The 60,948-nt window shown below is 48.8% G+C and overlaps 1 protein-coding gene across 1 annotated transcript; it reads left to right on the top strand.

Moving 5' to 3' along the window:
* The first annotated feature begins 8,480 nt into the window (after positions 1–8,480).
* Positions 8,481–60,489, top strand: LOC132574444 (cytochrome P450 2J6-like). Its single transcript, XM_060242798.1, has 9 exons — positions 8,481–8,696; positions 26,088–26,250; positions 27,792–27,941; positions 36,428–36,588; positions 39,479–39,655; positions 41,429–41,570; positions 42,765–42,952; positions 54,690–54,831; positions 59,536–60,489. The coding sequence occupies exons 1-9, from the start codon at positions 8,523–8,525 to the stop codon at positions 59,712–59,714; spliced, it is 1,476 nt and encodes a 491-aa protein (XP_060098781.1). The 5' UTR covers positions 8,481–8,522; the 3' UTR covers positions 59,715–60,489.
* Positions 60,490–60,948: the final 459 nt, after the last annotated feature.

The following is a 60,948-nucleotide window of genomic DNA, read 5'->3' on the forward strand; positions in this document are numbered from 1 at the left end:
GCAAGACCATTCTTCTTAGGATGGCCTCCACCGATTAAGAGAGAGACTGCTAAGGAAAGAAGGGAAATTTACCACCTGTTTTAATAGCACCAGGATGTTAATGTTATTGATTTTAGAATCTCATTAATTTTAGAATTTTAATTAAATTGTTAAATTAGTTATTGTTTCGAATATTATTGTACTTAATGTATTGATTTAATGTTGTTAGCCGCCCTGAGCCTGCTTCGGTGGGGAGGGCGGGATACAAATAAAATGATGTAATCATGGTTGCCTAAGGGCAACAGAGGCAATGCTGCTACTGGCCATTCCAGCAGCACTCCCAGCTGCATGAACCAGCCAGAGCCACTGGGGGAAAATAAAAAGAAGGCTTGGTTTGTATACCTTTACTACCCGAAGGAGTCACCTTCCCTTCCTCTCAAACGCCCTGTGAAGCGGGTGGGGCTGAGAGAGCTCTTTCGAGAACTGCTCTTGAGAGACAACCCTGAGAGAACTTGCGACCGATCCAAGGTCACCCAGCTGGCTGCATGCGGAGGAGAAGTGGGGGAATCAAACCCAGCAGTCCAGATTCCGTCGCTCCTAACCACTACGTCACGCCGGGGACGGTGTGCCGTTGGTGCGGGGCACTGAGCATGCGCATCGGGATGGCTTATGAGTGGAGAAGGAGAGGGGCATTGAGATAGAGGGTGGAAAGATATGAGGTGGGGGTGCTGGGTAGATGGGGACCCCTAGGCACTGTCTGCCTAGGGCTTCTTGAAGACTGAAACCAGCCCTGGTGGGAGATGGACCACAATGAGTTCCTCTCTGCTGGCCCATCTGCCGTCTTAACGTAAGAACATCAGAAGAGCCCTGCTGAAACTGATCAGTGGTCCATCTAGTCCAACTGCCCGTCTCATACAGTGGCCAACCGGTTCCTCAGGACAGCCAATAACAGGACAGAGACACCAAGGCCTTCATAATAACATCAGAAGATCCCTGCTGGATCAGACCAGTGAAGGTCCATCTAGTCCAGCATCCTGTCTCACACAGGGACCAACCAGTTCCTCTGGAGGGCCAACAACAGGGCAGAGAGACTGTGGCCTTCATAAGAAAAGCCCTGCTGGATCAGACCAATAGTCTATCTTGTCCAGCATCCTGACTCACGCAGGGACCAAATGGCTCCTCTAGAGGGCCAACAACAGGGCAGAGAGGCTGAGGCCTTCATAAGAACATCAGAAGAGCCCTGCTGGGTCAGACAAGTGAGGGTTCATGTAGTCCAGCATCCTGTCTCACTAGGGTTGCCAAGTCCAATTCAAGAAATATCTGGGGACTTTGGGGGTGGAGCCAGGAGACACTGGGGGAGGAGCCAGGAACATGGGTGTGACAAGCATAATTGAACTCCAAGAGAGTTCTGGCCATCACATTTAAAGGGACAGCACACCTTTTAAAATGTCTTCCTTCCATAGGAAATAATGAAGGATGGGGCACCTTCTTTTGGGGCTCATAGAATTGGACCCCCAGGTCCAATCATTGTGAAACTTGGAGGGTACTTTGGGGAAAGGCACTAGATACTATATTTAAAATTTGGTGCCTCTACCTCAAAAAACAGCTCCCCCAGAGCACAATTCCCCATTATACCCTATGAGAATTGATCACATAGGGAATAATGAAGACGTTTCCCTCTTTCCCCCTCCCTTTCTGGTGAGTCTGAAGCAGCGGATCGGCCTCTCTACTCACCATTTGCTGCCAGCTTCTTCACAGAAACACCATCCTAAATTGAAGCCTTTCAAGTCAAGCCTCCGGAGGAGCAAAGGCACATGGTCCTTTGCGGGCGGGGCTCCCTCTCCTCCCCCCCTCCCCCCACCAGCCAGCTGATTGGGGGCGGGAAGCAGCCTGGGAAAACTGAAGAAAGGCTGCTGGGATCGGGCTGGGTGGGAAGGGCCGCCATTCCCCCCCACTTTCCGGGTTTTTGGCGAGCGGGGGGAGAAGGCTCCAAATCGGGGGGTCCCCCGGCTAGGCGGGGGATTTGGGAAGCCTATGTCTCACACAGGGATCAACCAGTCCCTCTGAAGGGCCAACAACAGGGCAGAGAGACTGAGGCCTTCATAAGAACATGAGAAGAGCCCTGCTGGATCAGACCAATAGTATATCTTGTCCAGCATCCTGACTCACACAGGAACCAAACAGCTCCTCTAGAGGGCCAACAACAGGGCATAGAGGCTGAGGCCTTCATAAGAAAATCAGAAGGTCCCTGCTGGATCAGACCAGTGAGGGTCCATCTAGTCCAGCATCCTGTCTCACACAGGGACCAACCAGCTCCTCTGGAGGGCCAACAACAGGGCAGAGTGGCCAAGGCCTTCATAAGAACATGAGAAGAGCCCTGCTGGATCAGACCAGTGAGGGTCCACCTAGTCCAGCATCCTGTCTCACACAGGGACCAACCAGCTCCTCTGGAGGGCCAACAACAGGGCAGAGTGGCCAAGGCCTTCATAAGAACATGAGAAGAGCCCTGCTGGATCAGACCAGTGAGGGTCCACCTAGTCCAGCATCCTGTCTCACACAGGGACCAACCAGTTCCTCTGGAAGGCCAACAACAGGGCAGAGTGGCCAAGGCCTTCATAAGAACATGAGAAAAGCCCTACTGGATCAGACCAATAGTCTATCTTGTCCAGCATCCTGACTCACACAGGGACCAAATGGCTCCTCTAGAGGGCCAACAACAGGGCAGAGAGGCTGAGGCCTTCATAAGAACATCAGAAGATCGCTGATGGATCAGACCATTGAAGGTCCATCTTGTCCAGCATCCTGTCTCACACAGGAGCCAACCAGTTCCTCTGGATGGCCAACAACAGGCCATAGAAAGCCAAGGCCTTCCCTTGATGGTGCCTCTTGGCTCTGGGATTCAGAAGTTTAGCTGTGGCAGGTAGCCATGATAGACTTATCCTCCATGAATCGATCTAATTCCCTTTGACAGCTGTTTATTCCTGTGGCTACCGCTATCTCGTCCGGCATCGAGTTCTACATTTTAATCACTCTCAAAGTAGTATTTCCTTTTCTCCGTCCTGAACTCACTGCCCATCAGCTTCGTGGGATGCCCTCAAGTTCTAGTATTTTGGGAGTGGGACAAAAATGTATCTTTGTCAACTCTCTCCAACCCATGCATCATTTTCGAAACCTCTATCATGTCCCCCACCCCCACTTAGTTGTCTTGTCTCTTTTCTAAATGGAAAAGTCCCAGAAGCTTCAGCTTTTCCTCATAGGGAAGAGAGCCAGTTTTGCTGTAGTGGTTAAGTGTGCAGACTCTTAGGTTTGATTCCCCACTCCTTCACTTGCAGCTGCTGGAATGGCCTTGGGTCAGCCATAGCTCTCGCAGAGCTGTCTGTGAAAGGGCAGCTTCTGTCAGAGCCCTCTCAGCCCCACCCACCTCACAAGTTGTCTGTTGTGGAGGGAGGGAGGTAAAGGAGATTGTAAGCCTCTCTGTGATTCAGAGTATAGGGCAGGGTATAAATCATCCTTCTCCTTCTTTGTTCCAACCCCCCAAACCATCTTGGTTGCTCTCTCCTCCAGCCTATTCACACGTCTACACAACCCCCTCCCCGCAAGTACACCTTCTCAAACTTCACTCTGGTCCAGTTGGCAAAAGAGGAAGAGGAGCTGTGGCTCAGTGGTAGAGCATCTGCTTGGCTTGCAGAAGGTCCCAGGTTCAATCCCCAGCATCTCCCATTAGAAAAGACCAGGCAGTAGGAGATATGGAGGACCCCAGTCTGAGAGCCTGGAGTAGACAAGACTGATCTTCAGGGACCAGTAGACAGTCCTGGTTCAGTATACAGCAACTTCATGTGTGAGGAGATGGAGAGAGGTTCCCACTCTCAAGTAGCTGCTAGAGTTTGCCAGTCTCCAAGTGGGGCCTGGAGATCTTCTGCTTTTACAACTGACCTCCAACGAAGATGGTGAGGGGTCTGGAGACCAAGTCCTATGAGGAAAGGTTGAAGGAGCAGGGGATGTTTAGCCTGGAGAGGCGGCGACTGAGAGGTGATATGATCACCATCTTCAAGTCCTTGAAGGGCCGTCCTTATAGAGGATGGTGCGGAATTGTTTTCTGTGGCCCCAGAAGGTAGGACCAGAACCAATGGGTTAAAATTAAATCCAAAAAGTTTCCGACTCAACATTAGGAAGAACTTCCTGACAGAGCAGTTCCTTAGTGGAAAAGGCTTCTTCCTCAGGAGGTGGTGGACTCTCCTTCCTTGGAGGTTTTTCAACAGAGGCTAGAGGGCCATCTGACAGCAATGTGGATCCTGTGAATTTAGGGGAAGGTATTTGTGAGTTTCCTACATTGTGCAGGGGGTTGGACTAGAGCAGGGGTCTCCAACCCCCAGACCGGTACCGGGCTGCGGCCTGGAAGGAGCTTCATGGCCCGTTCCCTGGCCTTAAAATGGTGAAAACGGGGGGGGGGGGGGGGGAGGGAGGCGGAGAGGCTGCCGGAGGGGAGGTGAAGGAGGGAGGAGGAAATGGGAGGGGAGGAAAAATGGGGGGCGGAGGATAGATCCAAGTGGGCAGTTGTAGTGGTCTGAAGCAGTAGAACAAACCAGGAGTCAAATTGCACTTTTAAGAGGCGGCGAGGCTGCGGGGGGGGGGGGGGGGGGGGGCGGGGTGGAAGGAGGGAGGAGAAAGTGAGGGGAGGAGTAGGCAATGAGGCTGCACAGAGGGCGACGGCGAGGCTGTGTGGTGGGCGAAGGAGGGAGGAGGAAACGGGGACGAGGAGGCGCCACGGGGGGAGGGGCATGGGGGAAGAGGAATTGGGTGCCCCCACCCTGCCGGTCCCTGCAGCCAAAAATGTTGGGGACCACTGGACTAAATGACCCTGGAGATCCCTTCCAACTCTATGATTCTATGAGCTCCAGCTGGCAGAGATCAGCTCCCCTGAAGAAAATGGCTGCTTGGAAGGGTGGTCTCTATGGCCTTGTACCATGCTGAGGCCCCTCCCCTCCCCAAACCCCACCCTCTCCTGGATCCACCCCCAAAGTCTCCAGGTATTTTCTAACCCAGACCTGGCAACCGTCGTAGTTTACCTGAGGGAGAGCCTTCTGAACTCTCCACTTGGAAGAGAAGAATCTTTGTTATCACACCTTGTTTCCCACAAGTGACATTTATGAACGGACTTGGTCGTTGCAATGGAGCCTTCTTCATTTCCCCACTCATACAATCAGTAATGTGAGGGTTGTATCTTTCCTTTTATCACAATGCAGGCACTGATGCGTCTATACTTCGCCCAATCTGGAGGTGTCTAAAGGTTGTGACGGGCTCTATGTTATGCCGTTTTGAGCAAACAGCTGTTGAGTAGCATCTACCCTTGCAGGCACAGTGCTTCTTTTCCAGTGGTCGAAGAACAATGTCTATCTTCTAAGTTGAGACGAAAACTAAGGGTGCTTCCACAACTTGTACCACCCCGAGCCCCTTGCACTGTACTGAGAGTGAATACAAGGCCACACCTCTGTGATTTACCTGCATTGGTATTTCAGCTCTGAAGAGAAAAGAAGAAGAAGAGGAAGAAGAGGCTAAAGAGGAAGAAGGATACAAAGAAGAAGAGGAGGAAGAGGAGGAAGAAGAAGAGGAAGGAGTGGAGTAGGAAGAAGAGAAGTAGGAGTTAGAGGAGGAGGGAGAAGAGGAAGAAGAAGAGGGTAAAGTGGAAGAAGAGGAGGAAAAATAGAAAGAAGAAGAAGAGGAGGAAGAAGAGGAGGCGGAAGCAGAGGAAGAAGAATATGAAGAAGAAGAAGAACAGGAAGAAGAAGATGATGATGAAGAGGAGGAGGAGGAGGGAGAGGAAGAGAAGATTGATTTTATTAGAGCATTCTTGGAGGATTCTTGGAGCAGCTTACAATCACCTTTCCTTCTTCTCCCCACAGCAGACACCCTGTGAGGTAGGCGGGGGCTGAGAGAGAGCTGAGAAAACTGGGACTTGGTATTTCAGCTCTGAAGAGAAAAGAGGAAGAAGAGGAGGAAGAAGAGGCTAAAGAGGAAGAAGAATACAAAGAAGAAGAAGAGGAAGAGGAAGAAGAGGAGGAAGAAGAAGAGGAAGGAGTGGAGTAGGAAGAAGAGGAGTAGGAGTTAGAGGAGGAGGGAGAAGAGGAAGAAGAAGATGATAAAGAGGAAGAAGAGGAAGAAAAATACAAAGAAGAAGAAGAGGAGGCGGAAGCAGAGGAAGAAGAATATGAAGAAGAGGAAGAGGAAAAAATGATGAAGAAGAAGAACAGGAAGAAGAAGATGATGATGAAGAAGAGGAGGAAGAGGAAGAGAAGATTGATTTTATTGGAGCTTTCTTGGAGGATTCTTGGAGCAGCTTCCAATCACCTTTCCTTCCTCTCCCCACAGCAGACACCCTGTGAGGTAGGCGGGGGCTGAGAGAGAGCTGAGAAAACTGGGACTAGCCTAAGGTCACCCAGCTGGCTGCATATGGAGAAGGAGTGGGGAATCAAACCTGGTTCTCCAGATTAGAGTCCACTGCTCTGAACCACTGCACCGCATTCCTTTAGGGAGACAGGGTCAGACAGGCAGGTATTGATGGCTGAGCATTTCACATGATGGAGTAGGGGGAGAAATCTTCCTGTCCAGACTTTAAGATAACGAGGAACCAGCTAAGACTGGCCTGTTGCTCATGGTCTTGATTATTCTGCTCGCTCATTAAGGCCAAATTATCATGGAGGGGCCCCTGAGGTCCTGGGGAGGGGGGGAGCCCTTCTGTTGACTTCCTTCTGGAGTTCAGCTCATGCATGATTAATTAGGGCTCCCCTCCATGATAATTAGGGGAGGGACGCTGGCTCAGTGGTAGAGCATCTGCTTGGTAAGCAGAAGGTCCCAGGTTCAATCTCCGGCATCAACTAAAAAGGGTCCAGGCAAATAGGTGTGGAAAACCTCAGCTAGAGACCCTGGAGAGCCGCTGCCAGTCTGAGTAGAAAAGACCCTAACCCTGTATGAAGAGCCCTCTAATCTCTTGGAGGACTGGCGAGTGGCTACATCAGGATGTGTGTGGCCTAATACACGAAGGAGTTCCTGCTACCAAAAAAAGCCATGGTTAAGTGGAACTTCCGTATTTAGAGGCAGTATACATCTGGATCTTCATGGCTGAAATGCAAATGCAAATGGGCTTTTTTTGTAGCAGGAACTCCTTTGCATGTTAGGCCACACCCCTCTTATGTAGCCAGTCCTCCAAGAGCTTACAGGGCTCTTGTTACAGGACCTAATGCAAGCTCCAGGAGGACTGACTACATCAGGGGGTGTGGCCTAATATGCAAAGGAGTTCCTGCTACCAAAAAAGCCCTGCAAGTCGCTGTGCATGAGAGTTTCCCAGGAGTGCCCAGTGAGCTGCTGTCGGATGTCATTTGTTCAGATCCTGCAAGTTTCTTCTTACATAAGAACATAAGAGAAGCCATGTTGGATGAGGCCAATGACCCATCCAGTCCAACACTCTGTGTCACACAGTGGCCAAAAAACCAAGCGCCATCAGGAGGTCCAACAGTGGGGTCAGGACACTAGAAGCCCTCCCACTATTGTCCCCCAAATACCAATAATACAGATAATCACTGCCCCGGACCTAAGAACATAAGAGAAGCCGTGTTGGATCAGACCAATGGCCCATCCAGTCCAACACTCTGTCACACAGTGGTCAAAACCCAGGTGCCATCAGGAGGTCCACCAGTAGGGCTAGGGAAGCCCTCCCACTGTGCCCCCCAGAAGTACCAAGAATCCAGAGCATCACTGCCCCAGACAGAGATTTCCAACAATACGCTGTGGCTAATAGCCACTGATGGACCTCTGCTCCAGATGTTTATCCAATCGCCTCTTGAAGCTGTCTGTGCTTGTAGCTGCCGCCACCACCTGTGGCAGTGAATTCCAGGTGTTAATCACCCTTTGGGTGAAGGACTTCCTTTTATCTGTTCCAACCCACCTGCTCAGCACTTCCATTGAATGTCCACGAGTTCTCGTCATTATGAGAAAGAGAGAAAGGGGCTTCTTTCTCTACCTTCTCCATCCTATGCATAATCTCGTCAACTTCCACCATGTCACCCCGCAGTCGACGTTTCCCCAAGCTAAAGAGCCCCAAGTGTTTTAACCTTTCTTCATAGGGAAAGTGTTCCAACCCTTTAATCGTTCTAGTTGCCCTTTTCTGCACTTTTCCCAACGTTATACATTCTTCCTGCAGCAGGTGGGACAGATATCGGGCAAGGCAGACGGTGTGTCACAAGCTGAAAGGCGTAGTCATCACAGCTGTATTTAATTAACAGTTGCAGGTGAAAGAAGATGTTACGAGAATGTCTTCACCTTGGGAAGTGTTTGCAGCTTTACCTTTCAATCACATAAGCCGTTTAAACCATTTCAGTTGAGAAAGCGCCTGAAACAGCAGACGTGGGATCGGAAGAGAGGCCTATGGCAATCTGCGGACTGTGAATGGGAACACCCCCAAGGGAAGGACATAACAGGATAGCTGGATTCTGCTCGGCTGTCACAACACAGACGGCTGCTATTCGGTACACCGAAAAAACTGCAGAGAAATGTTGGCGCTAAGTACCGTCTTTAGCCTCCTCCTCCTATGCTACCTTGTGGTGCAGTTTGTCAAACTGCAGAGAGAAGTAAGAAAATTTCCACCTGGACCGGCTCCCATACCAATTATCGGGAGTTTATGGCAACTGAAGTTCTTCCGATTAGACCGCAAGATTGTGACCGAGGTATTTCTGCGAGCCCATTTTGATCATGTGGCTTATCGTTTATTGGCTTGTAATGTTTCCGGGCTCTTGCTGGTTACAGCTGTGGTTTCCAACAGCTGTTGGAGAGCCAGTTTGGTGTAGTGGTTAAGTGTGTGGACTCTTATCTGGGAGAACCGGGTTTGATTCCCCACTCCTCCACTTGCACCTGCTAGCATGGCCTTGGGTCACCCATAGCTCTGGCAGAGGTTGTCCTTGAAAGGTCAGCTGCTGTGAGAGCCCTCTCCAGCCCCACCCACCTCACAGGGCGTCTGTTGTTGGGGAGGAAGGTAAAGGAGATTGTGAGCCGCTTTGAGACTCTTCGGAGTGGAGGGCGGGATATAAATCCAATATCTTCATCTACTTCATAGGGTGTCTGTTGTGGGGGGAGGGAGGAAGGTAAAGGAGATTGTGAGCCCCTCTGAGACTCTTCGGAGTGGAGGGTGGGATATAAATCCAATATCTTCATCTACCTCACAGGGTGTCTGTTGTGGGGGAGGAAGGGAAAGGAGATTGTGAGCCGCTCTGAGACTCTTTGGAGTGGAGGGCGGGATCTAAATCCAATATCTTCATCTATCTCACAGGGTATCTGTTGTGGGGGGAGGGAGGAAGGTAAAGGAAATTGTGAGCCGCTCTGAGACTCTTCGGAGTGGAGGGCGGGATAAAAATCCAATATCTTCATCTATCTCACAGGGTGTCTGTTGTGGGGGGAGGGAGGAAGGGAAAGGAGATTGTGAGCCGCTCTGAGACTCTTTGGAGTGGAGGGCGGGATCTAAATCCAATATCTTCATCTATCTCACAGGATATCTGTTGTGGGGGGAGGGAGGAAGGTAAAGGAAATTGTGAGCCGCTCTGAGACTCTTCGGAGTGGAGGGCGGGATAAAAATCCAATATCTTCATCTACCTCACAGGGTGTCTGTTGTGGGGGGAGGGAGGAAGGTAAAGGAGATTGTGAGCTGCTCTGAGGCTCTTTGGAGTGGAGGGCAGGATATAAATCCAATATCTTCTTCTTCCTTGACTAGTCGCTTTGGCTTTGCTCCAGGGCGCTCAGAGCGATTGTGGTTGTTGACAGTTACGCATTGATCAAGAGAATGGTTGTGGTTTTGGGAACGCGTGCCTCGTTGGACTCTGCTGTCCTCACACTCGGAGGGGGGGGGGGCTATGTGGAAGGAAATGTCTCCTGGCTTTTCTGACTCTACAATCTCCTATCCTTGCTGTAGAGCAGGGGTGGCCAACGGTATCTCTCCAGACGTTTTTTTTGCCTACAACTCCCATCAGCCCCAGCCAGCATAGCCAATGGCTGGGGCTGATGGGAGTTGTAGGCAAAAAAAAAATCTGGAGAGCTACCGTTGGCCGCTCCTGCTGTAGATGAATCAAAGGAGTAATGTAGACACCATTTTTGTGGTATTGTTGGGACAGCAAAAAATGTTTACAACTAGCAGGCCTCCAGAACTTACAACTAGCAGAGCTCCAGAACCTCTAGATTTTATTGTGCTCTTTCTTTCTTATTCTCCTTCCCCCCACATACCAAAAATACTTGCTTCTGGGCTCCACTTTTCAAACCCCCTGTGAGAATTTGGCTGAACTTGAAGATTTGACAAACTGTCTAATATGAAGATTTGACAAACTGACAAACTTTCCCTCACATAAAATGGGGAAATAACCAAAACATAAGAACATAAGAGAAGCCATGTTGGATCAGGCCAATGGCCTATCCAGTCAAACACTCTGTGTCACACAGTGGCCAAAAATTTATATATACATACACATATATATATATACACACTGTGGCTAATAGCCACTGAGGGACCTCTGCTCCATATTTTATCTAACCCCCTCTTGAAGCTGGCTATGCCTGTAGCCGCCACCACCTCCTGTGGCAGTGAATTCCACGTTAATCACCCTTTGGGTGAAGAAGTACCTCCTTTTATTCGTTCTAACCCGACTGCTCAGCAATTTCATTGAATGCCCACGAGTTCTTGAATGTCAAGAATGTCAAGCAGACGTCGAATGTCAAGCAGACAGATGGAAATCTTCATCATGCCACTGTGGCCACCTCCTGATGGGAGTAAGGTTTTATTGTGACAACGGTCATTCAAGAAGTATATTAAGGTAGATGCTGAGCTGATATAATTCAGTACACCTTCTGGTGACATCCGGGGAGTGTGGCATACGCAAATGAGTTGTGCTAATGAGCTCCAGCACCTCTTTTTTTTACGAAATGACCCCTGGTCAGTGTTCCCTCTAAGCTGAGTCAGCATGAGCTAGCTCACAGATTTTTGTCTCCAGCACAGGAAGGAGGACCCCAGAACGCACCAATTTACGCAGTAGCTCATGACGTTAATGCCAGGAGCTCACAAAGTAGAATTTTTGCTCACAAGACTCTGCAGCTTAGGGGGAATATTGGCCCTGACAACTAGAAATACCTTGCGTGGTGAGGATCCTTTAAGTCTCAGACCAAAACCTTTCTGAGGAGATTTTTTTTTCTGGATATAAGCTTTCGAGAGTTGAAGCTCTCTTCGTCAGATAGGGCATCCAATGAACGGCGCTTTGATTCTTGAATGCTTAGATCAGGGGTTTCAAATTCATTTGTTACGAGGGCCAGATCTGACATAAATGAGACCTTGTTGGGCCGGGTTGGGTTGAAAAATGTTGGGCCAGGCCATGTGTGTACCTACTTAAGATTAGGTAGCAGAGATATAAGCTTTATAAAGGACACAGACAAACACAATTCAATATGTTTTTAAAAGACTTTAAACATGCTTAGAACGTTAGCGCTGATTGGTCTTAAAAGTGCTTCCTTTGTATGGGATCCAGGTAACTGGGCAAAGGAAGCTCTGGCTCTTTCCTTCCTTCCCCAGGGGACTGCGCAAGGGGGGGGGGAGCCTCAGCCAATAGAAGGAAGAAAGGCTGGGCTCAGTAGCTCTGCTGTGTGATTGAGAGAGCCTGGAAAAGCAAGCTCTGTCTCCCCTCCCCCTTCCTCCCCTAGCCAATGGAGAAAACAGAGCCTTTGCTCTGTAGTTCCTGTGCAACGGAGCAAGCCAGGCAAAGCAAGCTGTGATGCAGAAGGAAGCAAGATATAGGAAGAGGGAAGCAGATGACAGCCAGTTGTTCAGGGGCCTGATAGGAGCCCTCTGGGAGCCTGATTTGGCCCCTGAACTGCATGTTTGACACCCCTGGCTTAGACCCTGGGAAATCTTAAGGTGGCCGTGCTCTTTTATTTCAGTTTGTCATTTTCTGATCCACAACACCGATCCTCTGGGCAGATAGGCGAACTGGAATGAGATACCACATTGCAGTGGGATGACAAATATGGACCGATTTCCCACTCACCTTATGCCGCTCTCAAGGTCCACTTCTCAGTGGGGCTCCCCTCCGATTTCACACTATCTGCCCCGGGGCTGCAGCCGGAGACGGCTTTTTTCACGCCGCAAACAGAAACCTGTTTATTGGCTTGTAAAGTTTCAGGGCTCTCACAGGTTTTGTTTTGTTTTTTCACCTTTTTTTTCACCTTTTTTAAATTTCACTTCAGAGGCGGAGTGGGCGACGCCGCTGCGCTACCGCCTCTTCTCCGCTTCACCGTAGCTGCTCCTCCGAGATGGGCTCAGCCTGAGCCCATCTCGGAGGAGCAGTTACGGTGAAGCGGAGAAGAGGCGGCAGCCGTGCAGCGGCGTCACCGGCTCCGCCTCTGAGGTGAAATCAGAGAATGGGAGGGTGGAGGGAAGGAAGACATTTAAAAAGGTGTGCCAGTGATGCTTGTCACACCCTTGCTCCTAGCTCCACCCCAGTGTCTCTTGGCTCCACCCCCAAAGTCTCCTGGCTCCACCCCCAAAGTCCCCAGAGATTTCTTGAATTGGACTTGGCAACCCTACCTCAGGTGGCCACCCTGCCTACTCCCACACGCTGACTCCGGTGCCCAGAGTGAATTTTAAAGTTTAAAAGGAATGTTTCTTGTGTGTTTTTCTCTAGCGTGAGCAACCACAAGCCTTCACCACTTACTGACAGGAACAAAAGACCCTGGGAATTTGCTTAACGGTGGGTCCCAAACTCTGAGTGCAGAAAGAAACTTTCAAACCACCTTCAGATTTTTTTTCTTCTGGTTATATATATTTTATTTATTTATTTTAGTATATTTCTATTCCACCCATTCCCCGTAGAGTTCAGGGCGGAGTACAACATATGACGACACAATAAAATACAATAAAAACATTTTATAAACAGACGACTCAACAGCACTCAAGAAAATTTACCATAATCACACATTTTATTGACATTTTGAAAAGCGGAGGGGTAAGGAAATACAGATTGGGAAGGGAAAAGGGGTAAAAGTAAAATAGAAGCATTAGCATTTTTTTCTTTGCATCACTAAAATAAGGAAGGAAGGAAGGAAGGAAGGAAGGAAGGAAGGAAGGAAGGAAGGAAGGAAGGAAGGAAGGAAGGAATATAGATGAAGGGAGGGAGGAGGAAGGGGGAGTTGGAAAGAAAGCACTCTTAGTTTTAACAAGTTTATAGCCTCTAGATCAGGGAAGGGGAACCTCCGTCCTGAGGTCACTTGGTGTGGCCTCAAGGTGACTTGGTGTGGCACTCGGGGATTGCTGGACCGAACTGAGCCATGTAGCAGCTTCCCTGGGGCCTGGCTGGCCAGCGAGAATCATGTAGGCTTCCCAACCCTCCCGCCCTGGCGGGGGACCCCAGGATTTACAGCCTCTTCCCCCGCTCTCCAAAAAAAACGGAAGCGGGGGGAGGGGGGAAGCGGCGCCAAGGAGCGTGGCGAGCCGCCCCATCTCGGAGGAGCAGCTAAGGTGAACCGGAGAAGAGGCGGCAGCAGCGCAGCAGCAGCAGCGCAGCGGCATCACCCGCTCCACTCCGCCTCTGAGGTAAAATCAGAGAAGGGGAGGGTGGAGGCAGGCCAGGAGCGTGGTGATCCGCGAATCTGGGTCCTTCTTGGCAACCCTAGAATCATGGGGTCCAGCTGTGCTGTGCAGCAGCCTCCCCAGGGCCAGGCAGGGATCACAGGGCCCAGAAGTACTGTGCGGCAGCCTCCCTGGGGCCTGGCTGGCCAGCCAGAATTGCTGCAGGGCCTGGAAAAGTTACGGTTACAGTTCGGTTTGTGCTTGATTATCCCAGAGGGTGTGGCCTAATATGCTAATGAGTTTGTGACCTAATATGCTAATATTAGGGGATGTTGTCCAATATGCTACTGAGTTCCTGCTGGGCTTTTTCTACAAAAAAGCCCTGGACCTATGCATTTGCCTAGGGCAGTGGGCCGGATGTGTGTTTATGTGTGTGTGTGCAAGATTAGGCTCTCCCCACATGACTTCAAATAGAAAAACAATTATTTGCATTAATTTTGCTGGCCTGAATCATTCTCCCTCAGCGAAGCACTGTTTTTTAAGTTGATCATTTTTTTATGGCTTGCGAATGAATATCCATATGGCCCTTGGCAGAAAAAAGGTTCCCCACCCCTGCTATAGATTATAGTAAATAGTTTGCTACTATTCAGACATAAAAGCCCAGTGTGGGGAGCTTGCTGTGGGGGGAAGTGTAGATGACTGGGGAAGGCAATGGCAAACCACCCTGTAAAAAGTCTGCCGTGAAAACGTTGTGATGCAATGTCACCCCAGATTCGGAAACGACTGGTGCTTGCACAGGAGACTACCTTTACCTTTATCTGTATGGCAATAATATTTACGGATGGGGAAAATGGCACAGGAATAAGAGGGTTTCCAAATTCCCACACTTTCTCATTCTCCAGTCCTGTGGTTTGACTCCCTTGACCCTTAAAACTCCTTTAATGTCTTCTATATCAAATTGTAGGAAACTGATTCCAGACCCACCACCATCTCTCCTGGTGTGGCCTTTAGTTCTGACTTTAATCAAGTCTGGGCTCGATAACAGTTTTCCTGCAGTCCGAGCTCTCTGTTCACTACCTGAGTTCGATCCCGGCGGAAGCTGGGTTCAGGTCGCCCGCTCCAGGTTGACTCAGCCTTCCATCCTTCCGAGGTTGGTCAAATGAGTCCCCAGCTTGCTGGGGTGGGGGGGAAGTGTAGATGACTGGGGAAGGCAATGGCAAACCACCCCGTAAAAAGTCTGCTGTGAAAACGTTGCGATACAACGTCACCCCAGAGTCGGAAACGACTATCTGTACCTGTACTATTCAAACATATTAATGAGGAATACATTAGAAAATTCAACAAGATTCGATTGATAAAAGACTAGAGCAGAAATAGATGCACTTCGTCTTAAGGGCAGGCTACTAAAAGACGGAGGAAATCCTCTGGAAGCCTTTTTTACGGACGCCTTCAATTTTGAAGGAGGTGTATCCCTTAACCGAGCCTGCTTCGGCGGGGAGGGCGGGATATAAATACGGAAAATAAATAAAGAAAGAAAGGTGGCCCTGGGAAATTCTTCTTGGGAGGACTTGAAAGGAGATCATCCCTGATCCCGGATTGCTCCCAATTTCTTAACCACAAGATTAAAAGGAAGCTATCCTCATTTCTGCAATGAGTTTACATTCTCTGGCTTGCAAAATCGATGCCATGCCATGAATAACAATCACGGCAAAGTGAGTGGCACGGCTGTTGTGAAGGTGAACTGGAACGTATCCCTTCATGAGCCAGCTATACCGTCACATTCAAGATTGCAAAAGACCACAAAGGGGTAAAGCCATGAAGAAAAGCGTGTTCTAAACACAATGCGCTCAAAGCCTTAAGCCATCCGGCCTTACACACTCCAACCTGTAGATGGGCAGGCAAAGTAGGATTGCTATAAATTGGATCTCATCTTAGGAAAGCCCTTTGTGAAAAATAAGCCGATCCGATTAGCAAAGGATCATAAGAGCATAAGAGAAGCCATGTTGGATCAGGCCAGTGGCCCATCCAGTCCAACACTCCGTGTCACATAAGAACAGAAGAGAAGCCATGTTGGATCAGGCCAGTGGCCCATCCAGTCCAACACTCCATGTCACATAAGAACATAAGAGAAGCCCTGTTGGATCAGGCCAGTGGCCCCTCCAGTCCAACACTCTGTGTCACATAAGAACATAAGAGAAGCCCTGTTGGATCAGGCCAGTGGCCCCACCAGTCCAACACTCTGTGTCACATAAGAACATAAGAGAAGCCCTGTTGGATCAGGCCAATGGCCCCTCCAGTCCAACACTCTGTGTCACATAAGAACATAAGAGAAGCCATGTTGGATCAGGCCAGTGGCCCCTCCTATCCAACACTCTCTCCTGCTAGAGCTATTGCATTTGTAGGTAGGTAACCTGAAAAACAATTGGACTGGTTTCCCCCCCTTCCAGCCTGTTCTTTGCCTGGAGTGGCGGGGGGGGAGGGGGGGCTTTAAACCTCTGTGTAGAGATTTTGCTCATTTTAAACCGCCAAAGTGGGAAGAAGGGGGCAGGGGTGGAATTCTAGCAGGAGCTCCTTTGCATATTAGGCCACACACCCCATGATGTAGCCAATTCTCCAAGAGTTTACAAGGCCCTTTCTAAAAAACTCTTGGAAGAATGGCTACATCAGGGGGTGTGGCCTAATATGCAAAAGAGCTCCTGCTAGAATTCCACCCCGGGGGGGGGAAGCATTTCTTCACAGGGGCCCCTTCACAAGGTAGGGTTGCCAAGTCCAATTCAAGAAATATCTGGGGACTTTGGGGGTGGAACCAGGAGACTTTGGAGTTGGAGCCAGGAGACATTGGGGTGGAACCATAAGCAAAGTTGTGACAAGCAGGATTGAGCTCCAAAGGGAGTTCTGGCCATCATATTTAAAGGAACCGCACACCTTTTAAATGCCTTCCCTACATTAGAAATAATGAAGGATCTGGGCACCTTCTTTTGGGGCTCATAGAATTGGACCTCCTGGTCCAATCTTTTTGAAACTTGGAGAGCATTTTGAGGAGAGTCATCAGATGCTATGCTGGAAATGTGGTGCCTCTACCTCAAAGCACAGCCCCCCCAGAGCCCCAGATACCCCCAGATCAATTATCCATTATTCCCTATGGGAAATGAGCGCCATAGGGAATAATGAAATACCCAGCGGACATCCCCCCCGCCCCTGTTTCTGACAACTCTGAAGCGGGGGATCCCCTGCTCCCACCTGGGGATTGGCATCCCTAATCACGAGTTGCTGAACTTCCAACTTCTTCAGTTGGAGACCCAGTTTTATGTAGTGGTTAAGTAGAGCCAGTCTGGTGTAGTGGTTAAGTGTTCAGATTCTTATCTGGGAGAACCGGGTTTGATTCCCCACTCCTCCACTTGCACCTGCTGGAATGGCCTTTGGTCAGCCATAGCTCTGGCAGAGGTTGTCCTTGAAAGGACAGCTACTGTGAGAGCCCTCTCAGCCCCACCCACCTCACAGGGTGTCTGTTGTGGGGGAGGAAGGTAAAGGAGATTGTGAGCCGCTCTGAGACTCTTCGGAGTGGAGGGCGGGATATTAATCCAATATCTTCTTCTTTTTCAAAGTAACACAGAGCAACCAAAGGTTCAAATTTACCTTTCCTAACAACCTCTGAAAAGATTGTGCAACCAAAGGAGGGTTCAGGCTGCTTTCACAGCTGCTGGGAGCAGCCATGTTGTTCTGTCTGTTCACCCCGCCCCCATTCAGCCTTAAAGAGGCAGACACACCATCCCAAGAGGAAGCCTTTCCAAGTGGAGTCTGAAGCCTCCAGAGGTGGAAAGGCACATGGGGGCTGTGGGGGCAGGGCTTCCCCCTGCCGGCTAGCTGACTGGGAGCGGGAAGGAGCCTGAGAAAGCGGAAGAACCCCCGCTGGGACCTGGGGATTGGCAAGCCTAGCACAAGGTGTCTGAGAGGAAGGAAAAGAGATTGCCAACCGCTCTGAGACTCTGAGTGAAAGGTGAGGTATAGAACCAACTCCTCCTTCTCCTCTTCCTCTTCTTTCTTCTTGTCAATACTGGGGCTTGCAGGTGGGGGGCGTTGGCTCTAAGTGTGTTTGTGGAGTCAACCAAGGGAGGTCAAGGGAGAGGCAAGTTTCAGGGACACCCTGTTTTCGAGCTCAGTCTTTTAACCTTTGGCAAACCTGAGCGAAGAGATGGTGCAACGGGCAACCTTTCCCTGCACCGCCTCATTGCCTTATGAAATCTGACGTTCTTTTTTGCCAGTCTGCAATCATAACCCTTCGTTGCCTCTTGGGCTGGGCTGATCCCTGCCAACTAGAAGCCCTGACGCCAGGGAAGAAGAAGAAGTAGAAGAGGAGGAGGAGTGCCCTTCACTTAGGAGTTCCTAGGGCTTTTCTTGCAACAGGAACTCCTTTGCATATTAGGCCACGCACCCCTGATGTAGCCAATCCTCCAGGAGCTTACAGTAGCCCCTACACTAAGAGCCCTGTAAGCTCCAGGAGGATTGGCTCCATCAGGGGTGCGTGGCCTAATATGCAAAGGAGTGCCTGCTACAAAAAAAGCCCTGCAACACGCTAAGGCTGGGTCCAGATGGGCAGCTTTGCGTACACCGCAGGTGTCCCAAATTGGGATGCCCCAAAATCGGGCAGCCAAATTCTGATCAGACGCACTTGTGCGTGCACCCATATATGCATGGGGGGGGGGTTGGGGCATGTTCACACGGTTATGCGTGCCATCCCCTTAGCACAGTTTGGGTTTCTCCCCCCCCCTTACATCTTTATTCGCCATGCGCGCATGCACACATGCGCTCATGCGCTCTGGGCAGTGATTTTCTTTTAAAAAAGAATACCAGTGAGCCCCTAGCGTGGATTGGGGGGGTCACGCCACCAATCAGTCTCGCTTGTGCTCTTCTGCATTCAGACGCCCAGAAAGATGGATGAAGTGCGGTAGAAGCGTTTGCTACTGCCAGCGGGGGAATTCTAGCAGGAGCTCCTTTGCATATTAAGCCACACCCCCTCTGATGTAGCCAATCCTCCAAGAGTTTACAAGGCTCTTTTTTGTAAGCTCTTGGAAGATTGGCTACATCAGGGGGTATGCAGAGGAGTTTCTGCTAGAATTCCACCCCTGGCTGCTACTAAGTGGCAGCTATTTGATCCATCTCAGAGATGTTAGAGGACAGGATGAGTGAGAGACCGGGACGGGTGGCAGCTGTGCCTGTCTGACCTTGCTCTTTTAATCTGCCTGGTGAGCCGTGCCTACGTTGGCTGAATTCAGCCGAAATAACGCACTTTCAATCCACTTTCAACCCACTTTTCAATTGGATTTTGCCGCTTCACACAGTAAAACCCCGTCGGAAAGTGGATGGAAAGTGCATTATTTCGTGTGTGTGATCCCAGCCTAGGATACTTTGAGTAAAAGGTATATGCTATGTGAAGAGAAATCAGAGCCAGTTTGGTGTAGAGCTTAAGTGCGTGGACTCTGATCTGGGAGAACCAGGTTTGATTCCCCACTTCTCCACTTGCAGCTGCTGGAATGGCCTTGGGTCAGCCATAGCTCTTGTAGGAGTTGTCCTTGAAAGGGCAGCTTCTGTGAGAGCTCTCTCAGCTCCACCTACCTCACAGGGTGTGGTGGGGGGGAAGGAAGAGGAGATTATGACCCGTCTGAGACTCTGAGATTCGGAGTATAGGGTGGGATATAAGTTCAATATCTTCTTCTTCTAATGGCCCTGAATTTTATATCTGTTGTTTCAGTGGACCGCAAGCTTAAACACATGCTTGGGCCTATCCTTTTTTTCAGTCTATTGGGGAGGAAGTAATTACTCAGGTCCATCTTGCACTAGAATATTCATTGATCTTTGAGGATGTTTTCTGTACTACCGAAAGTTTTGCATGCCTCCTGGAAGCTTCAATGAAAACAGTCCCTCTGAGCCCTGATGGCCAATGAAAATGGTTCCTCCCAGGGCTTTTTTTGTAACAAGGAACTCCTTTGCATATTAGGCCACACACCCTTGATGTAGCCAATCCTTCAAGAGCTTACAGTGCCCGCTGTAAGCTCTTGGAGGATTGGCTACATCAGGGATGTGTGGCCTAATATGCAAAGGAGGTCCTGCTAGAATTCCTGACAGGGCTCTTCGTACAGGGCCTACTGTAAGCTCCAGGAGGATTGGCTACATCAGGGGGTGTGGCCTAATATGCAAAGGAGGTCCTGCTAGAATTCCTGACAGGGCTCTTCGTACAGGGCCTGCTGTAAGCTCTTGGAGGATTGGCTACATCAGGGATGTGTGGCCTAATATGCAAAGGAGTTCCTGTTACAAAAAAAAGCCCTGGAAATAACAGAAAAACCACCGAAAGCAATGAAATTTACACGGAAACGTGTATGAATACGTTTTAGTGCAAGCTTAAATGAAACTTAAAACAAAACTAAGGAACACTGAGCTTTCAACATATGAATTTTCCCACACAGTCTTTCAGTAGCCCTGTAAATCGGCTTCCTTCGAGTGCTCAGCTGTGGGTGAACGCTTTTTCCCTCAGTGCCCAGCTCCTAACGATGCGGAGAGCCGGTAACAACGGATGAGAGCGTGCGTAGATCCATGTTGAAAAAACTGAACTGAGGCTCTGTGTAACGTCGGGAGAAGGAGGCTGACGAAGTGATGGAAGTCCTTTCATAAGCGGTTCCTTCCTTACTCTCGCCGCATCGTTAGGAGTCGGGCACGGAGGGAAAAAGCGTTCCCCCACAACTGAGTCTACTCGAAGGAAGCCGATTTACAGGGCTACTGAAAGACTGTGGGAAAATTCATATGTTGAAAGCTCAGTGTTCCTTAGGTTTTGTTTTGTTTAAGTTTCATGTAGGAAAGGAAAGGTCCCCTGTGCAAGCACCAGTCGTTTCCGACTCTGGGGTGACGTTGCTTTCACAACGTTTTCACGGCAGACTTTTGACGGGGTGGTTCGCCATTGCCTTCCCCAGTCATCTACACTTTCTCCCCAGCAAGCTGGGTACTCATTTGACCCAACTCAGAAGGGTGGAAGGCTGAGTCAACCTCGAGCTGGCTACCTGAAAACCCAGCTTCCGCCGGGGATCGAACTCAGGTCGTGAGCAGAGCTGAGGACTGCCGTACTGCAGCTTTAACACTCTGCGCCACGGGGCTCTTAAGTTTCATTTAAGCTTGCACTAAAACGTATTTTTACACGTATCTGTGTGTATTCCATTGCTTCCGGTGGTTTTCCTGTTATTTCCATTGATTACACCGGTTCCGGTTATTTTGATCATAACGAAAGAAGCCTTGGCTGTTGCTGAGAGCCTTCTGTTACAGCTCAGGAGAGATGAATGCCCAGCAATCCAGCAGATCGAGAACCTTGCAATTATATTAAGGTTGCCAGCTTGGGGTTGGGAAATATCTGGAGATTTTGAGAATGGCAACTGTCAAGGTCTTGTTCACCCCAAGCTCGGGGCGAGAAGCCCTTGGTTAGGATTGGGAGGCGAAGTTACAAAACACCAGAGAGAGACTAATTCTCCTTCTAGCCCGAGGTATTTGCCACCAGTCTTTTCTGACTGTTCCCCATGATCTGGGAGTGAAAAGACAAGCTTCTTGGCTTCTCCAGGGAATTAACAAGAAAGTCAGCCCTGTAAGATCAGATTGCAGGCTAAGCTTTCCAAAACGAAGACGTCATCCGGTGATCTGGTCCAGGGCTTCTGGATTTAGGCTTTTGAGGTTACTAGAGGCCAGGTTCCACACCGGGTTAAAATTAGAATTGATTTATTGAAGTGCAAAAAATATTTAAGAAAAAGAGGGGTCTAGAGACCAAGTCCTATGAAGAAAAGTTGAAGGAGCTGGGCATGTTTAGCCTGGAGAGGAGGTGGCTGAGAGGTGATAGGATCACCATTTTCAAGTCCTTGAAGGGCTGTCTTCTAGAGGATGGTGAAGAATTGTTTTCTGTGGCCTCAGAAGGTAGGACCAGAATCAATGGGTTGAAATTACATCAAAAGAGTTTCTGGCTCAACATTAGGAAGAACTTCTTGACTGTTAGAGCGGTTTCTCAGTGGAATAGGCTTCCTCGGGAGGTGGTGGGCTCTCCTTCCTTGGAGGTCTTTCAACGGAGGCTAGATGGCCATCTGACAGCAATGAAGATCCTGTGAATTTAGAGGGAGGTGTTTGTGAGTTTCCTGCATTGTGCAGGGGGTTGGACTAGATGACCCTGGAGGTCCCTTCCAGCTCTATGATTCTATGACCAGGCTGTGAAGGAGATAAAACAACAGAAAGTTAGGCATGCCCAGCTTAACTAACACATGATACAAAGTTCAAAGTTACCGAGGGGTAATTTCATAGAAAAAGAGGTACCGGAGCTCATTAGCACAACTCATTTGCACGACTCATTTGCATCTGCCACACCCCCCCCCCCACCGGCAGCACCGGAAGGTGAACTAAATTATATCAGCTCAGCATCTACCATAAAATGCTTCTTGAATTAGAACTGTCACAATAAAACCTTCCTTCCATCATACTTTTAAATTTGACTTTCTGTTATGTGACCACACCGAGCCCCGTGGAGCAGAGTGGTAAAGCTGCAGTATTGCAGTCCAAGCTCTGCTCACAACCTGAGTTTGATCCTGGCAGAAGCTGGGTTCAGGTCGCCGGCTCGAGGTTGACTCAGCCTTCCCTCCTTCCGAGGTGGGTCAAAGGAGTCCCCAGCTTGCTGGGGGGAAAGCGTAGCTGACTGGGGAGGGCAACGGCAAACCACCCCGTCAAAAGTGTGCCGAGAAAACATCGTGATATGATGTCACCCCATGGGTCGGTAACAACTTGGTGCTTGCACAGAGGACTGCCTTTTACCTTTATGTGGCCGCAATGGCATGATGAAGATTTCCATCAGTCTGCTTTATACCAGTTTGGTGTAGTGGTTAAGTGTGCGGACTCTTATCTGGGAGAACCGGGTTTGATTCCCCACTCCTCCACTTGCACCTGCTGGAATGGCCTTGGGTCAGCCATAGTTATCACAGAGGTTGTCCTTGAAAGGGCAGCTGCTGTGAGAGCCCTCTCCAGCCCCACCCACCTCACAGGGTGTCTGTTGTGGGGGAGGAAGGTAAAGGAGATTGTGAGCCGCTCTGAGACTCTTCGGAGTGGAGGGCGGGATATAAATCCAATATCTTCATCTACCTCACAGGGTGTCTGTTGTGGGGGAGGAAGGGAAAGGAGATTGTGAGCCGCTCTGAGACTCTTCGGAGTGGAGGGCGGGATATAAATCCAATATCTTCATCTACCTCACAGGGTGTCTGTTGTGGGGGAGGAAGGGAAAGGAGATTGTGAGCCGCTCTGAGACTCTTCGGAGTGGAGGGCGGGATATAAATCCAATATCTTCATCTACCTCACAGGGTGTCTGTTGTGGGGGAGGAAGGGAAAGGAGATTGTGAGCCGCTCGGAGACTCTTCGGAGTGGAGGGCGGGATATAAATCCAATATCTATACGTTTTGGTTATTTTTCCAATTTTTTTTGTGGGGGGAAATATTAGAAAGTTTGTCATCTCAGAGTTCAGCAACATTCTCCCAGGGGGTTTGAACAATGGAGCCCAGAAAGTATTTGGGGGGGGGGGGGGGGGTAAGAAAGAAAGAACACAATAAAATTTAGAGATTCCGGAGCTCCACTCCAGTGAGCTCCTGCCCAAAATGAGGCCTGAAGTTAGTTACAATCCAGAGTTGCTCTGGTTCAGCATTAAGAGCTCTGGTCTTCAGAGAAAGGTAGGGCCCCAGCTCACAACAGAACAGCAAACCAAGCATCTACAATACAGTTGCCAAGTCCCTCCATCGCTGGGATGGGGGACTTGTTCTTTGTACGTGCTTTGTGCGTGCAGCGCGTTGGCATCACCTGTGGATGCTCTAGGGCTCGCATTGAAAACTCTATGGTGCCATAGAGTTTTACCACAATTCCTACTGCGTTGCACTGGAAATGCTCTAGGATTCACGGTAAAACTCTATGGTACGAGAGAGTTTTTTTGGCACAAGTCCTAGAGCGTCTCCGTGCGACATCCCCAGCATGATGATGTCACTTCTGGGTAGGGTTCCCAAGTCCAACCCCAGAAATATCTGGGGACTTTGGGGGTGGAGCCAGGAGACTTTGGGGGTGGTGCCAGGAGACACTGGGGTGGAGCTAGGGGGGAGGGGGGGAAACGGCGAGCCGCCCCATCTCGGAGCGGGCGAGGCCGCTGCCGCCTCTTCTCCGCTCGCCGTGGCTGCTCCTCCGAGATGGGCTCAGGCTGAGCCCATCTCGGAGGAGCAGCCACGACGAGCAGAGAAGAGGCAGCAGCGGCGTGGCGGCCTCGCCCGCTCCGCCTCTGGGGTAGAATCGGAGGAGGGGTGGAGGCGGGCCGGGGGCGTGGCGAGCCGTGAGTCCAGGTCCTAGAAGGGCCCAGATTCGTGGCTCGCCATGCTCCTGGCCTGCCTCGCCCTCCCCTGCGCTGCTGCTGCCTCTTGGCTGCTCCTCCGAGATGGGCTCAGCCTGGGCTCATCTCGGAGGAGCAGCTGCGGTGGGCGGGGAGGGGGCGGCAGCAGCGTGGCGGCCTCGCCCGCTCCGGGATGCGGCGGCTCGCCATGCTCCCCGGTGCCGTTTCCCCCCTCTCCCCCCGCTTCCGTTTTTTTGGGGAGTGGGGGAAGAGGGTGGAAATCCTGGGGTCCCCCGCCAGGGGCGGGAGGGTTGGGAAGCCTACTTCTGGGTGGCGTCATCACGCCGGGGGTGGCATGCGCCAAAGTGGCTCTTCAGGGGTGGGGAACTTGGCAGCCCTAATCTACGGACATTGTTCCTGCCAGATGGCCCCAAGCTGCCGAACCGCAAAAGCTAACTAACTTTATAGAAAGGATTCCGATGGGCTCCAGACCTGGGTGAGCCAATCAAAAACCTGAGAGGTGAGGTAACTCTCTCTGTGTTACGAAGAAACGTGATTGGCAAAGGGGGGGGGCGGGGGAGAGAAATAAAACCTTATTATAGGTCAGGTTGCCTCTGTTCCCAGGTGTCAGAAGTCTGGCATCTACTAATTAAGAGAGCAAGGCAAGGTTGGCACCCTTCCCTTGGTACACTTCCCATGGCCAGATATGAGCAAGCTTGCTTGAAGGGCACAGCAACTGTTCCCTCAGCCACAGCTTTTTTTTGAGCAGGAACGCAGTTCCGGCTGGCTTGGTGTCGGTGTGTGTGTGTGTGTGGGGCCTAATATGCAAATGAGTTCCTGCTGGGCTTTTCCTACAAAAATAAGCCCTGTTTCAACCGTCTCTCTGGAAAAGAATGTCTAGGCCTCAAGGCCTGAGCCAGGAATGTTTACGCAAACAGAATTTTGCAAAGAAGGGCTTTTTTTGGTAGCAGGGACTCCTTTGCATATTAGGCCACGCCCACGGATGGAGCCAATCCTCCTGGAGTTTACAGTAGGCCCTGTACGAAGAGCCCTGTAAGCTCTCGGAGGATTGGCTACATCAGGGGGGCGTGGCCTAATATGCAAAGGAGTTCCTGCTACAAAAAAAAAAAGCCCTGCAAAGAAACATATTCTTTACAGAGCCAGGGTGGGTGGGTTTGGGGAGGGGCCTTCAAAAGGTATAATGCCTTAGAAGAAGAAGATATTGGATTTATATCCCGCCCTCCACTCCGAAGAGTCTCAGAGCGGCTCACAATCTCCTTTCTCTTCCTCCCCCACAACAGACACCCTGTGAGGGTGGGGCTGGAGAGGGCTCTCCCAGCAGCTGCCCTTTCAAGGACAGCTCTGCGAGAGCTATGGCTGGCCCAAGGCCATGCTAGCAGGTGCAAGTGGAGGAGTGAGGAATCAAACCCGATTCTCCCAGATAAGAGTCCGCGCACTTCACCACGACACCAAACTGGCTCTCCACCAAACTTTGAGCCCCCCCCCACCTCCAAAGCAGCCATTTTCTCTAGGGGATTGATCTCAGAAGCCTGGAGATCAATTGTAGTCCCAGGAAATCTCCAGACATCACCTGGAAGTTGGCAGCCCTAGCATATTGACATTTTAACGTATGGCCCATGGGCAGCAATTGTGCAGGGATATATTTTTAGACATTTGGAAACCTTTTATAGATGCCTAACTGTAACCTGCCACCATTGCTGTTATATCTTTTATATCTTTCTCTTTGGGGAACTGCAATTAATTTTATTTAATTTTATTTTTTTAAAAAGAAACCAGGATCTTTGTGTGTGTGTGTGTGTTTATTAAATCACTTGTGGTTTTTGCTATTTCCCTGGAGGTTTGGTATTTCCCTGGACAGTCAGTTTGGTGTAGTGGTTAGAGCAGGAGACTCTAATCCGGGAGAACTGAGTTTGATTCCCCACTCCTGCACATGCAGCCAGCTGGGTGACTTTGGGCCAGGCATCGCTCTCTCAGAGCTGTTCTCTCAAGAGGGGTTCTCTCGGAGCTCTCTCAGCCTTACCTCCCTCACAGGGTGTGTATTGTGGGGAGAGGAAGGGAAGGAGACTGGAAGCCGCTCTGAGATCCCGAGTGAAAGGTGGAGAGTGTACATCCAATTCTTCTTCTTCCCTACAGATGGCTAAATCCTATGGGAATATTTACACACTGTGGTTTGGACACACCCCTGTGGTTGTCTTAAATGGATTCCAAGCGGTGAAGGACGGACTCACCACCCGCCCAGAAGACGTCGCGGGCCGCCCACTGACCCCTTTCTTCCTTGCCGTTGCCAATAACAAGGGTAAGACAATCCGTAAGGGAACGGCATGATAATTTGGGATATCTGTTCTTATAGCTTTTGCGGTTGTTGTTGTTTCCATCAAGTCACAAACGACTTATGGCAACCCGGTAGGGTTATCAAGGAAAGAGATATTCATAAGAACATGAGAGAAGCCATGTTGGATCAGGCCAAGGGCCTATCCAGTCCAACACTCTGTGTCACACAGTGGCCAAAAAAACCCAGGTGCCATCAGGAGGTCCACCAGTGGGGCCAGGACTCTAGAAGCCCTCCCACTGTTGTCCCTCCCAAGCACAAGAATACAGAGCATCACTGCCCCAGACAGAAAGTTCGAACATTACACTGTGGCTAATAGCCACTGATGGACCTCTGCTCCATGTCTTTATCCAATCCCCTCTTGAAGCTGGCTATGCTTGCAGCCGCCGCCACCTCCTGTGGCAGTGAATTCCATGTGTTAAATCACCCATTGGGTGAAGAAGGACTTCCTTTTATCCGTTCTAACCTGACTGCTCAGCAATATAAATACCAACATTCATAGAATCCTAGAGTTGGAAGGGACCTCCAGGGTCCCGCTGCACAATGCAGGAAACTCACAAATATTACCCCCTTAATTCACAGGATCCTCATTGCTGTCAGATGGCCATCCAGCCTCTTTAAAAACCTCCAAGGAAGGAGAGCCCACCTTGAAGGAAGGAAGGAAGGAAGGAAGGAAGGAAGGAAGGAAGGAAGGAAGGAAGGAAGGAAGGAAGGAATGGAATGGAATCATAGAGTTGGAAGAAACCTCCAGGGTCATCTATTCCAACCCCCTGCACAATGCAGGAAACTCACAAATACCTCCCCCTAAATTCACAGGATCTATATTGCTGTCAGATGGACATCTAGCCTCTGTTTAAAAACTTCCAAGGAAGGAGAGCCCTCCAAACCGGGGCATCCCCTGCCCTAGCCTGGGGGATTGGCAACCCTAATAGTTCGGCATACAAAGCCTGATTCACTACAACAGGCAACAAAACAGAAAGGGAACCTTAGCCGTTCAAGAATCGGAATGAATGCTTTAATCATGGCTTCACCTCTTCATACGCTGAAAGTTTTCCATCTGCGTTAAGCAGGCGACCTTATTTTTGGTTTCAACGAGTGCCTATAGGACACGCCGCTATTTTTGCCGGCGTGACGTTGCGCCTCTTGGGGGTGTGTGTTGTGGGCCAAACTGCTCAGGAAGCGGCCTAAGCCGGGCCACACCCCCAACTCCACCCCCTCCTCTGCCTGAACGCCGCGCTCTACCTCACTTCCGCCCACGCTCGGGCGCAGCCCTCAGGCACCGCTGCCCTCGGGCGGAGCGGTGCTCGGGCGGCCCCATGCCCACGTAACTCCGCTCCACTGTGGCGGCGCTGGTCATATGTCAGCACACACCCTTCCTGCGCCCACGTAGCGGCTCCTAAAAGACTTTCCGCCCCCCACCCCCAGATTGTGCTGTAAATGTCTTCTTCTGTTATTATTATTTTTAGTCTCTACAATCTTTTTTTAAACCTTGTTTTGAATGGTTCCAGGGATTATGCTGGCCACTGGCCGCATGTGGAAGCACCAGAGACGATTTTCCTTGATGACGCTGAAGAGCCTGGGCTTGGGGAAGACCAGCCTTGAGTACCAGATCCAAGAGGAAGCCAGCCACCTCGTGGAGAGCTTTGCCAAGAGCGAAGGTACAGTATGTCTGAAGAGATGGGTGCTTTCCGTTAATCTCCTCTCCATAAAGCTTCAGTATTATTGTTATTATTGTTGTTGTTATTGGAGAAAGTAGAGAAAGAAGTCCTTTTCTCCCGTTCTCACAATACAAGAACTCGTGGGGCATTCAATGAAATTGCTGAGCAGTCGGGTTAAAACGGAGAGAAGGAAGTACTACTTCACCCAAAGGGTGATTAACACGTGGAATTCACTGCCACAGGAGGCGGTGGCGGCTACAAGCATAGCCAGCTTCAAGAGGGGTTTAGATAAAAATATGGAGCAGAGGTCCATCAGTGACTATTAGCCACCGTGTGTGTGTGTGTATTTTTGGCCACTGTGTGACACAGAGTGTTGGACTGGATGGGCCACTGGCCTGATCCAACATGGCTTCTCTTATGCCTTTATGTGACACAGAGTGTTGGACTGGATGGGCCACTGGCCTGATCCAACATGGCTTCCGTTATGTTCTTATGTGACACAGAGTGTTGGACTGGATGGGCCACTGGCCTGATCCAACATGGCTTCCGTTATGTTCTTATGTGACACAGAGTGTTAGACTGGATGGGCCATTGGCCTGATCCAACATGGCTTCTCTTATGTTGTTGTTGTTGTTGTTGTTGTTGTTGTTGTTGTTCTTCTTCTTCTTCTTCTTCTTCTTCTTCTTCTTCTTCTTCTTCTTCTTCTTCTTCTTCTTCTTATTATTATTATTATTATTATTATTATTATTATTATTATTATTATTATTATTATTATTATTATTATTATTATTATTAATATTAAAAAGACCCTTTGGTCCCTGTCATATACCTCCAAAAGCCTTCCTATTTGACTACAGTCTTATAAATTGATTATGATATGGTCCTTACCCTCGAATGTGTTCCATCACATCAATAGGGAGATAAGCTCAACCTGTATAAAACAATGTGGAGAAAAGGGTGACTATTTTCATTCTTGGTGGTCATGCAAACGCATACAAACTTACTGGGAACATATAACCTATCAGATTTCTATTATTACAAATACACACTTACCTTTGAAGCCTGAAGTTTTCCTTCTGGGGAAATGGATGGATTCTGCAAGGAAAGGAAAGGAAAAGAAAGGTCCCCTGTGCAAGCACCGGTCGTTTCCGACTCTGAGGTGATTTTGCTTTCACAACGTTTTCACGGCAGACTTTTGATGGGGTGGTTTGCCATTGCCTTCCCCAGTCATCTACACTTCCCCCCCGGCAAGCTGGGGACTCATTTGACCCACCTTGGAAGGATGGAAGGCTGAGTCAACCTGGAGCAGGCTACCTGAAAACCCAGCTACTGCTGGGTATCGAACTCTGGTTGTGAGCAGAGCTTAGGAATGCAGTACTTCAGCTTTAACACTCTGCGCTAGGGGGCTGTAAGATCCTTCAAGAGACAAAGTCAATTCAGAAAGAATACACATGTTAGTTTCAGAGATCCCGCAGAGCTCTTACGGCATCAGGGAGCGCATTCCACAGCATTGGGGCTGCCACTGAGAAGGCCCTGGCCCATGTAAAGCCCAGTCTGGCCTCCCTAGATTTTTAGTTCCTGAACGCAGTGCTCACCGGGGAACATATGGGGACTTTATCTCACATATTTCACTTTATCTCCCCAGGGCTGCAACTAGCTTCGCCTTTTTCGCGTGGCAAACAGAAACTGTTTTTTTAAGAGGATCTTGTTTGCTGCGCGCAAGAGGCGGAGCGAGTTGCAGCTTCGGCGTGCCATGCTGCAAAGAGGAGAGAGAGAGCAAGTTAAGGCTGGTGGGAAATTGGTCCTACTTCCCAAAAAACAAAACTTCAGGTCTGGTGCAAAGTCCCAAGGCTCAGAAAGCAAACCTCGTTACAACTGTGAATTGGAATCAGAATTAGAAAATGACTTGTGTTCTACATAGGCTTGCCAATCCCCAAGTCCCAGCGGGGGTTCTTCCGCTTTCCCAGGCTCCTTCCCACCCCCAGTCAGCTGGCCAATGGGGGGAAGCCCCGCCCCCATAGCCACCGTGTGCCTTCCCTCCTCCGGAGCGTTCAGTCTCTGATTGAAAGGCTTCCTCTTGGGATGGTGTGTCTGTGTTACTTGGTAAAAGTTGACTCAGACCATTGGTCCATCCAAGACAGTATTGTCTACTCAGACAGACAGTGGCTTTCCGGGTTCTCTGGGTCCGCCTCATCCTTTTATCTGGAGATGCTGGGGAGTGAACCAGGGACATCCAGCAGATGCCGTGCCTTTGAGCCTTCAGGATTTTGTTCCTATGTGAATTCTGTGTCCAAATGTTGGTTTCAGTATTCCAAGAATGCGTCAAGAGCAAATCCAGGACCTGGAGCAAAAGGGAGGGAGGGATGTAGATATTTTATAAGTCAGTGGATGGATCTCGAATAGGATATCACATACTTCTTGCCACACGGACTTAGGAGGGAATTTTCGCTGTCAAAATGTCACTCTGAGGCAACTGTGATGTCTCGTGGCTTGCATAATACGAGCTGTGGAAATGTGAGTGTGAAACTGATTTAATCATTTCCAAGCCCGAGGAAAAGCTCGGAAGGATAGTTCTGCCAGGGAAAGCTAATTATCTCTGACAACAAAAGTCTCAGCTCCCTCCTGAAACTTAAACCTGCTCTGCAGAAGGCCATGAGAAATGCGATACCTCTCTTGCCCTGTCCTTGGGAATTTCGCATAGCATTGACTGAATGCTAGGTATTGTATTGCTTGAGCTTGAGTCCAGTCGCACCTTAGAGATTTAAAAGATGAAGAAGAAGAGGAGGAGAGGAAGAAGAGAAAGAAGAAGAGGAGGAGGAAGGAGAGGAGGAGGAAAAGAGAGAAGAAGAAGAGGAGGAGGAGGAAGAAGAAGAAAAATAAGAGGAGGAGAGGAAGAAGATGGGGAGAAGATGAGGAGGAGGAGGAAGAAGAAAAATAAGAAGAGGAGGAGGAGAGGAAGAAGAGGAAGAAGAAGAGGAGGAGGAGGAAGAAGAGGAAGAAGATGAAGGGGAGAAGATGAGGAGGAGGAAGAAGAAAAATAAGAAGAGGAGGAGGAGAGGAAGAAGAGGAGGAAGAAGAGGAGAGAGGAAGGAGAAGAGGAGGAGGAGGAAGAAGAAAAATAAGAAAAGGAGAAGGAGAGGAAGAGGAAGAAGAAGAGGAGGAGGAGGAGATTGGATTTATAGCCTGCCCTTCACCACCTGAAGGACTCTCATGCTAGGTCCAGACTGGCAGTTTGAGGTGACACAGGGATGACCTGCAGATAGATTAAAAAATCAAGTCCGACATGAACATCTGGAGACCTTCCCACTCCCATACTCACCCTGTCCTCCAGCACCATTGAAGCCTCTGAAAAGACTACATTTCTGAAGTGGTAGCAAATATACATGACGCTTCCTTGCCACCTTTCCTGGCCATCTGAACGGCCGGGGGAGCACCTGAGAGGCGCCGCTCAAGCGCTTGAGTGGTCTGACTGCTCCTCCAGCCCGTGCACAGCGTGTCCAGTTCCCACCAGTAGGCCGTGTGCAATCTGACCGCTCCAGGGGTGCTTCCTCCTCTGCTGGATTTCTTCCGGGGTGGGAGGCTGCCACCCCAAGCCACTGGTCTTTACCTAACCTCAGAGCGGCTTCCAATCTCCTTTCCCTTCCCCTCCTCACAACCGATGCTCTGTGAGGTAGGTGGGGCCGAGAGAGCTCTGACAGAAACTGCTCTTCAAAGGAGCAGCTCTGACAGAGTTACGATTGACCCAAGGTCACTCCTGCAGCTGCAAGTGGAGGGGTGGGGGAATCAAACCCGGTTCTCCCAGACAAGAGTCCATGCATGTAACCACTACACCAAACTGGCTCTCTGTAGAGAGCTTTAGAGAGTAAAAGCAACCTTCATCAGATACCTGATGCAGGGAGCTTTTGCTCTCTACAGTTTATACCCCGAAAATCTTGTTGGTCTCTAAGGTGCTGTTGGTGGAGGAAAGTGTCTTCAAGTCACAACTGACTTAGGGTGACCCTGGAGGGTATTCAAGACAAAGATATCAGATGTGGTTTGCCATTGCCTCCTCTGCATCACAATTCTGGTATCCCTTGGAGGTCTCCCATTCAAACACTGGCCAGGGATGACTCTGCTTAGCTTCTGAGATCTGACGTGATTGGGCTGGTCTGGGCCTCATTGCTGCTAGGGGACTCAAGTCCAGCTGTTCTACTGTAGACCAAGATGGCTGCCGTCTGAAATTGTCGTCATGGATACTGCACTGCCTGCTTGGATGCCTGGATACAATGGCACACTCTAGAGCCAGTTTGGAGTAGTGGTTAAGTGTGCGGACTCTTATCTAGGAGAACCGAGTTTGATTCCGCACTCGCACCTGCTAGCATGGCCTTGGGTCAGCCATAGCTATGGCAGAGGTTGTCCTTGAAAGGGCAGCTGCTGTGAGAGCCCTCTCCAGCCCCACCCACCTCACAGGATGTCTGTTGTGGGGGAGGAAGGTAAAGGAGATTGTGAGCCGCTCTGAGACTCTTCGGAGTGGAGGGCGGGATAGAAATCCAACATCTTCATCTACCTCGCAGGGTGTCTGTTGTGGGGGAGGAAGGTAAAGGAGATTGTGAGCCGCTCTGAGACTCTTCGGAGTGGAGGGCGGGATAGAAATCCAATATCTTTATCTAACTCACAGGGTGTTTGTTGTGGGGGGGAAGGTAAAGGAGATTGTGAGCCGCTCTGAGACTCTTTGGAGTGGAGGGCGGGATATAAATCCAACATCTTCATCTACCTCACAGGGTGTCTGTTGTGGGGGAGGAAGGGAAAGGAGATTGTGAGCCGCTCTGAGACTCTTTGGAGTGGAGGGCGGGATAGAAATCCAATATCTTCATCTACCTCACAGGGTGTTTGTTGTGGCGGAGGAAGGTAAAGGAGATTGTGAGCTGCTCTGAGACTCTTCGGAGTGGAGGGCGGGATAGAAATCCAATATCTTCATCTACCTCACAGGGTGTTTGTTGTGGCGGAGGAAGGTAAAGGAGATTGTGAGCCGCTCTGAGACTCTTCGGAGTGGAGGGCGGGATAGAAATCCAATATCTTCATCTACCTCGCAGGGTGTCTGTTGTGGCGGAGGAAGGTAAAGGAGATTGTGAGCCGCTCTAAGACTCTTTGGAGTGGAGGGCGGGATATAAATCCAATATCTTCTTCTTCTTCTTCTTCTTCTTCTTCTTCTTCTATAGTCGCATGCCTCTGAGCACTGAATTGGGGATGATCCAGTTCCTCCAAGGCGTGACTAGATATTGTTGGGATAGGGCAAGATCTAAATTTCAGTCATTATAGGGTTAATATATTTGTTTTGATTCCAGCATGGAACTGACCTGGAAGTACAACCTGGCTCCAAGCCGATCCTATGGGCTAATTGGTGTATGTGATAAACTGATTGCGTGGTTTTAATTTACCAGTGTTTTTGGTTGGCTAATGAGTTCGTTTCATCCTGTCAAGGTTGAAGAAAAGAGGCTAATTACCTATTAGCCTCGCCGTGTTACCGATCTGCCTGTACTCTGATACTTATTGTGGACGCCGCCCATCTTTTATGCATTAGCCTATTTGTAGAGTAAATATGTAAAGAGCCCCATGGCGCAGAGTGGTAAAGCTGCAGTACTGCAATCGGAGCCCTCGGCTCACACAACCCGAGTTCTATCCCAGCGGAAGCTGGTTCAGGTAGCCGGCTCCAGGTTGACTCAGCCTTCCATCCTTCCGAGGTCGGTAAAATTACCCAGCTTGCTGCGGGGGGGAGGGAGTGTAGATGACTGGGGAAGGCAAGGGCAAACCACTCCGTAAAAAGTCTGCCGTGGAAACGTTGTGAAAGCAACGTCACCCCAGAGTCGGAAACGACTGGCGCTTGCACAGGGGACCTTTCCTTTTCAGAGTACATATGTAGTTTTTACAACCTTTGTTATTTTCTTTGGAACCATTCCATGTTTTCCCCCCTTCCTAATAAACTTTATTTTGAAATAACAATCCACTGCTTCCGTGACTTTATTTTTGTTGCTGTTCAGTTGCACAGTCGAGCCTGACTTTGTGACCCGATGGAGCAAGTCACGCCAGGCCCTCCTGTCTTCCACCGTCCTCCGAAGTCTACTCAAATTCATGTTGGTTATATCAGTAATGCTGTCCAACCGTCGCATCTTTTGCTGTCCCCTTCTTCTTTTGCCTTCTGTCTTTCCCAGCACCAGGGTTTACCCAACAGATATAATTGCTCAAGTGTATACATTTCCTTTCCCATGCCTCAGTTCAAGCTCTCTCTCTGCTTCACAAGAAGCCTGCTCCACCGCCTCTCGCAATTCGGGACGTTCTACTTTCTCAGCCTGTCCCCACGTAAGGCCAGGCAGCCTGCAATGCTCTGCTTCTATTTCACTCCACTTGCGTTCTGCCTAGACTTGCCAATCCCCAGGTCCCAGTGGGGGTTCTTCCGCTTTCCCAGGCTCCTTCCCGCCCCCAGTCAGCTGGCCGGTGGGGGGAAGCCCCGCCCCCAAAGCCACCATGTGACTTTTACCCTCCGGAGGCTCCAGTCTCCGATTGGAAAGGCTTCCTCTTGGGATGGGGTGTCTGTGTTACTTGGAAGAAGTTGGCTGCAACTCGTGAGTAGAGAGGCCAATCCCTCTCTTCAGAGTCACCAGAAACGGGGTGGTGGGGGGAGGGAGACGTCTGCTGAGCACTAATGTCAGAACTGGGAACTTCAAGAACGACTCATTACTTTGTTTCAAAAGTCAAGACGTTTATTGAGAACTTAGTGTCCAGGAAAAGAGCAGGTTGACTCTGATAACTTTCTCAGTTATCGGTACATTCTTATGCAGGGGTAACAGCCACAATAAAAACATTTCTCACACCCAGAGAGACAGGCGTCTGTTCCCAGGCTCCTTATCTCTAAATGCGGGGGAAGGAACCCCGCTGCTTCTCTCTGGCATCCTTGCCTTCAAAGGCCACCTGCAGATGTTTCCCAGGGCTATCTGTCACCCTTCAATGGTTAGTATTTATTTGAAATGCAAAGTTACAGGGTTAGTAGACATTTCTAATATGGAGTCAGTTAGGCTAATAATAGTTGCTTAGCACATAGGAAAGTTACAAGTTCTGACAATTTCATTATTCCCTATGTGGAGATCGATTCTCATAGGGTATAATGGGGAATTGATCTGGAGGTTTTGGGGGCTCTGTGGGAGCTGTTTTTTGAGGTAGAAGCACCAAAGTTTCAGTATAGTATCTAGTGCCTCTACCCAAAGTAACCCCCAAGTTTCAAAACGATTGGACCAGGGGGTCCAATTCTATGAGCCCCCAAAGAAGGTGCCCCTACCCTTCATTATTTCCTATGGAAGGAAGGCATTTAAAAAGGTGTGCTGTCCCGTTAAATGTGATGGCCATCACACTGAACTCTTGGAGTTCAGTGATGCTTGTCACACCCTTGTTCCTGGCTCTGCCCCCAATGTCTCCTGGCTCCACCCCCAAAGTCCCCAGATATTTCTTGAATTGGACTTGGCAACCCTAATTCTGCCAAATATGCTTCATTCCTTAGACACAGGGCTTCTTTTGTAGCAGGAACTCCCTTGCATGTTAGGCCACAGACCCCTGATGTAGCCGATCCTCCAAGAGCTTACAGTAGGCCTTGAAAGAAGAGCCCTGTAAGCTCTTGGAGGACTGGCAACATCAGGGGGAGTGTGGCCTAATATGCAAAGGAGTTCCTGCTGCAAAAAAAAAGCCCTGCTTAGACCTACTTACCATCATCCTAGGATGGGGAAGACTTGTCTTAGCAGTAGTCTGTGCGAAAAGGATCCAGGGGTCTTAGTGGATCGTACACGGAACATGAGCTAACAGTGTGATGCGGTGGCTAAAAAGGCAAATGCCATTTTGGGTTCTATCAACAGAAGTCTAGTGTCCAGGTCATGTGATGGTATCACTTTACTCTGCTCTGGTAAGACCTCACCTGGAGTATTGTGTTCAGTTCTGTGCACTACATTTTAAGATAGACAAGCTGGAACGGGTCCAGAGGAGGGTGACGAAGATGGTGAGGGGTCTGGAGACCAAGTCCTATGAAGAAAAGTTGAAAGAGCTGGGGATGTTTAGCCTGGAGAGGTGGTGGCTGAGAAGTGATAGGATCACCATCTTCAAGTCCTTGAAGGGCTGTCCTATAGAGGATGGGGTGGAATTGTTTTCTGTGGCCCCAGAAGGTAGGACCAGAACCAATGGGTTGAAATTAAATCAAAAGAGTTTCCAGCTCAATCAACATTAGGAAGAATTTCCTGACCGTTAGAGCGATTCCTCAGTGGAACAGGCTTCCTCGGGAGGTGGTGGGCTCTCCTTCCTTGGAGGTTCTTAAACAGAGGCTGGATGGCCATCTGACAGCAATGAGGATCCTGTGAATTTAGGGGGAGGTATTGTGAGCTTCGTGCATTGTGCAGGGGGGTTGGACTAGATGACCCTGGAGATCCCTTCCAACTCTATGATTCTATGATCCTCATGCATTTCGGTTTCAGGAGAGCCCATGAATCCGTCATTCGCCCTCACGCTTGCCGTTTCGAACGTGGTCTGCGCCGTCGTCTTTGGGCATCGCTTCTCCAATGATGACAAAACCTTCCTTCACCTGCTGGAAGCCATGGAGTGTATCTTCAAATTTCTAGGGAGTCTCTATAATACTGTAAGTGTCTCATCTTTGTTCTTTCCCCCTTCCCCTGAAAAATGCAGAATACCGCTGGATGGTTTCCAAAGAGCGAGGCTGATCTCTGTAGAAAGGAGGCAGTAGCAGCAGTGCCATGGAATGCATTAATGGGTGGGAATGAAGAGATATATGGGCATGTAACCAACCTTCAAGTTCTAAAGACTTAACGGCCCATAAGTGTTTGGGAAAGAGGACCAGCAATTGCTGCCCATCCTTCTATCACAGACCTTCCATCTGTATAAATCGATGGTGCGCCCTCATTTGGAGTACTGTGTACAGTTCTGGTCACCGCACCTCAAAAAGGATATTATAGCATTGGAAAAAGTGCAGAAAAGGGCAACTAGAATGATTGAAGGGTTGGAACACTTCCCCTATGAAGAAACAAAGCAGAAGTCAAGTTGCACCTTTAAGACCAACCAATTTTTATTCAGAACGAAAGCTTTCGTGCGCTCTTAAGCACACTTCATCAGACGAGGAATCCAGCACAGTGAGCAAAGCCATACATAGCTGGTCTTAAAGGTACAACTTGACTCCTGCTTTGTTCAACTGCTTGAGACCAACACGGCTGCCCGCTTGGTCCTATGAAGAAAGGCTAAAACGCTTGGGGCTCTTTAGCTTGAAGAAACGTCGACTGGGGGGTGACATGATAGAGGTTGACAAGATTATGCATGGGATGGAGAAGGTAGAGAAAGAAGCCCTTTTCTCCCTTTCTCACAGTACAAGAACTTGTGGTTATTCAATGAAATTGCTGAGAAGTCGTGTTAAAACGGATAGAAGGAAGCCCTTCTTCACCCAATGGGTGATTAATACATGAGATCCAGTGCCATGGGAGGTGGCGGCAGCTACAAGCATAGCCAGCTTCACGAGAGGAACGGATAAGCATATGGAGCAGAGGTCCATCAGTGGCTATTAGCCACAGCTTATTGTTGGTATTCTCTGTCTGGGGCAAGTGATGTTCTGTATTCCTGTGCTTGCGGGGGACACAGAAGGGCTTCTAGCTCAACTAGTGGATCTCTTGATAGCACTTGGGTTGTTCTGGCCACTGTGTGACACAGAGTGTTGGACTGGATGGGCCATTGGCCTGATCCAACATGGCTTCTCTTATGTTCTTATGTGACACAGAGTGTTGGACTGGATGGGCCGTTGGCCTGATTCAACATGGCTTCTCTTATGTTCTTATGTGACACAGAGCGTTGGACTGGATGGGCCATTGGCCTGATCCAACATGGCTTCTCTTATGTTCTTATGTGACACAGAGCATTGGACTGGATGGGCCATTGGCCTGATCCAACATGGCTTCTCTTATGTTCTTATGTGACACAGAGCGTTGGACTGGATGGGCCATTGGCCTGATCCAACATGGCTTCTCTTATGTTCTTATGTGACACAGAGCGTTGGACTGGAGGGGCCACTGGCCTGATCCAACATGGCTTCTCTTATGTTCTTATGTGACACAGAGCGTTGGACTGGATGGGCCACTGGTCTGATCCAACATGGCTTCTCTTATGTCTGGGGCAGTGATGCTCTTTATTCTTGGTTCTTGGGAGGTGCAACAGTGGGAGGGCTTCTGGTGTCCTGGCCCCACTGATGGACTTCCTGATGGCACCTGGGTTTTTGGCCACTGTGTGACAGAGTGTTGGATAGGGCAGCCAAGCCCCCAGTCCACATTGGGTAGGCGGGGGAAACCACCCCCGACGTTGTCGGCACAATGACATCACCCAGAAGCGGCATCTTCACACCAGCAAAGCTGCGGGGCGGCCGCTCTAGGCGCTTCCGGAAAAAACTCAATGGTTTTCCCGGGCACTCTAGCCATTTGGGAGGGGGAACTCTATGGTACAATAGGTACCATAGAGTTTCCACCTCCCAAATGGCTAGAGCATTTGAGAAAACCATAGAGTTTTCCCGGAAACACCTAGAGTGACCGTGAGCAGACAACACTGGGGACTTGGCAACACTAGTGTTGGAGCAGACGGGTCATTGGCCTGATCCAGACATGGCTTCTCTTATGTTCTTAAGATGTTCTGTTCCAGAGAACATTTGGTGGAAGGCGAACTGTTCCCAGCAGAGCTGATTGTGGTTTTAATCTCTGTGTTGTTTTGTTGATAGACGCAATAGACAACAGACAATAGTTGATGGAGCTTGCACCGCTGCATCGTTGGCCCCCTCAAGTCCAAGGAAAGAAGATGGACCATAGTTAAAAGGAGGACTTTTTTAAGGGCAGAAGCGCACAGGAGCAGAGCTCCACCAGGGCCGATCAAGGCTCCGACTGGCACAATGAGGAAGGTGCGGGGAGGCAGCTTTAAATGCCTCCCCAATGGCTTCAGCCTTCCCCAGTGCGCCTGCTGAGCTGGGGAAGGCAAGAAGGGAGCTCCTGCTGGGCTTTTTCTATGCAAAAAGCCCTGGCTAAAACAACTCACTAACCTAATACAGGCATAGACATTGTTCCTTGCTTTCGCTGCTTTCTTAGCAGCATGATGATATTGGATTAATATCCCGCCCTCCACTCCGAATTTCAGAGTCTCAGAGCGGCTCACCATCTCCTTTACCTTCCTCCCCCACAACAGACACCCTGTGAGGTGGGTGGGGCTGAGAGAGCTCTGACAGAAGCTACCCTTTCAAGGACATCTCCTATGAAAGCTATGGCTGACCCGAGGCCATTCCAGCAGCTGCAAGTGGAGGAGTGGGGGATCAAACTTGGTCTCCCAGATAAGAGTCCGCACACTTAACCACTACACCAGACTGGCTCTGTTGTAACGAGCAATATCGTTAGCACCCACAAGTCTAAAGCCACTAGCAGTCTGCTGCTTCTCCTCCTTTGTAATCTCACCGCATTTTCTTAGCATCCCTCTTGGATATGTCTCTTTGGCAGGTCTACGATGTCCTCCCTTGGCTGATGCGCCGTTTGCCAGGACCTCACAAGAAGGTTTTAGCATGCTGCGAGGAGGTGTACTCCTTCCTAAGGAAGGAGATCAGGAGCCATGAGGGCAGAGGAGCTTCGGATGAGCCGCAAGACTTCATCGACTGTTACCTGGCTCAAATCGAGAAGGTCAGCGGCTGGTGCTGGACCACAGCCTTCTTTGGAGACTGGCAGCGCTTATTGCTTTCAGCTATGAAGACAACATTCGAAGAGTGCTCCTGTGGTCAGGGCCGGCTCGTCCACTAGGCAAACTAGGCATATGCCTAGGGCCCCGGCAGGGCAGGGGTGCCGAAATCAGCCCTGCCCTCTAGGCAAATTCCTACTTGCCTGCTTCCCCCTCCCTCCCACCCACCCAATTTTAATGCCAGGGGAACCAGCTCCTGGGGCTGAAAAAGTGGCGGCCGCCACTGCTTCCTCCCCACATGATACAGGAAGCGGCAGTGGCTGCCACTTTTCCAGTGGCTTGCTGGTTTTTTCCACCGCTGCCGCCCCAGCGCCGAACGTCCCGAGAGTGCCAGAAGGCCAGCATAGGAGACGCCGGCCTCCCTGCAGCTTTCCCCACCGATCAATGGGGGACGGGGTGCCTTGAAAGAGCCTTGGGAGCTGGTGTTTCGCTGCCGGTTCCCTGGACTTTAAAATTGGGAGGGTGGGAGGGAGGGGAAGGCACAGTGGAGGGGGCAGGGGGCACAATGTGTGTGTGTGGGGGGGCATCGAGGCTGCCTGGGGCGCCATGCGCCCTTGGGCTGGGTCTGCCTGTGGTGGTGATACTAGACAGAGCAGCGGGTCTTCTGGGTCTCAAGCTGAGGTTTTTCATGCTTACTTGCCTGGACCCTTTTTAGTTGGAGAGGCTGGAGATTGAACCTGGGACCTCCTGCTTACCGAGCAGATGCTCTACCACTGACCCATCCTCCCTCCCCAAATCCATATGAACGTATATGAAGCTGCCTTCTATTGAATCAGACCCTCAAAGGTCCATCAAAGTCAGTCTTGTCTACTCAGACTGGCAGCGGCTCTCCAGGGTCTCAAGCTGAGGTTTTTCACTCCTACTTGCCTGGACCCTTTTTAGTTGGAGAGGCTGGAGATTGAACCTGGGACCTTCTGCTTACCGAGCAGATGCTCTACCACTGACCCATCCTCCCTCCCCAAATCCATATGAACGTATATGAAGCTGCCTTCTATTGAATCAGACCCTCAAAGGTCCATCAAAGTCAGTCTTGTCTACTCAGACTGGCAGCGGCTCTCCAGGGTCTCAAGCTGAGGTTTTTCACTCCTACTTGCCTGGACTCTTTTTAGTTGGAGATGCCGGATATTGAACCTGGGACCTTCTGCTTACCGAGCAGATGCTCTACCGCTGAGCCACCGTCCCTCCCCTAATAGGGGAAAGCAATTTAAAAAGTACGATGGGAGTAAGGTCTTCTTATGACAATTATAGTTCAAGAAGCATTTGAAGGTAGAGCTGATATAATTCAGTACACCTTAAGGTGATGTCAGGGATGTGTGGCATATGCAAATGTTATGAAAATGAGTTGTGTTAATGCACTCCGGCACCTCAGGGCTTTTTTTTTTGTAGCAGGAACTCCTTTGCATATTAGGCCGCACACCCCTGATGTAGCCAATCCTCCAAGAGCTTGCAGGGCTCTTCTTACAGGGCCCATTGTAAGCTTCAGGAGGATTGGCTACATCAGGGAGGTGTGGCCTAATAGGCAAAGGAGTTCCTGCTACCAAACCCCGCCCCCCTGGAAATGACCCCTGCTGTTCAGGGATGTTTTAGGTTGTTCCTTCATTGGGCAGGAGGTTGGATTCAGTGGCCTGTATGGGTTCCTTCCAGTTCTATGAATCTACGAGTCCATGATTACCTGGGAAATACAACGTGCCCGTTTTCCCCTTTGTACTGTCGTGCAGAGCAAAGAAGGGCCAAAGCCAGCCTATGATATAGACAACTTAGTCCAATGCATCTTTGACCTGTTCTTGGGTGGCACAGAGACGTCCAGCACCACGCTCTACTGGGCATTGCTGTATATGGCGGCATATCCGGATGTCCAAGGTGAGTCAAGAATGTGATCCATTACTAGGGTTGCCAAGTCCAGTTCAAGAAATATCTGGGGACTTTGGGGGTGGAGCCAGCAGACTTTGGGGTGGAGCCAGGAGACACTGGGGGTGGAGCCAGGAGCAAGGTTGTGACAAGCATCATTGAACTCCAGAGGGAGTTCTGGCCATCACATTGAAAGGGACCGCACGCCTTTTAAATGCCTTCCCTCCACTGGAAATAATGAAGTATGATACAGCAAGAAATAGCTAAAATTTTGGGATATGATTTAAAGAAAGTTGCAGAGACTTTTCTGTTGGGATTACAAATGGAAAAATTTCCAAAAGAAGATAGAACTCTAATCTGGTACTTGCTCTCAGCTGCTAGGACACTGTATGCGCAGTTATGGAAGCAAGAAAAAATACTAGAGAAATGGGACTGGATCGTGAAAGTTTTATCGTGGAGTGAGAGGGACAAACTAACAAGAACTTTAAGAGACTATGATTTGGAAGTGTTTAAAAGGGAGTGGAAGAAATTTAGAGGATATATAGAGAAAGAGTGGAATGTAAAAAGACATTGGACAATTTTTTAATAATGAGTATGAGAAAAGGGGGAAATTGAACATTGATTGCTTAAGGGTACCTTTATAAGTGAACTTCGGCGGGAGTCTAGTAATGGAGGGAGGGGGGATTAGAAAATATCATATGGGTTAGGGATAGTAATGATATAAACAGATATTGTTACCATATGTTATTAATTAAAAAAAAAAATGGTTAAAACCGGAAATAATGAAGTATAGGAGCACCTCCTTTGGGGACTCATAGAATTGGATCCCTCAGTCCAATCTTTTTGAAACTTGGAGGATCTTTTGAGGAGAGGAATCGGATGCTATGCTGCAAATTTGGTGCGTCTAGCTCAAAAAAACAGCCCTCCCCAGAGTCCCAGATACCCGCCGATCAATTCTCCATTATTCCCTATGGGAATCGGTCTCCACAGGGAAGAATGAGTGCCCAGCAGACATTTCCCTCCGCCCCCCCACCTTCTGAGGACCCTGAAGCAGGGGGAGGGCCTCCAAACCAGAGAATCCCCTGCCCCCACCTGCATATAACTTTTTTTAAAGTGGGAAGGGGGGATTGTCTTATGCCTTCCCTTTGGGTAAATGCAGTATTCCCTGTTGCTGTCTCTACGGGTGATCCACCTGTTTGTCCTCAGCCAAAGTCCAGAAGGAGATCGATGCCACCGTGGCCCCTGACCACAGAATCTGCTACGAGGACCGCAAGAATTTGCCCTACACGAATGCTGTGATTCACGAGGTCCAGCGCTTCAGCAACATCGTCGCCATCGGGGTTCCTCGCTATGCCATCAAAGACATAATGATTCAACAGTTTCCCATTAAAAAGGTAAACACGAACACCTTTCTTAACAACCCTCTTTCTTTTTAATAATGGGAATGTGGCTCAGATTACTGTCTCTCTCTCTCTTTTTTTTTTGTAGATAGATCCAAGCGGGCAGCCGTGTTGGTCTGAAGCAGTTGAACAAAGCAAGAGTCCAGTTGCATCTTTAAGACCGACCAAGTTTTGTGCAGAATGTAGGCTTTCGTGTGCTAAAAGCACGCTTCTTCAGATGAGGGAATAAGGTACACTGGGCCGAAGTAGATGTAGTTGATGGGTTAAGAGGGCAGACTGGAATACTGTGTACAATTCTGGTCAGCGCACCTCAAAAAGAATATCATAGCATTGGAAAAAGTGCAGAAAAGGGCAACTAGAATGATTAAAGGTTCGGAACGCTTTCCCTATGGAGAAAGGTTAAAACGCTTGGGGCTCTTTAGCTTGGAGAAACGTCGACTGCGGGGTGACGTGATAGAGGTTTACAAGATTATGCGTGGAATGGAGAAAGTAGAGAAAGAAGTACTTTTTCCCCTTTCTCACAATACAAGAACTCGTGGGCATTCGATGAAATTGCTGAGCAGTCAGGTTAAAACGGATAAAAGGAAGTCCTTCTTCACCCAAAGTGTGATTAACACGTGGAATTCACTGCCACAGGAGGTGGTGGCGGCTACAAGCATAGCCAGCTTTAAGAGGGGATTGGATAAAAATATGGAGCAGAGGTCCATCAGTGGCTATATATATGTGTGTGTGTGTGTGTGTGTGTGTGTGTGTATGTATGTATGTGTATGTATATGTATGTACACACACACGCATATTGGCCACTGTGTGACACAGAGTGCTGGATGGGCCATTGGCCTGATCCAACATGGCTCCTCTTATGTTCTTATGTGACACAGAGTGTTGGGCTGGAGGGGCCATTGGCCTGATCCAACATGGCTTCTCTTATGTTCTTATGTTCTTAACTGATACAAAGTTGGGATCACACGGTGGAACAGTGTGACAAATTAGAAGGCCATTTGACCTGGAGAGCCATAAAAGGTATAATATAGTGGGTTCTATGGCAGAGTCTCAGAGTAAGTGATAACAAGCTCTTTAATAGACATGATATAGGATAGGGCTAGATTACAAGACTGGGGATGAGGCCTACTGGCCCCACTTATATACATCTCTGGATTCCCACGCTAGCACATCATTGGGTCATTCAAACCAGGGGGGCTTGTGATTGGTCTAGGGCTGCAGGGATTTGAATCCTGCAGCCCTTTGTTCCCAAGTCCCCAAGTCCCCAAGCTCAGTCCGCCTGGCTCCAATGAGCCAGGCGGGAACATCCAAAGTCTTCCCTTGAGTCCACATACATAACAAAAGGTAATAAAAGTTGCCTGCTAATTGGTGTTGCTGCTAGTCTAGGTAAATTACAAAAGGACTTGTATTTCCTTTTGGTGGACAAGAACAAGGAAATACATGTCCTTTTGTAATTTGCCTAGACTTGCAGGCACACCAATTAGCAGGCAGCTTTCATTACCTTTGATGGCTCTCCAGACCAAACGGCCTTCTAATTGGTTACACTGTTTTGCCATGTGATCCTAGCCCTCTTAACCCACCAACTACATCTATTTCGGCCCACTGTACCATATTCCCTCATCTGAAGAAGTGTGCTTTTAGCGCACGAAAGCTTACATTCTGAATTAAACTTCATTGGTCTTAAAGGTGCAACTGGACTCCTTCTTTATTCATCTTGTGTGTGTGTGTGTGTGTGTGTGTGTGTGTGGCATTTTCATCCTCTACCTCTCCGACTGGATAGGTGGCCATAAATCACTAGGGGGAAATCCTGTTTTTCTCATGAAAAGGTTTGGAGGCAAATGTGCATTCCAGGGTCAAGAAAGACTTCCAAGTCTATCAGAATGATGATCACATAGATGCTTGCTTTGGCTCCTCGGTCTAACAGATTTTGAGAGTACAGTCAGGACCAATGCTGGGGTTTTTTGTGCCCTAAATGAGCTGCCCACTAGCACCCCCCACCCCAGAAATTTCAGTCAGTCAGTTTATTATTACAGTCTTTGACCAGAACATATCAGTCATTTAGAACAACCTTGAAAGTACCTTATAAAAAGTCCCACAAAGAGTCTACATATTAAGATAGGAACCACCAGACAACAAGACAGGTGGCTAAGTTCTGTTCTCCGGTTTATAAAAAATGCAAAAAGTGAGACGAATAGGCCAAACTGTAAATCTTTTAACAAATTTTAAGGTGACTTTTTAAAAGGTTTAAAGGGTTAAATAATAATCTTTTAGATTCTTTCTTACTGTTATAACCCTCAAGACATCAAATCTTAATATGTAGACTCTTTGTGGGATTTTTTATAAGGTACTTTTAAGGTTGTTCTAAATGACTGACATGTTCTGGTCAATGACTGTAATAATAAACTAATCGACCCCAGAAATTTAAAAAAGAGAGAATTATAGGAGAAATGAGGAAACTTGAAACTATTTACATTTTAAATTTACAGTTTTTAATTTTTTTAAAAAAAGTTGTGAGATTAAGCAATAAAAATGGTGAGAATACTACTTGATCCTTTTCGCCGGAGGCGCCAGGGACAAGACCTTCACATGACCATTTCTGCTTGATCCTTTTAGTTGGAGGTGCCAGGGACAAGACCTTCACATGGCCATTTCTGCTTGCTCCTTTTAGTTGGAGGTGCCAGGGACAAGACCTTCACATGACCATTTCTGCTTGATCCTTTTAGTTGGAGGTGCCAGGGACAAGACCTTCACATGACCATTTCTACTTGATCCTTTTAGTTTGAGGTGCCAGGGACAAGACCTTCACATGGCCATTTCTGCTTGATCCTTTTAGTTGGAGGTGCCAGGGACAAGACCTTCACATGACCATTTCTGCTTGCACCTTTTAGTTGGAGGTGCCAGGGACAAGACCTTCACATGGCCACTTCTGCTTGCTCCTTTTAGTTGGAGGTACCAGGGACAAGACCTTCACATGGCCATTTCTGCTTGCTCCTTTTAGTTGGAGGTGCCAGGGACAAGACCTTCACATGGCCATTTCTGCTTGCTCCTTTTAGTTGGAGGTGCCAGGGACAAGACCTTCACATGACCATTTCTGCTTGCTCCTTTTAGTTGGAGGTGCCAGGGGCAAGACCTTCACATGACCATTTCTGCTTGCTCCTTTTAGTTGGAGGTGCCAGGGGCAAGACCTTCACATGACCATTTCTGCTTGCTCCTTTTAGTTGGAGGTGCCAGGGACAAGACCTTCACATGACCATTTCTGCTTGCTCCTTTTAGTTGGAGGGGCCAGGGACAAGACCTTCACATGACCATTTCTGCTTGATCCTTTTAGTTGGAGGTGCCAGGGACAAGACCTTCACACGACCATTTCTAGTTGGTCCTTTTAGTTGGAGGTGCCAGGGACAAGACCTTCACACGACCATTTCTACTTGGTCCTTTTAGTTGGAGGTGCCAGGGACAAGACCTTCACATGACCATTTCTGCTTGCTCCTTTTAGTTGGAGGTGCCAGGGACAAGACCTTCACATGACCATTTCTGCTTGATCCTTTTAGTTGGAGGTGCCAGGGACAAGACCTTCACATGACCATTTCTACTTGATCCTTTTAGTTTGAGGTGCCAGGGACAAGACCTTCACATGGCCATTTCTGCTTGATCCTTTTAGTTGGAGGTGCCAGGGACAAGACCTTCACATGGCCACTTTTGCTTGCTCCTTTTAGTTGGAGGTGCCAGGGACAAGACCTTCACATGGCCATTTCTGCTTGCTCCTTTTAGTTGGAGGTGCCAGGGACAAGACCTTCACATGGCCATTTCTGCTTGATCCTTTTAGTTGGAGGTGCCAGGGACAAGACCTTCACATGACCATTTCTGCTTGCTCCTTTTAGTTGGAGGTGCCAGGGACAAGACCTTCACACGACCATTTCTGCTTGCTCCTTTTAGTTGGAGGTGCCAGGGACAAGACCTTCACATGGCCATTTCTGCTTGATCCTTTTAGTTGGAGGTGCCAGGGACAAGACCTTCACATGGCCATTTCTGCTTGCTCCTTTTAGTTGGAGGTGCCAGGGACAAGACCTTCACATGGCCATTTCTGCTTGCTCCTTTTAGTTGGAGGTGCCAGGGACAAGACCTTCACATGGCCATTTCTGCTTGCTCCTTTTAGTTGGAGGTGCCAGGGACAAGACCTTCACATGACCATTTCTGCTTGCTCCTTTTAGTTGGAGGTGCCAGGGACAAGACCTTCACATGACCATTTCTGCTTGCTCCTTTTAGTTGGAGGTGCCAGGGACAAGACCTTCACATGGCCATTTCTGCTTGATCCTTTTAGTTGGAGGTGCCAGGGACAAGACCTTCACATGACCATTTCTGCTTGCTCCTTTTAGTTGGAGGTGCCAGGGACAAGACCTTCACATGACCATTTCTGCTTGCTCCTTTTAGTTGGAGGTGCCAGGGACAAGACCTTCACATGACCATTTCTGCTTGCTCCTTTTAGTTGGAGGTGCCAGGGACAAGACCTTCACATGGCCATTTCTGCTTGCTCCTTTTAGTTGGAGGTGCCAGGGACAAGACCTTCACATAACCATTTCTGCTTGATCCTTTTAGTTGGAGGTGCCAGGGACAAGACCTTCACATGACCATTTCTGCTTGCTCCTTTTAGTTGGAGGTGCCAGGGACAAGACCTTCACATGGCCATTTCTGCTTGCTCCTTTTAGTTGGAGGTGCCAGGGACAAGACCTTCACATGACCATTTCTGCTTGCTCCTTTTAGTTGGAGGTGCCAGGGACAAGACCTTCACATGGCCATTTCTACTTGATCCTTTTAGTTGGAGGTGCCAGGGACAAGACCTTCACATGGCCATTTCTGCTTGATCCTTTTAGTTGGAGGTGCCAGGGACAAGACCTTCACATGACCATTTCTGCTTGATCCTTTTAGTTGGAGGTGCCAGGGACAAGACCTTCACACGACCATTTCTACTTGGTCCTTTTAGTTGGAGGTGCCAGGGACAAGACCTTCACACGACCATTTCTACTTGGTCCTTTTAGTTGGAGGTGCCAGGGACAAGACCTTCACATGACCATTTCTGCTTGCTCCTTTTAGTTGGAGGTGCCAGGGACAAGACCTTCACATGACCATTTCTGCTTGATCCTTTTAGTTGGAGGTGCCAGGGACAAGACCTTCACATGACCATTTCTACTTGATCCTTTTAGTTTGAGGTGCCAGGGACAAGACCTTCACATGGCCATTTCTGCTTGATCCTTTTAGTTGGAGGTGCCAGGGACAAGACCTTCACATGGCCACTTTTGCTTGCTCCTTTTAGTTGGAGGTGCCAGGGACAAGACCTTCACATGGCCATTTCTGCTTGCTCCTTTTAGTTGGAGGTGCCAGGGACAAGACCTTCACATGGCCATTTCTGCTTGATCCTTTTAGTTGGAGGTGCCAGGGACAAGACCTTCACATGACCATTTCTGCTTGCTCCTTTTAGTTGGAGGTGCCAGGGACAAGACCTTCACACGACCATTTCTGCTTGCTCCTTTTAGTTGGAGGTGCCAGGGACAAGACCTTCACATGGCCATTTCTGCTTGATCCTTTTAGTTGGAGGTGCCAGGGACAAGACCTTCACATGGCCATTTCTGCTTGCTCCTTTTAGTTGGAGGTGCCAGGGACAAGACCTTCACATGGCCATTTCTGCTTGCTCCTTTTAGTTGGAGGTGCCAGGGACAAGACCTTCACATGGCCATTTCTGCTTGCTCCTTTTAGTTGGAGGTGCCAGGGACAAGACCTTCACATGACCATTTCTGCTTGCTCCTTTTAGTTGGAGGTGCCAGGGACAAGACCTTCACATGACCATTTCTGCTTGCTCCTTTTAGTTGGAGGTGCCAGGGACAAGACCTTCACATGGCCATTTCTGCTTGATCCTTTTAGTTGGAGGTGCCAGGGACAAGACCTTCACATGACCATTTCTGCTTGCTCCTTTTAGTTGGAGGTGCCAGGGACAAGACCTTCACATGACCATTTCTGCTTGCTCCTTTTAGTTGGAGGTGCCAGGGACAAGACCTTCACATGACCATTTCTGCTTGCTCCTTTTAGTTGGAGGTGCCAGGGACAAGACCTTCACATGGCCATTTCTGCTTGCTCCTTTTAGTTGGAGGTGCCAGGGACAAGACCTTCACATAACCATTTCTGCTTGATCCTTTTAGTTGGAGGTGCCAGGGACAAGACCTTCACATGACCATTTCTGCTTGCTCCTTTTAGTTGGAGGTGCCAGGGACAAGACCTTCACATGGCCATTTCTGCTTGCTCCTTTTAGTTGGAGGTGCCAGGGACAAGACCTTCACATGACCATTTCTGCTTGCTCCTTTTAGTTGGAGGTGCCAGGGACAAGACCTTCACATGGCCATTTCTACTTGATCCTTTTAGTTGGAGGTGCCAGGGACAAGACCTTCACATGGCCATTTCTGCTTGCTCCTTTTAGTTGGAGGTGCCAGGGACAAGACCTTCACATAACCATTTCTGCTTAATCCTTTTAGTTGGAGGTACCAGGGACAAGACCTTCACATGACCATTTCTACTTGATCCTTTTAGTTGGAGGTACCAGGGACAAGACCTTCACATGACCGTTTCTACTTGATTCTTTTAGTTGGAGGTGCCAGGGACAAGACCTTCACATGACCATTTCTGCTTGATCCTTTTAGTTGGAGGTGCCAGGGACAAGACCTTCACCTGACCATTTCTACTTGATCCTTTTAGTTGGAGGTACCAGGGTCAAGACCTTCACCTGACCATTTCTACTTGATCCTTTTAGTTGGAGGTGCCAGGGACAAGACCTTCACCTGACCATTTCTACTTGATCCTTTTAGTTGGAAGTTCCAGTGACAAGACCTTCACATGACCATTTCTGCTTGCTCCTTTTAGTTGGAGGTGCCAGGGACAAGACCTTCACATGGCCTGACCATTTCCGCTTGATCCTTTTAGTTGGAGGTGCCAGGGACAAGACCTTGCGCATGCGAGAAAGATGCTCTACTACTGAGTTATGGCTCCCGCCTCATGGCTCTGTTAAAGCAGAGTAGGAGGGATGAGTGCCACCATACAATTTCAATAGGAGCCAATTTTTAGACACTGTAATTGGCTCTTCTTCAGCTTTTACAATTGTTTAATTTGTCCCTGCTGGGCTCTGAGGAGCGCAGGTGCCGGCTGCTGTCGTGTTTCGCAGATCTGTAACAGACCCGGGGAAGGCAAAACTGGCGAGGCAGCATCTGTGCTCCATGGAGGTTGCGTTCCATCGGGGAAGGCAGGCTCCAAGGAGCACACACACTGCGCGTGTGGAGAAGGGGCACCTACCGGCGCCCTCTAGGCCAGGTGGTGCCCTACGCGGCCCCCTACTTGGCCAACTCCCACCAGCCATGAGTACAGTCCATGCATTTGACTGTTTCTGTGGTAGACCTTCTCCCTGTACTTTGATTAGGGATTGGCTTAGCAGTCAAATTGCTACTGAAATAGTTTCCAAGCCCACATCCAAACACTGGACCTAGGGTTGCCAATCCCCAGGTCGGGGCAGGGGATCCCCCGGTTTGGAGACCCTCCCCCCGCTTCAGGGTCATCAGAAAGTGGGGGGAGGGGAGGGAAATGTCAGCTGGGAACTCTATTATTCCCTATGGAGATTTATTCCCATAGAAAATCATGGAGAATTGATCCATGGGTATCTGCGGCTCTGGGGGGGGGGCTGTTTTCTGGGATAGAGGCACCAAATTTTCAGTATAGCATCTAGTGCTGCTCCCCAAAATACCCCCCCAAGTTTCAAAAAGATTGGACTAGGGGTTCCAATTCTATGAGCCCCAAAAGAAGGTGCCCCTATCCTTCAAGGAAGGCATTGAAAAGGTGTGCCGTCCCTTTAAATGTGATGGCCAGAACTCCCTTTGGAGTTCAATTATGCTTGTCACAGCCTTGATCTTGGCTCCACCCCTAATGTCTCCTGGCTCCACCCCCAAAATCTCCTGGCTCCACCCCCAAAGTCCCCAGATATTTCTTGAATTGGACTTGGCAACCCTATCTGGACCAGATTACACTCTCAACAATATCACAAGGATTGTGAAAGGCTCTGAATTGCTCGTTAACCTTCTAGATTCAAGTCCAGAAGCACGGTGATTTTGGGGGTGGGTATAAACTTGAAGGAAGAGCCAATGCTCCCTTCAACAGATGCAAGTAGGAATGGAGACAAAATAGACCAAAGAAAAGCTAAGCATTTGATCTTAAATATAGTTACCCCAGTCAGAATAACATATGCTAAACACTGGAAGCGGGCAGAAGTGCCTTCAAAAGTAGAATTTTTTTTTTTTAATATGCAAAAAAAATGTATTGAAAAAATTGCTTCACTTACAATCAGCATTAGAAATATATCAAATTGTGACATACAGGATTTTGAGGTAAAATACTATTATTCATAAGGTAAGTCACAACCGGTAACCAAGGTATCATAACTTTTACCTCAAAAGTCTGAGGAGAACACTGTGAAGTGAATAAACCAGTTTCGTTAAAATAAAATAATCCCATATTTTGTCCTTCCAGTTCTTCAAAGATGGAGGATATTTATCTTTTCACTTTGTTGCTAGTTCAGTTTTTGCAACAGCGAACAGAATAGATATAACATCTTTTTTCCCTAAAGAAGAACTTTCGGGAAAAAATACCGGAAACAGCAGAAATGGACATTTTGACTGGTATTCTGAAAGAAAGCGCCAATTAAGATATAAAGGAACTTTGGACTTCACTATACGAATGGATTAAAACAATCTTTTGAGTATAGAAGACTTTGTATTATGATATGATTTAGACCTCCATAGCAACTAGAATTGTAGTTACTTTATTTATTTTATTTACTTTGGATTTATATGTCGCCCACTCTGAAAGCGGACTCTGGGTGGCTAACGGTCATAATAAAACAATTTGAATTACAGTTGTAAAAGGATAAAAACATACATAAACAATTTAAAACCAAACGTTTGGTGCTATGAAAAAGATTTTGTAACACAGGTGGTTTATATAGATACCTCAGTTCTCCGTTTTTCTGTTAATCTGTTAGCGGTCTTACAGACAGTATTGCTCAACAGCATAGCAGTGGCCTCCTCATCCCACATTAGTTGTTGTAGGTAGGGTTGCCAAGTCCTCTTCAACCCCCAGTGGGGGACATTTGGGCACACGATAAATGACATCACCTGGAAGTGATATCATCAAAATGGCAGTGCCTGCACGGGGCCGCTCTAAGCGTTTCCAGGAAAACTCTATGGTTTTCCCCAGATGCTCTAGCCAAAAGTACCATAGAGTTTTAACCTCCCAAATGACTAGACCATCCGCGAAAACCATAGAGTTTCCCGGAACCGCCTAGAGTGGCCCTGTGCAGGCGCTGTCATTTTGATGATGTCACATCCGAGTGGCGGCATCGCAGGGAGAGATTCCCCCCACCGGCCCAATGCGGGGAGGCTGGTTGAGAACCTCCCGGGCAGGAGATTCCCCACCCGGACTGGGGGGGTTGGCAGTCCTAGTTGTAGGCCTGTCAAAAGAGTTTGGTTTTACAGGCCCTGCAGAATTGGGAGAGGTCCCGCAGGGTTCTTGTGGCCTCTGGGAGAGCATTCTATTGCGTCGGTGCTGCCACTGAAAAGGCCCTGGCCCGTGTAGAGCTTAGTCTGGTCTCACTTTGTCCAGGGATGGATACCAGATTTTGGGCTCCCGAACGCAGTGCTCTCTGGGGTATATATGGGGAAAGGCAGTCCCTTAGGTCCCTGGCCATATAGGGCTTTGAAGGTCAATACCAACACTTTGAAATTACAATTAATAACCTTATGATGGTAATATACGCTTTTTAAAAAGGAACTGTGGTAACAGATTTACAGGTATTATGAATGGCAATGTAGGAATTGAGATAGTAGAAATGTTTATGCTATTGAATTTAAGTTTCTTCTTTATTACCTTCTCCCATTTCCCCTTTCTCTCCTTGCATCCCTTTTTGAAACCCAATAAATATAATTGAAACGAGGCCTGGAGAACTAGGAGTCTTCACTGGACTGAGGAAGTTTTGAAGAAACACTATAAAGTAACGATATCCAGAAGAGCCAGGGCTTTTTTTTTTTTTTAGCAGGAACTCCTTTGCATATTAGGCCACACACCCCTGATGTAGCCAATCCTCCTGGAGCTTCCAGCAGGCCCTGTACGAAGAGCCCTGTCAGGAATTCTAGCAGGACCTCCTTTGCATATTAGGCCACACACCCCCTGATGTAGCCAATCCTCATGGAGCTTCCAGTAGGCCCTGTACGAAGAGCCCTGTCAGGAATTCTAGCAGGACCTCCTTTGCATATTAGGCCACACCCCCTGATGTAGCCAATCCTCCTGGAGCTTACAGCAGGCCCTGTACGAAGAGCCCTGTCAGGAATTCTAGCAGGACCTCCTTTGCATATTAGGCCACACACCCCTGATGTAGCCAATCCTTCAAGAGCTTTCAGTAGGCCCTGTACGAAGAGCCCTGTCAGGAATTCTAGCAGGACCTCCTTTGCCTATTAGGCCACACACCCCTGATGTAGCCAATCCTTCAAGAGCTTTCAGTAGGCCCTGTACGAAGAGCCCTGTCAGGAATTCTAGCAGGACCTCCTTTGCATATTAGGCCACACACCCCTGATGTAGCCAATCCTCCAAGAGCTTTCAGTAGGCCCTGTACGAAGAGCCCTGTCAGGAATTCTAGCAGGACCTCCTTTGCATATTAGGCCACACACCCCTGATGTAGCCAATCCTCCTGGAGCTGACAGTAGGCCCTGTACGAAGAGCCCTGTCAGGAATTCTAGCAGGACCTCCTTTGCATATTAGGCCACACACCCCTGATGTAGCCAATCCTCCTGGAGCTTCCAGCAGGCCCTGTACGAAGAGCCCTGTCAGGAATTCTAGCAGGACCTCCTTTGCATATTAGGCCACACACCCCTGATGTAGCCAATCCTCCTGGAGCTTCCAGCAGGCCCTGTACGAAGAGCCCTGTCAGGAATTCTAGCAGGACCTCCTTTGCATATTAGGCCACACACCCCTGATGTAGCCAATCCTCCTGGAGCTTACAGGAGGCCCTGCACTAAGAGCCCTGTAAGGAATTCTAGCAGGACCTCCTTTGCATATTAGGCCACACACCCCTGATGTAGCCAATCCTCCTGGAGCTTCCAGCAGGCCCTGTACGAAGAACCCTGTGAGCTCTTGGAGGACTGGCTACATCAAGGGTGTGTGACCCAGGGGTGGAATTCTAGCAGAAGCTCCTTTGCATATTAGGCCACACAGCCCTGATGTAGCCAATCCTCCTGGAGCTTACAGGAGGCCCTGTATTAAGAACCCTGTAAGCTCTTAGAGGATTGGCTGCATCAGGGGTGTGTGGCCTAATATGCAAAGGAGTTCCTGCTACAATAAAAGACCCAAGAAGGGCTTTTAAAGGAGGTTAATCCAGGCGTTTGATGGTCACCATAATGAGTTGGGTCATAGCTACAATACGTTCTTTTAGGATGATTTTGAAAACTGGCTCTACCCAGATTCGTCTAATTCTGTGCCTATCAGCCCCTGAGTCTCCATGTGGAAAGAAGAGCAGTAAATAAATCTTTTTAACTGATAATTATTATACGTATTTCCTTGAAATCTACTGGTGGAGGTCTTACTGATGAGGGCCACTTGGCTTTTCCTCTCAGTTTCTCTGAGGGAGAAAACTTAATTCTTGGCTTTGCTCCCACAGGGCACTGTTGTACTCCCAAGCATCGCTTCTGCCTTGCATGACCCTAATGAATGGGAAACACCTCAACAGTTCAACCCAAGCCACTTCCTGGACAAAGATGGGGATTTCACCTGCCCAGAAGCCTTTGTTCCATTTTCTATAGGTGACTGCACTGATGTTTACCAGCTATTTCCGTAAAATGGGGCCTGAAGCTCAGGTTTAAAAGAATACATAAGAACATAAGAGAAGGCATGTTGGATCAGGCCAGTGGCCCATCCAGTCCACCACTGTGTGTCACATAAGAACATAAGAGAAGCCATGTTGGATCAGGCCAACAGCCCATCCAGTCCAACACTCTGAGTCACATAAGAACATAAGAGAAGGCATGTTGGATCAGGCCAGTGGCCCATCCAGTCCAACACTCTGTGTCACATAAGAACATAAGAGAAGGCATGTTGGATCAGGCCAGTGGCCCATCCAGTCCACCACTGTGTGTCACATAAGAACATAAGAGAAGCCATGTTGGATCAGGCCAACAGCCCATCCAGTCCAACACTCTGTGTCACATAAGAACATAAGAGAAGGCTTGTTGGATCAGGCCAACAGCCCATCCAGTCCAACACTCTGTGTCACATAAGAACATAAGAGAAGCCATGTTGGATCAGGCCAATGGCCCATCCAGTCCAACACTCTGTGTCACATAAGAGAAGCCATTTCAAGGACAACCTCTGCCAGAGCTATGGCTGACCCAAGGCCATTCCAGCAGGTGCAAGTGGAGGAGTGGGGAGTCAAACCCAGTTCTCCCAGATAAGAGTCCGCACACTTAACCACTGCACCAAACTGGCTCTCATGCCCGTGAAAGCGGTGCCGGTACGGGCAGGATCTTTGAACATGCTCACCTTCCCAGCCAAACTGCGCAATGACACACTTGGATTGCATTCTTTCTGAACAGGATCCTACCAAAGATGGTTCTGGGAAGACTGTAGTGTGGATGGGGAAAACGCTATTGGATTACAAAGGAAGACTGAGCGCATGCTGGGCTGTGATTGTACCTCTGTCCAGTGTCGTTTAGCAATCTTGTGCTTTGTTATATCATGCTGCATTCAATGCCTGGACAACAAAATGTATGAATGAAAACCCACATCGATTGAGGAAACCGGCCCCTGTTTTCATTGGTAAAGTGAACACGTGGGCTTTTTCTAACAAACAAAGTAGTTTGTTCTAGGTCAAGTTTGATGTAGCGGTGAAGTGTGTGGACTCTTATCTGGGAGAACCGGGTTTGATCCCTCCCCTCCTCCACTTGCACCTGCTGGAATGGCCTTGGGTCAGCCATGGCTCTGGCAGAGGTTGTCCTCGAAAGGGCAGACTCTTATCTGGGAGAACTGGGTTTGATTCCCCACTCCTCCACTTGCAGCTGCTGGAATGGCCTTGGGTCAGCCATGGCTCTGGCAGAGGTTGTCCTTGAAAGGGCAGCTGCTGGGAGAGCCCTCTCCAGCCCCACCCACCTCACAGGGTGTCTGTTGTGGGGGAGGAAGGCAAAGGAGATTGTGAGCCGCTCTGAGACTCTTCGGAGTGGAGGGCGGGATATAAATCCAATATCTTCTTCTTCTTCTTCATTTTTTTTCCTGAGCTGAGACAAAGACGCGTGAGCTGGAGGCTAAAGAGTTGTGAGCTAGCTCACACTAACTCAGCTTAGAGGGAACTCTGGTGGTGACAGGCACTATTTCAGGGTTGCCAGCTTCTAGGTAGGTAGGAAACCTACGCTGAACATGAGTCAGCAGTGTGATGCGGTGGCTAAAAAGGCAAATGCAATGTTGGGCTGTATCAGCGGAAGTCTAGTGTCCAGATTACGTGAAGTGATGGTATCGCTTTACTCTGCTCTAGTAAGACCTCACCTGGAGTATTCTGCTCAGTTTGGGGCACCACATTTTAAGAAGGATATAGACAAGCTGGAATGGGTCCAGAGGAGGGCGACGAAGATGGTAAGGGGTCTGGAGACCAAGTCCTATGAGAAAGGTTGAAGGAGCTGGGCATGTTTAACCTGGAAAGGAGGCGGCTGAAAAGTGACATGATCACCATCTTCAAGGACTTGAAGGGCTGTCATTTAGAGGATGGTGTGGAATTGTTTTCTGCGGCCCCATAAGGTAGGACCAGAACCAATGGGTTGAAATTAAACCAAAAGAGTTTCCGGCTCAACATTAAGAAGAACTTCCTGACTGTTAAAGTGATTCCTCAGTGGAACAGGCTTTCTCGGGAGGTGGTGGGCTGTCCTTCTTTGGAGGTTTTTAAACAGAGAACTAGATGGCCATCTGACAGCAATGAAGATCCTGTGCATTTAGGGGGAGGTATTTGTGAGTTTCCTGCATTGTACAGCGGGTTGGACCCTGGAGATTTCTTAAATCTTCGTTCGCGAAGTCAAGCCGAGACAGGGGGTTGGACCCTGGAGATCCCTTCCAATTCTGTGATACTGTGAAAAACACAACCACCAGGTTATAGTGACAAAAATGACTAATAATTACCAATAATTAATACAATTGCAATATTCATATGCATAATCTATCAAACTAACTGTAGAGTAAACCAATTGCTTAAAGCTTAAAGCAATACTCAGCTGAACATCCAGACGCTGCCGTTCCAATATCATCCCTTATATCAAAAGTACTTATAAAGTACTCATATCATCGCTTGAATCAAAAGGAAGTACTTCTTCACCCAAAGGGTGATTAACATGTGGAATTCACTGCCACAGGAGGTGGTGGTGGCCACAAGCATGGCCACCTTCAAGAGGGGTTTAGATAAAAATATGGAGCAGAGGTCCATCAGTGGCTATTAGCCACAGTGTGTTTGTGTGTGTGTGTATGTATGTGTATATATATTATATATATATATATATATATATATATATATATATATATATATATATATATATATATATATATATATATATATATATATTGGCCACTGTGTGACACAGAGGGACTAGATGGGCCATTGGCCTGATCCAACATGGCTTCTCTTATGTTCTTGTAATGTTCTTATGTGACTCAGAGTGTTGGACTGGATGGGCCGTTGGCCTGATCCAACATGGCCTCTCTTATGTTCTTATGTGACACAGAGTGTTGGACTGGAGGAGCCACTGGCCTGATCCAACATGGCTTCTCTTATGTTCTTACGTGACACAGAGTGTTGGACTGGAGGGGCCATTGGCCTGATCCAACATGGCTTCTCTTATGTTCTTATGTCACACAGAGTGTTGGACTGGATGGGCCATTGGCCTGATCCAACATGGCTTCTCTTATGTTCTTATGTTCCTTTCTTTTGGAAGACCTTTCTCCTGAAGGGATACAAAATTCTCTTCATCCCGGCGTACAAGAGCCAGTTTGGTGTAGTGGTTAAGTGTGCGGACTCTTATCTGGGAGAACCGGGTTTGATTCCCCACTCCTCCACTTGCACCTGCTGAAATGGCCTTGGGTCAGCCATAGCTCTGGCAGAGGTTGTCCTTGAAAGGGCAGCTGCTGTGAGAGCTCTCTCCAGCCCCACCCACCTCACAGGGTGTCTGTTGTGGGGGAGGAAGATAAAGGAGATTGTGAGCCGCTCTGAGACTCTTCGGAGTGGAGGGCGGGATATAAATCCAATATCATCATCATCATCATCAACAATCACAATTTATGAAAAGCCAAGGACAGGCCATCGACTTCAATCACCTGTTTCAAGGGTTTCTTCTACAAGGGATATTCCAAATTCACAAACATTTCCAAAGGAAACAGTTTTTCAGCAAAGTTCATATGGGATGATATTGTAATGGCAGCATCTGGATACTGAATTGAGCATTGCTTTAAGCAATTGGTTTAATTAGCGAGCCAGTTTGGTGTAAAGTGTGCAGACTCTTATCTGGGAGAACCAGGTTTGATTCTCCACTCCTCCACTTGCAGCTGCTGGAATGGCCTTGGGTCAGCCATAGCTCTGGTAGAGGTTGTCCTTGAAAGGGCAGCTGCTGTGAGAGTCCTCTCAGCCCCACCCACCTCACAGGGTGTCTGTTGTGGGGGAGGAGGATAAAGGAGATTGTGAGTCGCTCTGAGACTCTTCGGAGTGGAGGGCGGGATATAAATCCAATATCTTCATCTACCTCACAGGGTGTCTATTGTGGGGGGAGAAGATGTAGGAGATTGTGAGCCGCTCTGAGTCTCTGATTCAGAGAGAAGAGCGGGGTATAAATCTGCAGTCTTCTTCTTCTTTAATCTACTGTTAGTTTGCTAGATTGTGTATATGAATATTGCAATTGTATTATTAGTAATCATTAGTAATTTTTGTCACAATGACCCAGCGGTTGTTTTTTTCTATATTCCTAAATGACATCTCTCACTTGTAGTTTTAACTTCCAGGTGTATCAAAATATTGTATCTATATATTACTATATTATACCATACAACATTCCAAAAGTACAATACAAAAATAAACTCACAACAGCAGAAAATTTATAACAAGAACCAATGCTGTTCCACTGGACCCCGAATAACAGACACGATAAACCCAACGGACATAATTAACTATATATAGTCCGTTTCAAACTGTACGTTCTTCTTCAAGGGTTAATTTCAGTCAGTGTCCAAAAATGGAGAGTTCCTGGAACTACAACCCATCCCCAGACGATAGCGGTTTGTTCCCCTGGAGAAAAATGACTGTGTTGGAGGAGGTGTATGACTTTATACTATGCTGAGGTCCCCCTCCCCAAATCTTGCCTTTTCTGGGTTCCACCCCCTCTCCCAGTCTCCAGGAACTTTTCCAAACCAGAGTTGGCAACCCTATTTACAACAAAGGGGCAATCTGGGGGCCTTCATCCCTCTCCTCTTCTTTCCCCCTCCCACAGGAAACCGGATGTGCCTGGGAGATAATCTGGCAAGGACGGAGCTCTTCGTTTTCTTCTCCAACCTCCTGAAGGCCTTCTCTTTCCGTTTCCCAGACGGAGTGGAAGACATAAACATGGAACCCATTTGGGGGGGCACGTTGCAGCCTCACTATTTCGAGATCTGCGCCGAACCTCGCTAAGCTTCATGCGGCTGAGACGGAGGGGACTTGGGAAGCCCCGTGACGGCCGTGCAGTACAGAGAGTTCAAGCGTCTAATTTCCTGCTGGAAGAGTCTTTGGAATTGTGAGAATCTCCGGTTTTGTCAGAAGGCATCATTCCGTTTCCTCGTGCCTCCTGAGGAAACACCTTAATTCTTCTTTACAGTGTATTTCCCAGGTTTATTGTAGACTGCAAGTCTTAGGGGTGAGGGCCACATCATCCGAAGACTGGAAGATGGCACCAGTGAGAGCCAGTTTGGTGTAGTGGTTAAGTGTGCGGACTCTTATCTGGGAGAACCGGGTTTGATTCCCCTACTCCTCCACTTGCACCTGCTGGAATGGCCTTGGGTCAGCCATAGCTCTGGCAGAGGTTGTCCTTGAAAGGGCAGCTGCTGGGAGAGCCCTCTCAGCCCCACCCACCTCACAGGGTGTCTGTTGTGGGGGAGGAAGATAAAGGAGATGGTGAGCCGCTCTGAGAGTCGGAGTGGAGGGCAGGATATAGATCCAATATCTTCTTCTACTTCTTCTTCACCACAAAGCTCAGTTCTGTGATGATTCTGCTGCCACCTTAGGCAGCCAAAGAATCCCTGTTGACCTACCATCCTTGTTTGAGATCAGTGGTCCTCATGACTTCCAGATTTATGTTCGTGGCTGGAAAGGGGTGGGAATATCTCTGGGGTAAAAAGAGTACGCTCACCCTTTCCGTGCTGAGACCCAGTTGAGGTGGTAGACAATAAAGATATACAATGCCACTGAATATGCCTTTTGTCTTATTTATATTAATATTTGCTGTCTTTTTATATGTATCAAAATAGTACTGTTCCCTTTGGCAGAGAACAGCTGCTGCATTCCAAGAGGCTCCCTCCATTTAGCCTGGAGAGGAGGCGGCTGAAGAAGAAGAAGAATTGCAGATTTATATCCCGCCCTTCTCCCTGAATCAGAGACTCAAAGCGGCTTACAATCTCCTATGTCTTCTCCCCTCACAACAGACACCCTGTGAGGTGGGTGGGGCTGGAGAGGGCTCTCACAGCAGCTGCCCTTTCAAGGACAACCTCTGCCAGAGCTATGGCTGACCCAAGGCCATTCCAGCAGGTACAAGTGGAGGAGTGGGGAATCAAACCCGGTTCTCCCAGATAAGAGTCCGCACACTTAACCACTACACCAAACTGGCTGAGGGGTGATACGATCACCATCTGGGGAAGGCAATGGCAAACGA

This window comes from Heteronotia binoei, chromosome 6, assembly GCF_032191835.1.
Source record: "Heteronotia binoei isolate CCM8104 ecotype False Entrance Well chromosome 6, APGP_CSIRO_Hbin_v1, whole genome shotgun sequence".
NCBI lineage: Eukaryota > Metazoa > Chordata > Lepidosauria > Squamata > Gekkonidae > Heteronotia > Heteronotia binoei.

Bases quoted from the DNA above. Each gene is read 5' to 3' on its own strand.
- LOC132574444 (XM_060242798.1), top strand. From the start codon at position 8,523: ATGTTGGCGCTAAGTACCGTCTTTAGCCTCCTCCTCCTATGCTACCTT. The intron at 39,656-41,428 runs GTCAGCGGCTGG...ACTGTCGTGCAG, and splicing joins ACCTGGCTCAAATCGAGAAG to AGCAAAGAAGGGCCAAAGCC. The intron at 41,571-42,764 runs GTGAGTCAAGAA...GTTTGTCCTCAG, and splicing joins GGCATATCCGGATGTCCAAG to CCAAAGTCCAGAAGGAGATC.